This window comes from Gracilinanus agilis, chromosome 2 (assembly GCF_016433145.1).
Source record: "Gracilinanus agilis isolate LMUSP501 chromosome 2, AgileGrace, whole genome shotgun sequence".
Lineage (NCBI taxonomy): Eukaryota > Metazoa > Chordata > Mammalia > Didelphimorphia > Didelphidae > Gracilinanus > Gracilinanus agilis.
Window position 1 is genome coordinate 677,727,359 of NC_058131.1, and position 71,626 is coordinate 677,798,984.

General features: G+C 43.7%; 2 protein-coding genes across 2 annotated transcripts; one reads left to right on the forward strand and one right to left on the reverse strand.

Moving 5' to 3' along the window:
- Window positions 1–3,809: 3,809 nt before the first annotated feature.
- On the forward strand, window positions 3,810–51,993 carry STRA6 (signaling receptor and transporter of retinol STRA6). Its single transcript, XM_044662838.1, has 17 exons — window positions 3,810–3,922; window positions 16,223–16,289; window positions 18,715–18,800; window positions 19,508–19,647; window positions 22,893–23,059; window positions 24,165–24,290; window positions 33,138–33,205; window positions 33,890–33,966; window positions 35,275–35,336; window positions 37,069–37,231; window positions 42,134–42,209; window positions 45,201–45,334; window positions 48,254–48,371; window positions 48,547–48,648; window positions 49,976–50,139; window positions 50,854–51,003; window positions 51,588–51,993. Exons 1-17 carry the CDS (start codon window positions 3,810–3,812, stop codon window positions 51,764–51,766), a joined length of 1,992 nt encoding a protein of 663 aa, XP_044518773.1. The 3' UTR covers window positions 51,767–51,993.
- Window positions 51,994–60,161: 8,168 nt separating this feature from the next.
- Window positions 60,162–67,447, reverse strand: ISLR (immunoglobulin superfamily containing leucine rich repeat). Its single transcript, XM_044662840.1, has 2 exons — window positions 67,294–67,447; window positions 60,162–62,594 (listed from the first exon to the last, which is right to left on the reverse strand). The coding sequence occupies exon 2, from the start codon at window positions 62,584–62,586 to the stop codon at window positions 61,330–61,332; it is 1,257 nt and encodes a 418-aa protein (XP_044518775.1). The 5' UTR covers window positions 62,587–62,594; window positions 67,294–67,447; the 3' UTR covers window positions 60,162–61,329.
- Between the last annotated feature and the right edge of the window lie 4,179 nt (window positions 67,448–71,626).

Here is a 71,626-nt window from a genome sequence, read left to right on the forward strand (position 1 = left end):
GCAAAAAACTGGAAAATGAGGGTATGTCCTTCAATGGGGGAATGGCTGAACAAACTGTGGTATATGCTGGTGATGGAATACTATTGTGCTCAAAGGAATAATAAACTGGAGGAGTTCCATGTGAACTGGAAAGACCTCCAGGAATTGATGCAGAGTGAAAGGAGCAGAACCAGAAGAACATTGTACACAGAGACCAATACACTGTGTAAAATAGAATGTAATGGACTTCTGTACTAGCAGCAATGCAATGACCCAGGACAATTCTGAGGGACTTATGGAAAAGAACATTATCCACATTCAGAGGAAGAACTGTAGGAGAGGAAACACAGAAGAAAAACAACTGCTTGAACACATGGGTTGAGGCGGACATGATTGGGGATGTAGACTTGAAACTACCACACCAATGCAACTATCAACAATTTGGAAATGTCTTGATCAATGACACATGTTAAAACCAGTGGAAATACACATCAGCCATGGGGGGGGGAGGTAGTTTGGGGGGTGAAGGAGAAAGTAAGAGCATGAATTATGTAACCATGTTAACTTTTCTAAAAAATAAATATTAATAAATGTTTTTAAAAATAAATACCTAAAACTAAAAAAAAAATGATTCTTTAATCAAGAAGGAGATAGTGTTCAATATTTTGGCCACCACACAGTCAAGCACCTAAAAACCACACAGAGCCACTTGCTCTGGCACTCTGGGAACAGTATCTCTGAGAGGATCATAGCAGTAGATGTTTCTCTCAAGAACAATGGAATCTGGGGAAGCTGTATACCATTTGGGACCAAGGACAGGGAAGTATGATTGATGGACATTACTATGGCTACAAGGAAATGAGAGGTCCAACCTACCTTGACTGGATACAAACCAGCATGGGGAAGAAACTGTAGCTAGAGGCTGGGGTATCAGGGCGTGGTCTACTTACAATAGATACTAAAAGAATGGTTCTGGCACAAGTGTTGGTCTTCTTGGGAACTATCTGATACAATGGGGGGAACTTCCAGGTCTAAAAGGGTACCTAGCATTTTCTTGGGTCTGCTAGCCTCACCTAAACTGGGATTATCAAGTACTGTAAAGTCTATGGTTCAATCTAAAACTGGGGAGTCTGAGACTTCCCTGGGGGTGAATTCTCAGGGGACAGGGGCAGAATTGGGGAGTCCAGATTTCAAGTTGACATCTGCCAAGAAAACCTCAGATGAGGTCAGGAAGAGCCTTCACATCAAAGCCCCTTCTAGTTCTATTAGCCTTCCTCAATTTTTCCCAGGCTTTGGGATAAGGTTTTAGTTTGATTCCTTTTTTTTGCTTCCTCCCAAGCCGCCATCTTCCTTCCCTGACTCCCCTCTGCTCTCCTTTTTCAATCACTTTTCTCCCCTTCTGTCTGTCTCCTTTTCATTCTGAGCTCCTCCATCTCACTTTCTTCCTACTTCTACCCTCCTCCCTTCTCTACAAAGATTCTCCTCCCCTGGCTCTTTTTCTTCTCCCCTCCTCCCCCACTGTTACCACTTGTGCCTTTGTATGGTGAAGTCCAAGGGGGTGAGAGGGGGCCAGTGACCAACAGACAAATAGCCTGTGGAAGGGGAGGGGAGGAAGGACAAAGCGTTCCATTGCTCTTCCTTTCAGGGCGGGTCTGGTCAAGTGCAGGCCTATGGGTCTGCTTCTCATTTCCATCTGTTTTCTGCCTTGGGGGGAAGGAGGGAGTCAGTTTATCTTTGGCGGGTGGAAGAAACAAAAAGGTATTTGAGACTCCGGGCTCTGCTTGCTTTGAGGGGGATCCCTGAAGGCCACAGCTGACTCACTGATTTCCTGGTGTCCAAAGGTCCCCAGGGAGCCTCCCCCCCTCTTCTCTGGTTTGTTCTCTTGTCTGTACTTTCTCATTAAATGACTGTTGTAAAAAGAGATCACTGCAGAATAACCAGCCAGGGGACCAAAAGATTCCTGTTATTCTGACACAGAAAAACTGGTCTAAAGGGACATTGAATCTGGAATGTTAGGCAGTGTGGTCTAGTAGGAAGAGTCTTAGATTTGGAGTTGGAGAATCTGTGTAAAAATCCCAGCTCTGCTCCGTCCCATCTGTGTGACCTTGGACAAGTAACTTAAAGTCTGCATTCTCAGTTCTCATCTGTTACATGAGAGGGCTGAGCCAGATGACTCAGAAGGGCATTTCCAGTGCAGAAATTCTATGAATTCCTTCCTGCAGTCCAGACTAGTCTTCTTCTGGCTTGGGAAGGGCAGGTGGCATATGCCTGGGTGTCAGTGTGCATATGACATGTGTGTATGTGTGCATTTGATCAGTCTATCAAAAAAAAAACATTCCTAAAGTGTCTAGCACAGTGCCTGGCACATAGTAGGTGCTTAATAAATATCCATCAATTGATGAAGTACCTACTATGTGTAAGGCACTGAGGACATGGAGATAAAAATGAAAAAATCCCTGTCTCCAAAGAGCATGGCTTCTATGTGCACAATATGTACAAGGTAACCTAAAAAGTGTATACAAAGGGGCTTGCAGGCTAGTCCTAAAACTTCGGGTTCATCAGATCTTACTAGGCTACAAGTTTGGGGGTTTATAGATTCCATGTTGACACCCCTAAAACATGAACATTAAAAGGATAAATCCCCAAGGGGGCAGCTGGGTGGCTCAGTGGATTGGGAGCCACACCTAGAGACTAGAGGTCTTGGGTTCAAAACTAATCTCAAATACTTCTTAGCTGTGTGACCCTGGGCAAGTCACTTGACCCCCATTGCCTAGCCCTTACCACTCTTCTGCCTTGGAACCAATACACGGTATCATTTCTAAGATGGGGTTTTAAAAAATATGTATGGTAACCCCCCCAAAAACATCTGGATCATAGAATCCTAGATTTCCACCTAAGGCACTAAAGGTGCCTTCCATGTCTCAATCTAGGATTTGATGATCATCTTTCTTGACTCCATTTTCTAAGCAAGAAAGAGAACCTCAGAGATCTTGAAGGAATTTGTCCAGGATCCCACAATCAGAACCTCAGAACCAGGCCAGTAATCCCATGTACTCCAAGTTCAAATACATTTCCATTTTCCACTGATTGAGTACCTCCTCATTTCCTCCGGATTGTTGAGAAGGGGGAAGAGCAGGACCATCTCTTTCATGGCTTTGGCCCCCTAAAGCTCCCAGAGGGCACCCTAGGAATGGTTGAGCTCCAGCCTCGATTCCTTCCCCTCTTTACCCCAGAGCCTATCTGCCTCAGTTTCCCTTTTCCTGCCCCTAGTCTTGGGCCCTTGGAAATGAGCTGGAGTTGTTTTAGGAAGGCAGCCCCAAGGCAGGTCTGGGTTGCTTACCCTAAGCTGGGGGGCTGGGAGGGCAGGTTGGAGGGCTGAGGCTGGACCTAATTCTAAACCTGCCTTGAGTTATTATGATCACTTCAGTTCCAGTCCTGCCTGGTTTTCTCCCTGGGGTTGGGGGTGTGGGTGAGTCTGTGGGTGTGTGTGCATTCTTGCCGGCCCAGGGGTTCTTAACAATGCTGTTTGCCTGAGCTGTGGAAACCTTGCAAACTCCCTTTGATGATGGGCAGATGAGCCAGTGGGGCTCCTGCACTGGGGCCAATCCCTGCTGGAGCAGAGGGAAACAAGGCTTCCTACCTCTCCCTGGAGGGCACCCCTGCTCTCCGGACGCTATCTTCGGACAAACAAGACAGTCCTGGTTGGCTTTCATTTGCCGGCACACTTATTTTTGGAAAGACAAGAAGATCTTGGCTTTCTATCCCAAACCCTTCTTAACTTTTTGCTTTTTACTTTGTATCTGTGGCCAAAAGGAGAAGTGCCTGGGAAGATGTCATCCCTGGCATCAGCAAACCAGAGCTCTGGGGAGTCGGAGGATTATTCCTATGGGAACTGGTACATTGATGAGCCCACCCCAAGAGGAGAAGCATCTCAACCAGATGAGTAAGTTTGCAAACTCCCGTCTCCCAGTTTCCATGGGGATTCGTCTTCCAATCCCTCCTGTGCTTGGAGTTAAGAAGCAGTGGAAAAGAGTCTTTGCCTGGGAGTTAAGAATTCTACTCCCAATTAGGCAACTGAATTGACTGGGTGACCTTGGGCAAGTCACTTATCTTCCTGGGTTTCAGTTTTCCCATTTATAAAACGGGTCTTTTTTTCTCTTAATTTCTTGTCTGCTTATCTCATAAGGGTTGGTATGGAGAACTACTGAGTTATAAATGATGAAAAAGTGCTTTGCAAAGGGTAAAGCTTTATAGAATAGCAGAAATGAAGATCTACCCTTGCAATGTTTTCTATTATTCTCAGTCCCCAATACCCATGGCATCAAACACCCAGCCCTGGGCTTGAAGGCAGGAGAGCTCTGTTGAGTCCTTAGCATTTACCCTCCTCATGATGTTGGGCCCATTGCTTCTTCTCTTGAGCCCTCAGTTTTGTCCTTTTTTTAAATGGGAGATAGGAGGCCATGGGAAACACTAGAATGAGTGCTGAAATCAGTCATAAGTCTCAAGTAAAAACCTTGTCTCTGATCTTTATTCCCTGAGTGACCTGGAGAGAATCACTAAACCTCTCTGGTCATCAGTTTCCTCAACTATAAAATGAGGGAGCTGGATTAGAGGTTCTTTCACATACCTTCTAGCTCTAGATTTATGATTCTTTGATGTCCAAGGACCTCAACGTCCCTTCCAAATAAATCTGACAGTTCATGTAGAAAAAGCATTTTCTTTTTCTTTGTAGAGAAAGCTCTATTGGGTAGTGTTTGCTTAGCTAGAGAATAGGGAAGAAGGAGAAGGGAGATCTAAGAAACAGCCTTGGAAGTAGAAATAAGTTATTCTGGAAACACTACAGACATTTTTATTTGGGGGATTGCTATCCCTGGGTGTCAGCGTTATTCGGGATCCTCAGTCTTCTAATAAGTAAATAAAATATCTATATTCCTTGTCAGAGAGCTAGATGGGAGCAGAGAAAGGTAGCAGCAGCCACAGGTAGAAGAATCTTCAGCCTTGCCCACATTTGACTTTGTTCAGAAACTCCAATATCACTGTTTATTTAGACTATGTGTGTCAGAAGTGAGGGATGCATTAGATAAATCATTCATCTCTTCTGGGGCAGGTCTGGGAGAACAATTCTTGCTCCCTTCCCATTCCCCTTCCCGCAGCCAGCCTCCTGCCAAGGTATGGCCCCATCCCCACCTCACAAATCTGTTTTATGAGGTAGGAAACAGCAAAGGTAAGGTGAGGGAATTGGAGAACCAGCTGTGCTCACATCTGCTTCACATCAGCCTGAACCATAGAAACTAGAGATGGAAAAAAGACCAACTAGAGAGTGTTACACCCTTGGGCCCCAAGACTGGGTTATTTAGGCAGGGGAGATTATCCTCTGCTGGTTATAGGGGAGGTTCTGTAGCTCCAGAAGGCTCCAATCATAATCCTTACTGGTGAGAGCAGAGGAAAAACTGAAAAATGTAATGGTGGCCAGCAATTCATCAATGGGGCTTTGTGCCATTCGGTTCTCCCTCCCTGCTTCCATACCAGCTAGAATGTGGTGAGAATCTTGGTGTTTGGGGGGATATAGAAAAGAAATGAATCATTTGGGTCTGAGCACCTTTTGGGAGGAAGCTAAATGAGGAAGAAGAACATGGGAATGAAGAGAATGAATGTAGGGGAGGGTTGAATCTAGGGATAGAAGAGAGAGAGAGAAAAAAATTAGAGATAAGAACTCTTATCAGAACAGGCAATGACTTCCCAAAACTTACTCTAGCGCTGCCTTGGGTCCTAGACTAGGACCCTGAAAAAAGAGGAGAAGGAGCCTGCTTCCAATCTCCTGCTATCTGGCCACATAACTTCTGTGAAGATATTCCATTACCCATCATTAGGAAATGAGAAGGCTTAGGCTATCTGGTTTAGTGGAAGAGTCTTAGGAGCCTGGGAAAAATGGACTTTTTTATTCCTTAGCTGCTACTACTAACTCTGAGAGACTTGGGGTAAAGCACATGCCCTTTTTATGCCTTCATGTCCCTACCTGGTAGGTTGGCAACAAGAACATTATACTGGGAGCCATTCTTGGTGCCAGGATTAAGTATCTATGAGTTTACACATCGTGGAAAGAGACATATTCAATGGCAAAAAACATTTAATCTGTATTTAGATGTCAGAAATCATTAAATCTATCATTTAATCTGGGTATTGAGGAGATACTGTTGACTAGGCTTCCCCTGGCACCTATACTGGTGATTGGTCAACATGTCCAATGGGTTTGTGATATCCACCTTATGGGTACTCACCCCATTATTGCCCATTGCAATCTGCACATGTCTTCTCATTCTTCTTTGGTGTTTTTCCATATCTACAAATCTTCTACAAAAGAGCCCTGCCACCTCCCACCCCAAGCATGCTGGAATTCTTCCTCTGTACAATAGGAATATCTTCCTCTCTAGTCCCGAATAGGAGAGGACCTTTCAGGTCCTCTAGTCCAAACCTCTTATTTCAAAAATGAGAAAGTGGGGCTAGAGATGTTAAATGACTTATCTAAGGTAATAGAGATAAGTAACAAAGCCAGAATTTGAATTCAGATCTACTGGTTCCAAATCTGGTATTTTTCCCCCTTGTATCACATCTGGCTATCAGTGCAGTTAGTGAAGCTAAATCAAGAAAATGAGGTCCAGACTATGACTGGAGCTGAAGAATGGGTGTTGTTGGATTTTGTGTCAGAAGGGATCATGAATGGGACAGAGTGGGTGTCATTAGGATTCTTAAGCATTCCCCCAAAGGGATGTATCATCATTAAATAACGTGCTGATGATGAGGTCATGACCAGAATTTAATCACTTTGCCAACTTTCCGAAATTCAGAAACCCCCTGCTGCTCTGGGGAAGAGGTTAGGATTCTGGGGGTTGGCCCCTGCTTGACTTCTCTTTTTGAAAAGAAATTCCAGATGAGTCAGACAGGTAGACACACGTCTAAAGCTTTCAAGATGATAAAGAGAGTGGTAATGACAGCCAGCACTTCCATTTGCTATTCATAACCATTATCCCATTCGCTCTTTACCATGACCTTGGATGCTTATGCAAGCTCATTTTGCAAATGAAACTGAGCCCCTAAGAAGGAAAATGAAGGTATTCCTTTGTATCCCCAACACTTTAGCATGGAACCTGGCACATAGTAGGAGCTTAATAAATGTATGTTGACTAACTGGGTTCAGCTCCTGGCTCTGCACTGCCCATAACAAAGTGCTGTCAGGCACCATTATCAGAAGGCAACATGAATCTTTATGCCTCATTTCTCCAACTACATACCTTATTTAAAAAAATTTTGAAGTCCTTACCTTCTAAATTAGAATCAATACTAAGTATCTCAAAAGCAGAAGAACAGTAAGGTCTAGGTGTTTGGGGATGAGTAACTTGCCCCGGGTCACATGGCAAGGAAATAGCCAAAGCCAGATTTGAACCTGAGAATTCCCTACTCCAGGTCTGGTGCTCTATCCACTGTGCTACCTCACTACCCTCAAACTCAGGTCTTCTAACTCAAAATCCTAAGTTTGTCCTTATTTACCTTGTTTCAACTATTCTCCATGCATTTGCATAGATATCCTTTATTTTACAAATAGCAACAGCATTAAAAAAATTCCCTTTATTTTTTTCTCAATTGTTATCCAGGTTTCTCTTTCCCCACTCCCTCTCATTTAAAAGACAAAATCCTTTTTAACAAATATCAATAGTCAAACAAAACAAATTCCCACACTGTTCATGTTCAAAAACATGTCTATCACCTTTCTGTTTGGAAATGTCCCCATTTACCAGTCTTCTGGAATTATACTTAACTATTGTATTGGTCAGAATTCTTAAGTCTATCAAAGTTGTTTGTGTTTACGATGTTGTTTTCATTTTATAAATTGGAATCTGTTCACTTTACTCTGAATCAGTTCATACAGGTCTTCCTAGGATTCTCTGAAACTGTCCCTTTCATCATGTCATATCACATAGATGTTTCTTATTGGAAGAAAAATGATTTTAAAACTTTAACCTACTCTGGAAGCATTGAGTATTATTTTATTATTTCTAGCTCTAAATCATATAATTTTATGACTTTCACAATAGGAGTCCCGAGTCATAGGAATATAGGTCTAGAGCTGGAAGGAACTTCAGAGACCATTGACAGCCAACTCTTTTTTATAGATGAGGAAACTGAGACCCAGGGAGAGGCCATGTGACTTGCTTAAGATAACACAGGTAGAAAGTTCTAGAGGTGAGACTAGAACAAAGCCCTCTGACTCTATGGCCAGAACTTTTTCCATTGTACCAGGAGAACTGGGTTTGAATCTGGGTAAAGACTTAACTATATAACCTGAGGCAAGCCATGCCCCTCTCTGAGCCTCAGTTTCCTCCACTGTAAAATAGAGATAACCATTACTTGCACTGTTTACCTCAAAGGATTTTTCTGAGGAAAGCTCTATCTCCCTCCCTCTGTCTCTGTCTCTGTCTCTCTCTGTCCCACTATGTCTCTGTCTCTCTCTCCCTTAATCCTATCTGGTTTTCCCTTTCTCCTTTTATCTTCTTATCCCCTAAAATATATATTAAAATCCTATATAATTGTGATTCTAGCTCTGACATTTAATTCTGTGATTCAAAGTCAGCTCTGTTCCTTATTCCATCATTTGTCTCATTTTGTTTCTCTCCCATGCTTTTCCTCACACTAGATCCGACTACACATAACCTTATAGCTGGCTTTATATATATGTATGTAGTTTTGACCTTCATCAATCTCATGACCTCTATCTAGCCTGAGATAGGCTTATTTAAGATGACAAGGACAGAAATTCCTCATTATCTATCATTGTTTCAAGAAGCATCTTTCCATCATGGAAAAAACATGGGTCTTGGAGAAAATCCCACTCCTACATGATATCTTTTTTCTCTCTGTCTCTGTCCTTCCCTTCCTCCCTTCCTCCCTCCCTCCCTCTGTCTGTCTTTCCCTCCCTCCCTCTCTCTGTCTCAGTCTCTCTCTCTCTCTCCCTCCCTCTGTCTCTTTCTTTCTTTGTGTCTTTCTCTGTCCTTTTATGTCTCTGTCTCTCTCTCCCCTAATCCTATCTGGTTTTCCCTTTTATCTTCTTATCCCCTTTCCTTTCACTATCTTCCTCCCTTAGGTGGGACTGAACTCCTTTTATGAAAGTCATAGAATTATATGATTTAGAGCTAGAAAGAACCTTAGAGATTGTCTAATCCAGGAGTTCTTAACTTGTAGCCTTCAGACCTCCAAAAGGTCCTTAGATAGATTTCAGAGTATACATGAACTTGGATGGGAAAAAACTGTACTTTTATTTTCAATAGCTTTTGAGTTCTTTTGTAATCATAGATGTTTTATTTTCTGGATTTAAAATAAATGCACATTTATTTTAATAGCTATATTCTTCTGAGAAGAAGGAGTCCATGTGCTTCACCAGGATCCCAAAGAAGGCCAAAGAGCTGACCTAATCCAAAGCTCATTGCACAGAGGAGGAAATAGGGACCCAGGGAAATGAAATGACTTAGCCAGATTCCCAAAGGTAGGAAGTTAGCAGTGTTTAAATATCGACCAAAGTCCTGACTCCAAATCTTGTGGTCTTTCTGACACTAGTCACTACCTTGAAGACACATTCTAATTGGAGGAGACAACATGTAAAGGGGAGTGGCAGCCAGGAAGGGGAGTATTTTGGTTTGGAAAGTTATTTAGTACCATAGGAAAGTATGAGGATGCCTTCTGAGGTCTCTTCTAGTCCTAGGATCCTGGGAAGTAATGATTCCCCTGTCTCCATCTCCCATTACTCCTAACTGATACACAATGACCAGTTTCCTCCATATCCTCAAAGAATGAATCTCTCTTCCTCTTTTTTCTGGACTGGAAAAGAGCCAGTGCGGGCATCCAGTGATTTCAAAGCCATAGAAGGCTCCTCGGGAGCACAGACTGCATACTCCTCGCTCTCTGTCCTAGATTACAGCCCTCATCAAGGCCATGGGAAAACCCAACCCATGTGTGCCCCAGGCAGGATCTATGGAGGCTTGGTGATGGCCATAGAACAAATTATTTTCCTTCTTCATGATGAACCTAATGCCATTGAGGCCTGGACAATATTCTCTAAGTTAATAGAATGAAAATACTCCTTTGCTCCAGCACTTGGATTTAAATTGCCCTAAGAAGGAAAGACCTGCTAGAGGGGGAAGGGAGAGGGAAAAAGTAAAGGGGGGTTCTGTGGAGGCCCACAGTCCATCTGCATAATACATGCTGGGTCTTATAAAGCACAGAGTAATTTCTGTAAATCCAATCCTTCTTCCCTCTGGGGAAGCTAACTTGTGGTGAACAGTGAGTCTGTTTTTTTTCCAGAATGCCTTCCTTCTTCCTGCCCAGAGAAATCTGCCTTCTTTTCCTTAACTCCTTTCAGTCTGGGCTGGGATGAGGGGGAGGCGAGGAAACTCAGCCAGAGGACTTTTTAATAGGTTTCATAGAAATAAGAGCATAAGCACAGGATCTATCACTCAGGTGGACTTTAGAAAACATCTCATCTCACATCTCCACTTAACAAATGAATGAATGAATGAATGGATGGATGGATGGATGGATGACTATAAGATGAATTAATTTAAAAATGTCATTTATTAAGCATTTCACTATGTGCCAAGAACTGTGCTAAGTGCTTGAAACTATAATTTTTTTAAAAAAGCAGACTGTCACGGCCCTGAAGGAGCTTACATTCTAATAGGAGACAACATATAAAAAGGAGGGGTGTTTTGGTTTGGCAAAGTTATTGGAATGCTGATTAAAATCACAGGAAAGTAGATGAACACATCTTTTTTAGGATTAATGGAAGGATTGATTTGATTATAATTCTAGAACTTGAGTTCAGCAAGTTAGCTGGCAAGAAATGGTGGCATGGCTGAGTGGGGCTTGGCTAGGGCTATTCTGAAATAGTAGATCCTAGGAAGAATTCACTAGATACCCTTGAGAGAGGTCCAAATGATTCCTCAATCTCAAGTCTTTTGGATCAAAATCAAGGAGATGATATGTGTAAATCCCTTGCAGATAAACCTTGAAGTGCTATGTATATGTTAATGATTATTGCTCTCCAATCCTACAGTTCTTTCTTTTGGATCATGATGCTTTCTTTGCATACAGACTGGAAAGTGAACTCAGAATGTCAGGTGCCCAGGGTTCAGTACCTTGTGTCATCCTACTGCTCCCTTGACTTTCCAAACTTCTCTTATCCATCCTCATCCTGGGTGTATTATGCCCTGTATTCTAGACTTCATCTGTCACCCATCCTCGGTCCTCATACTTCCAAGGTCCTCCTCTCTACTCAGTCTTCATGGTGGCTAATGGATTAGTCAGATAAAATCTTTTTTTTCTAAATTCTTCCATCTTAGAATCAATACTAAATATCAGTTCCAAGGCAGAAGAGTGGTATGGGCTGGGCAACTGGATTTAAGTGATTTTTCCAGTGTCATACAACTAGGAAATATGTGAATCCAGATTTGAATCCAGGAACTTTTGTTCCTAGGCCTGGTTCTCAACCCACTGAGCTACCTAGCTGTCCTCCAAACAATCTGTATCTTAAGGGACAGTATCCACTGAATTAAGAGCTCCTAAGTGCCTGGCACATAATAAGTCACTAATGAATGTTTGTTGATTGACTGAGAGGCAGAGAGATAAAGTGACTTGTCCAGAGCCTCACAGGTATAAAGTCCCAGAGCTAAGGCTCAAATGTAGGCTCTTTGATGGCAAATTTTATCTTTTTCTCATTGTGCCCTACTGAACTACCCTTTGCTTGAAGAACTCCAGTCATAGGAGTCTCATTGTCTCCTGAGGCAGCTTTGGACAGCTGGGCTGAGCAACTTTAGCCCACTGAATCCAGTTCTCTTTTCCCGAGCTCTCCAAGGAAATCTGAGTCCACTTCCCTATGGCATCCTTTAGATATTTAATGTCCTTTTCTCCATCTTATCTCCAAACTTAGCATTCTCAGTTCCTTCAGCCATTCTTCATATGACATCATGTCCAATCATGAGCAAAATCTGTCAGATACAGTCTGACCAGGGCACGGAGCAGGAGGATCGCCACTCTGGATTATCAAGATTTTATTAGTGCAACCCAAGATTGAATTACCTTTTGGTTACCACGTCATACTCTTACTTCATATTTAGTTTACATTCCGGTAAATCCCCGCCCCCCCCCACTTTTTTATACTTGAATTGTTATTGTCTACCCACATCTCCCCCCTCCCATATGTGCACAATTGAAGTTTTTTTTTTAATTCCTGTATACACCTTTAATTTATCCCTATTGAATTTCCTCTTTCTAGATTCAGAACATCCTTTTAACCTTTGAGATACTGGAGTATCATAATTCTATCATCGGGTGGTCACTGTCCCTCCTGGCTTTGTGTCAGCCACAAATCTTATAAGTAGGCTGTCTATGCCTTCATTTAAGCCCCTTGGGGAAAAATATTGCAGTGAACAGAGCCAAGGACATTCCTGTGATCTTCCTCTGGTCAATATTTTTCGCCACTCTTTGGGTCTGTCCAGTCAGTAAGTTTGGAATGCACCGACCCTATATGATCTCTCTCCTCTCTCATGCCTCTTCTTCTTTCCATATCTCTTCTAAATTGCCCACAAGGATATCATGAGGGCCTCTGCCAAATGTCTTTCTCACATCTAAATCTATCACGTCTACAGAAGTGCTTTGTTAAATCACATTAGGACCTCAAGCCATGGCAGCTGCAAAGTTCACGTGGCAGGCCTTGCATTTGGTCAGCCTGTGTTAACTCATAAGTGATCACTACTTCCCTTTCTGGTGGTCGAGTCCTCTGTCAAGTATCTGTATTTCTCCCTGGGGAATAGAAATTTAAAAATGCTAGCATGATGGAAAGGAATTATAAAATTAATGACCATACGGGTCTCCTGGGCTGACTTATTCAGCAGAAAGTGATGAGATGGTGGAGAAATGTCCACTTCTGGATGGAGCTATTCTGAATCAAAAAGAAAAGCTGACATTTGCACATGACTTTATGCTGTCGAAAGCACCTTCCCATCTGTTATCTCCTTTGGTCGTCATGGCAAGTCAGGGATTATTAGCCCCATTCCACACATGAGAAAACTGAAGCCCAGAGACAGAAACCCTCTTGCCGAAAGCTGTGCACACAGAGTGAGTTAGGATAACATCCACAGGAGTGGGACCTAGACTCGTCCCGTTATTCCAGGCATCTTCTCAATGCCCCCATGAAATAGGAATTTCCACTCTCCTCCTCTCCCCTCCGGTCTTTCCAAAGGTCCCCTATGGGTTATGGAGATTGGAATGAATATCAAAAGGAAGTATGTGTTGAGGTTACATCTGGAATGCCAGGAACATCATGAAGTTCAGGAAGTGGACTTCTGCCCAGAGGGTAGGGACAAAGGACAATCATTGGACTGGTGTGTGTATGTATGAACTCAGTCCATATAGAGGTAGACAAGGGGGAAGGGAGGAAGCAAGCACTTACTAAGCACCAACTGTGTGCCAGGCACTGTATCAAGTACTTTACAAATTTCTCATTTGAAAATCCAAGGTATGAAATGTAAGAGGATATAGGAGTAAGTGGAATCCTCAACCTTGGGGAGATGTCATCTAGCAGTTCTGATATAATAGGAAAAACACTGGATTTGGAGTCAAAAAACCTGGGTTTCTGTCCCAGCTTCAGTAGTTGGGCAGATCATTTCTTTTCAGAGCCTCAGTTAGATGGTTTGGTGGATAGAGCACTGAGCTTGAAATCAAGAATTCATCTTTATGAGTTCAAATCCAGCTTCACACACTTACTAGTTGTGTGACCCTGAACAAGTCACTTTACTCTCTTTGCCTCAGTTTCCTCATCTGTAAAATGAGCCAGAAAAGTGAGTGGCTAACCAGTCCAGTATCTTTGCCAAAGGGAAAAAAGAAACAACTCAAGTGAGGTCATGAGGAGTTGGACATGACTGAAATGACTGACCAATGACAACAAAAATAAGAGTTGGTCTCAGTATCTTAGGCCTTTTTTTTTTTTTTGACTCTAAATACTATGACCAGAAGATGACGCTTGAAAAAGTATCCAGTATAAAGTTCCTGTCTTTGAGAGGCAGGAGGAGGGGAAATTCCAAGTATTCATGCTCCCAACACCCCCTACTTTCTTCCTCCTCCCTCCTTTCTGTATGGTTCTCTTCCTATCAAAACTACTCTTAGGAGTTAGTTGCAGTTCATTCATTCACTGAGCCCTCACTGTGACTCTCCCAGGGCCATGAGTATTCTCAGCCAGCATATTCCCTTGGAATCCTAGACTCTTTGAATGTTAGAGCTGGGAGGAATCACAGAGCACCTCTAATCCATTTGCCAGTGGGGAGACTGGTGAAATAATTTCTCTCTGGAACATGGTTTTCAAGTGTAAAGGCAGGAGAAGAGGTGAATTTTGAGAGGAGACTTACAGGGGACCACAGGAATCCCAGCACCTACAAGGAATGGGAAAAGGTTGCAAAGAAAATTTTGTTCCTATGTCCTTCCCCACCCACCCCCACCCCAGACTTCTTGCCAAAAGGAGGGGACCAGATGGCTTGGTAGGTTCTGTGCTGACTCTTACTCCCTAAGTATTTCCCTGTGGGAGAGAGAAGAGATAGTTTTGGTCTCAGGCAAGGAGGCACCAATGTTCTTTGTTATGGGGTCACAGTGTTCTCCTTCTCCTGGGACTGAGTTGTTGGATGACTCCCTGGCCGTCTGGGTGTAATTTCCCAAGGACAAAGAGAAGAGGGCAGGCCATGGGAGTACGCTTGCATGTCTTACTGAATGTGCTGCCAGAATCAGGACAGATGAAGGCAGGGTAATGGAGAACTGAGGTTGTATTGGCAAGAGTGAGAAGTGGTGAGGAGATGGGGATCTCTTTCAGGCCTGGAACCTTTTTCCATCACTCGTCTCTCCTCCATATATCCATCTAGGCCCTTCCTAGCCCAGGGCCTTCTCTATTCTTTCCCTATTATTCGAACTGTGTTCCTTTTGAGTCTCTCCCCATCCTTTCAATTCTTGACTCCCATGGAAAGTATTGCAACTGGACTTAGGAACCCATCCAAAGCCCCCAGGTCTCATTTTCCTAAGTCATTTCTGTCAGCTAGGTCTGTTGAGCTATCAAATAATTGTCAAGTCTGCTGAGTAGTTTCTGTGTTTTCTGAACACTGTAGGTATTGTAGGAGAGACAGGAGAAAAAAGAAAATGATAAGGAGAAGACAATTTCTCACAGGCTCGCTGATGAGGGAGGCATAGACGTGGAGAACATTGGATATCTCTAAAAGGATATCTCATCCAATCACCTCATTTTACAGATAAGGAAACTGAGGCCAAGAGGGGGAAGTGACTTACCTAAAGTCACTCACTTAGTTAGTGGTAGAACTAGGATTTGATGCCAGAAGAATGTCAGCACTTTGAGGGCAGGGCTCGTTTTTTTCATTCTTGTCTTTCTAGATTTCATATCTGGTACATAGCAGAAACTTAGTAAATGACCAGAAAACTGAGTTGATCTCATACCTGCTGACTCCCTGTGAAGTAATGTATTTATCAAGTCATCCCTTGGCTCACACATGAAACAAAGGGCAAGACACAAGGGTGTAGGATTACAAGAAGACTAGATGGTCAGACTTCAAGAACTGCAGGAGGTCCAAGAAGAATATCAACTCTGGTGGCCAAGGAAGACTTCTTGGAGGATCCTTGAAGAATGGACTGAATTGAGAAGGGGAGGTCATTCTAGAGTTGAGAGAAACAGTATGAGAAATTATAGAACCAAGAATAAAGAAGCTCATTTGATCATGGAAAATAGACTTGACAGTTAAAAGGATTGTAGAGGTCATTGAGTCCAGCTCCTTCACTTAACATATGAGACAACTGAGGCTTTAGGGAACTGAGGTGACTTGCTATGGAGTCAGGTGTAGTATTTTAACCTAGACCCTTTCATTTTAAAGTGAACATTCTTTCCCCTCTGGGAAGGGGGAAGGACCCAATGAGGCTGAAGCAGAGGTGCATGTTGGGCAGCCATGAAAGAGAATATTGGGTGGCTAGGAGAGATCCAGGAATTGGAGGGCCATGAGTCAAAGAGAAGCATCCCCAATAAAGGAGCAGGCACCCGAAATGTAATGATGGCATACCATGGCTCACTGGTACTTTGCCCATCTCTCATCCTTGGGGCTTGATGAACTCCATACATGTCTTTGTGCCTCTCTCTTTCTCATTGTGTCTCCAGAACTATTCCAGCCTGCCAGCACAGCTTCCCACCCAGCCTTTACCATACCTGCTTGGCCCCATTGTCGGTAAGTATACCTAAGCCGGGGGATCTCTTGTTTTCCTATCAAGGAGATTTGCTCAGATCTAGGGCAGATGAAGCTGAAGTCCAGGCAGAGTGGGGATGACAAGGACTTTCTATAAATTCACTCACCTAATCAACAAACATTTTTTCATCAGTAATGTTTTATTTTTTCCCCAATTACATGTAAAAACAATTAATTCGTTTTCTGACATTCTGACTTCCAAATTCTCTCCCTCCATCCCTCTGTTCTCACTTCTCTGAGATGGTAAGCAATCTGATATCAGTTATACATGTGCTATCATATAAAACACATTTCCATATTCGTCATGTTGTGGAAGAAGGCATTTAAAAAATAGGAAAATAGAGTGAGAAATTGTATGCTTTGATATGCATTTAGGCTCTATTGGTTCCTTCTCTGGAGGCAGATGGCATTTTTCATCAAGAGTCCTTTGGGATTGTGTTGGATCATGGTATTGCTGAGACTAAGTCATTGTCAGTTGTTCATCACATAATATTGCTGTTCAAAAGGCATTCATTAAGCCGCCTACTATGTACCTACTATGGTACCAAACATATACATGTGAAACCAGAACAGTCCTTGCCCTTAAGCTTATATATACATATGTATATGTATGCATACATATAGAATATTGTATATGTGGAAGGCAGCATCCCTTGTACATATGACCATCCCTATGCATAGAGGTACATATATGTATGGTGTATACATAAGGCACAGGGGGACAGGAAAGGGCTCATATGGAAGTGAAGGAAAATAGGGATTTAAGGGATGAAGGTGAGGAGGAAGGGCATTCAGCTCAGAGACAGAAATGGAATGCCAGATGTAAGGAGCAGGAAGAAGGCTAGACTGAAGAATATATTTCATGAGATGGATCTGCATCCTAATCAGCCTGGAAAGGTGGGCAGGAACCAGGTTTTAAAACAAGGGAGGAGAAAAATGAGCACTTATTCAATGCCTCCAATGTGCCAGACATTGTGCTAAGCGCTTTACAAATATTATCTCTTTTGATCCTTTCACCAACCATACTAGGTAGGTGCTATTATGATATCCCCATTTTATAGATGAGGAAACTGAAGTTCTCTCCAAGCCAACAATGGTATGTCCCCTTTCAAACTTTTCTAAAGTGTTTTCACCAGACACCCCTTTTGGATTGAGCACAGTTAGTGTTCTGTTATAATTATTTGTGTGAATTGCAGATTTCCTATTAGATCATGTGTTCCTTTTCAACAAAGTCTGTCATTTTTTCTTTTAAACATTTTATTTTACCAATTACACAAAATATCAGTTCCTGATATGTTTTCCAAAATTATAAGATCCAAATTTTCTCCCTTCTCTCCCTATCAGAGATGGTAAGCAATTTGGTCTGGGTTTTACCTTGCAAAACATAAAACATATTGATCATTGTAAGAAAATACTCATAAAACCAAAAACCCCCAAGTAAAAACACAAATAAACTAAATGGAAAAAATAGTAGGTTTCCATCTGCATTCTGACTCCAATATTTCTTTCTCTGGAGGTAGACAGCATTCTTTGAAAGACTCATTTTAGAAATTTGATCTTCCTAGTACCTAGGCTTATGTCTCACATGTAGCTTAGTAAATACTTGTTTGATTGTGTAGGAGGATGATATAAAAATGGAGCCAGATTTTGGAGAGCTTTAAATTCCAGGGTAAGGAGTTTGTGGTTCTTAACATCATCTGACCCCTTTTCATCAAATGACATTTAAATAATAAAATCTTTAAAGTTTAGGTGATGGGGAGCCACCAAAGATTCTTGAGCCCCAAGAGAATACTTAGACCTATGCATTAAACTGGCACCAATTCTGGCATAGATGAAAGGTTGTCATTTGAAGGAAGGTTACCAATAGGAATTATTGGGAGATGAACCAGAAGAAGGGAGAGAGTCCTGGGGAAACTGACTAAACAGCCCTTTTTGGGTTAAGAAGGAAAAAGAAACAGGAGGGACTTGAACTAAGAATACTTCAGGTCCCAGTTTCCTGTGACAATTGTGGTCCATTCTGGATTTGTGAAGGGATCTCCTTCCTTTTGTTCCTTTATGTGCTCTGTCAAAAAATTAAAATCTGATTTTTTTAGGGTAGAGACCATCTTGCCTTTCTAATTGTACTCTCAGGGGTTGGCACAGTGCTCGGCACTTAGTAAGCACTAAATAAATTTTTTCATTCATTCCTTCATTCATTCGCTCACTCTATCACCAGTAATTAGATGGGTTGTCCCCAAATCTGGAAGCCCCCATCCCAGGCTGTTGACTACTTGTCAGAACAACACACAGATTATTTTTGTTCAAGTATGAGTAGGACTAAATAAGCTCTCTTCCAGCTCTGAGATGCTGGAATTCTGGGCTAGATGTTCACAATCACTTGGACTGAATCTGCCTCTTTCCCTTGTAGCTGGTTGCCATTTTGTTGCTGTCCCTGCTAGTGAAACGCCGGAGACACTGCCTGGGATGCTGTCATGGGACCTTTGGACTTCCCAGGTATGGAAAAGGGTCGGGGAGAGGAGAGGCAGGAAGCCTGAACCAGCAGGAACTAAGACCAAGAGCAATGTAGTATATAGCAGAAAGAACCTAGATTTAAAATCCCAGGACTTGGGGTTAAATCCCACCTCAGCTATGTGGTTTTTTTTTCAGGACCTTGGATCAACCTCAGTTTTGTAATCTGTAAATAGGAATAATAATCATAGTATATCTGTCCTCAGAGATGTTGGCACCAGAGATCGTTTGATGAATCTGATGATTCAGAGCATTGATCCAAGTTCATTGCCACTAGGCACCTATCAAAAGATAGTGAAATTCAAAATGACATGAGGACATCACAGATACATTGTGATTAAGACTTGCCTGAGAATCCCTGGTCCTGTAGAGACAGATACTTTTATTTAACTCCTGGAATTTCTTACAAGGTTCAGAATTCCTTGTAGGGGAGGAATGATCTCTTCTAGAGCAACCAGGAATTAACTGTGGTTATAGAGCAGGTTGCTCCAATTCTCTGAGACTCAGTTCCTTTGCCTGTAAAATGGAAACAACTCCATCTCATAGGGGTGCTATGGAAATCCAATGAGAAAATGAGCAGCATGCATGAGAGGGACTGTTATTTTATGCCTGACTTAATAGCTTTCCTCATCTCTGTTCCCCAACACCGCCCTCCTCTCCAATCCCCATCTACCTCATCCACTTGGCTGTAGTCCTTTGGATTTCCTGGCAGAAGAAAGTGGCCGGCTGGTGCCTGTGGCTGTATTTGGGATCCTCTTCACTAATCTCTGTGTGCTGGGTTTGGAGGAAGACCCTTTGCCTTTTCTTCCCATCTCTTCCCCGGCTGGTCAAGGTAGTACTGTGTATAACTGTGGGTCACTTCTAGGTTAGTAGTTCTGCTCCCATACATAAGATCAGGGAAGTGGTGAAACACAGAGGGACCTACCTGCAATGGGAAGGAAGGGTCTGCTCATATGGGATGATGTAAGATGCTCAGGAAAGGTCTTCTTGCCGAGGAATATTTCCTTGCTTACTTACTATAGTGCCTGAAAGCTCACCATTAGCATCTTCTCTTCTCTGGGTTTAACATTAGGATAACGCTTATAATGGGTATTTATAAAATTGAAAATAATATTTATAATGCAAATAATAGCTAACACTTATAAAGCTAATCAGAACTAGCAATTATATAGTGTTTTTGAGGTTTATAAAAAATTGTAAATATTAACTTATATGTTCTTTACAATAACCCTGTGAGAGAGGGCTGTCATTGCCCCATTTTACAGATAAGGAAAATAAGGTTGAGACACTTGAGGGAAGTCACAAACTAGTAAGGATCTGAGGGAGGATTCTGACTCAGGTCTTTATGCTTTCAGGTCCACTAGGCTAATTAGTTGCCTCTAAGTCACCCAGCAATGCCCTCTCTAAGGTACTCTTATTACAAAATCTACAGAAGAATGAAGGAGTGGTACACTCGGTCCATCCTACCTCGATGTTTTGGAGTCTTTCTCTAGTTTGCTTTCAACTCCTCCATGCAGCCTGCCTAATGCTAAGAATAGACAGCACCACCTCTCCAGCTCCAGCTGTCTCTCCAGGCTTCTTGGAGCAGGATGGATGTTTAAGGGCTCAAGTTTTGAATCATTTCTTCCCATGAAAAATAAACAAAGAAATTAGGTATTAATGGAGGCTCAGTTAAATGGACCAAATGGGTGCCAGAAGATAACAGGAAAGTCAATGGTTAGGTAGAAGAGCAGTCAGGAAACTGGAAAGCAAAGTTTGTCTTGTTCAGTCTACAGGTGGATAATAAATTTGGCTTTGATGCCAATTGTAGCTAACTGAAATTTGGATAAGGCAAGCCCAACTTTCCAGCTGAGGCTCAACTATCTACCAGTTGCTTTGTGGAGCCCTATTTTTTAACCCTGACCTTCCATCTTAGAATCAGTACTGTGTATTGGTTCCAAGGCAGAAGAGTGGAAAGGGCTAGGCAGTGAGTTGTCTAGGATCACACAGAAAGTGGTGTCTAAGGCCAGATTTGAAACCAAGATCTCCCATCTCTAGGCCTGACTCTCAATCCACTGAGCCACCTCGCTGCCCCTTGTGACTATTTTGTGAGGTTCTCCTTGGATCTACCTAACAGAATCTCTGCCAATACCTTAGTTTTTCTTGGTTTATTTAATTTCAAATATCAAGATTTCCCCAGGATCCCCAAACCTGAGAGTAGGTCATCCTGACCATGTGCTAGGATGTTGGATAGGGTGTCAGAGGACTTGAGTTCAAATCCTAACTTATATGACCTTAAGCAAGTCATTTAACCTCTATGGGTTTCAGTTATTTCATCTAAGAAGGATTAGTTAATCTGACTTTTAGGGTCCTTCCAGATCTATGATCCAGTGATGCTGAATGGGTACAAGTATTTGGAATAATCTTTCTTCCCTATGTCTGATTGAATGGCCTTTGGTATGGACTGCTTTAGGGAGCAGTGAACTCTCCTTGGGACCTCTTCAATCAAACCCCTGGTTAGGGATGCTCTCAGGGAGGATTCTATACAATATGGGCAGGTTGGGCTATTTTATTTCAGTTCCCTTCTACTTCAGAGATTCTGTGATTGAGCTGGTCCTTGGAAGACATGCAGGAGGTATTCTAAGCAGGAGGAATAGACCATCATTTGCATCCAGAAAAATTCAAGAATAACACTTAAGGTTGGGGAAGAGGAGAACTTGGGCATCGAGCCCATTGATGATCATAGTTTTCTGTTAAATAATGTTTGTTTTCTGGATCTCACTGCATTGTCCCTTCTCAATTTCTCCTGTGTTCAAAGAGGTTGTGGAATTGTATCTGTGCCAACTGCTTTGGCAGGTAACTTCTGCTTACTCCCTGGAAGGGTTGGGGGCATGACATTGAAGATGGCAGGGAGAAATGTGAGCTGCTGAGTGGGCATCTCAGAGTGTTTCAAAAGCACGTATCCTAATCCCCTGGGGCGAGGGCTATTCTTCAGAGCCAGGAACCCTTCCTGGAGGAAGATAAAATATCAGAGGTGGGTGAGAGCTTAGTTTGTGGCCTCAGTTGCAGGACGGTCCCACAAGAAATAACACCAACCCTCAGAGAAAGGTAAATAGGAAAAGATTTATCATCTGGGATAACAGCCAGCAGATCTCCATTCAAGTTCTTGATTTACTTACCAATAACTCATGGCATGAACTTAAGTGAGTAATTTTATTTCTCTGGGCCCCATTTTCCCCATTTCTAAAATGGGGCTAATAATATCTGTCTTAGGTTTCCCAGTCAATTGAGTTTCTATTCAGTAAGTGTTAAAAGTAGCAGGATCACAATCAGCTCTCAGTTATTCATGTATAAGCTGACCCAGCCCAGTGTCTGACCCTCAGCCCTCCTGTATGGTCTTTAGCAGCTTCGCCTCATTGTTAGTCAATTAGCTTTCTAGGAAATTTAGTTTATTTAAGTTCCTTCTCGCCCAATAGTTCAGTGTGGCTCAGGGCCAAATAGAATTGATTTTTTCATTATCTACTCTTCTTTATTGCCTGGTTTACTTAACCTTGCCTAACTCTGGAGTCAGCCAGAGATGGCCAGTAATAGGCAGGGATAATATGGAGAAGACCAGGGGAGGATTCTCGGTCTTTGTCCTTGAGATCTCCCAAGATGGTTGGAGAACAGAATCATGCATGGAGGACAATTCTGAAGACAGATTGGAAGCAATATGTCACCAAGTTCAGAATGAGACAGCTCAGTATGCTGAAAGAATTTAGCAAGATGGAATGATTCCAATGAGAAGGGCTCTTCCAGGGGAGCTGGTGATTTGGTAGTGATGGGGTGATGGACGCTAGGGGAAGCAGGTTGGGAAAAGTAGAAGAAGAGACCCCAAGGTAGGACTTGGTGGGTTGTAGACAGAAGGCAGCAAGGAGACATCCTTCCAACAGATTCTTCTCCCCATGGGTCAAGGATAAGGCTTGTTGGGCAGGCTGGCTTCAGTTAGCTCTGACATGACTTTTATGAAAAGCGTGATTGAATAATTATGATCTGAGCACTCACCTCTGTTTTCTGTCATCCTTCCCCCAATTCCTCTATCCATCTGTCTTCCTCTAGGTTACTGGAAGACCTTGGCTTTGCTCTACTATCCTGCCCTGTATTACCCTCTAATTGCATGTGCCACAGTCAGACACCAAGCTGGATACGTCCTGGGCTGCTTACTTTCCTGGGCCCACTGTGCAGTCCAAATATGGCATAAAGTGGAGTGCCCTCAGACTCCCAAGGTAAAGTTCTGCTCCATTGGGTTCTGTCCTAGCAGAGATTTTGCTAATTCATGGGGAGATAGAAGTATAGCCTGATCCATGAAACGCCATATTTGGGACTCCTCTAGATGCATCTTGAGCCTGCCACTAACTAATCAGGTGACCCTAGGCAAGTCACTTCTCCAGCTCTGAGCCTCAATTCCTTACTCTCTAAAATGGGTTAATAATATCTGTATAATGTACTTTGCAGGATTTTTATGTGGAAAATGCTAGGTAAATCTTTCAATTTACCCTATAGAAATGATAGGTACAATGCAATGGAGCTTTGGGGTTTTTTTTGGAGAAGGAAGAGAAGGAAGAAGTTCTTGGTCTCAAGGAACTCCCCATATGGTTGTGGAGTTTAGAATCACACACATGGAAAAATGAGAGGCACACATGAGTGTGCAATCAACTGTTGGGACACAGTTTCAGACTCTAAGGGTAGTGATCATTCAGAGAAGTGGGACATCATGGTGGACAGCAGAAGCCAGGAAAGATTCCCTGGAGGAGGATGGGGCTTGACCTGGACCATAAAGCGTAGGGACCATCTGCAAGAGGGAAGGGAAGGGTATTTCACATGGATGTGGGGTGAGGTGGGGTGAACAATATGCATAAAGCAACCAGCCGGAACGGACCTGGCATATGCCACAGATAGTGAAGAGATCAGCTCAGCTAGAGCAGATGGAGGGTCCATGTGGGAGAGAAGCATGATAATAGGTTGGGGTAGGGGGAGGGCTACAGACTGAGAAGGACTTGGAATAACACTGGGCTAAGTCTGGACTTCATCCTGTGAATCATAAGGAACCATTGGAGCTTTTTTTTTTTTTTTTTCAACCCTTACTCTCTATCTTAAAATTGAGACTACCAGTTTCAAGGCAGAAGAGCAGTAAAGGCTAGGCAATTGGGGTTAAGTGACTTGCCCAGGGTGCCCGTAGAGGCCACTTAGAGACCCTAGGGAGGTGGGCAGGTATAGGAAGAAGTATCTTGTTCTTGTTCTTCCTTGGAGAGGGAAGTAGAGAGCTAAGGGTTCCCAAGGTGGGGTGGGGGGAGGCTGGGAGGCAGTTCAGTGAGTTATTGGTCTTTCTAGATCCACAAGTACTACTCTCTGCTGGCCTCCTTGCCCCTCATCTCTGGCCTTGTACTCCTGAGTCTTTGGTACCCTACCCAGCTCCTAAAAAGCTTGAGTCGGAAGATGGCAGTGGCTGGCCCAGAGGTAAGCTAGGGGTGGTTAATTCTGCCTCTGTGACATTCCTGGCAGCTTTGGAAAATGTGGGGTGGAGGTGGGGAATGAGCTTAGCCTGTGGGTAAAAATAATAATAACTCATCATATTTTTTTAAAATCCTTACCTTCCATCTTGGAATCAATACTGTGTATTGGTCCCAGGGCAGAAGAGCAGTATGGGCTAGGCAATGGGGGTGAAGTGATTTGCCCAGGGTCATACAGCTGGGAAGGGTCTGAGGCTAGATTTAAACCTAGGACCTCCTGAGTTCAGAACTGGCTTTTTTTTTTAAACCCTTACCTTCCATCTTTGAATGAATACTGTGTATTGGGCTAGGCAATGGGGGTCAAGTGATCTTCCCAGGGTCACACAGCTGGGAAGTGTCTGAGGCCAGATTTGAACCTAGGACCTCCCATCTCTAGGCCTGGCTCCTAGGCCTAGCTCTCAATCCACTGAGCTATCCAGTTGACCCCCAGACCTCTCCAATCATCCAGTTGACCCCCAGACCTCTCTCTTTATCCATTGAACCACCTACCTTCCCCCTCACTTCAGCTACGCACTTATATTGTCCTACTTTGCTCTATCTCAGAATGGCACCATTTCTAAGGCCTTCCAGTTATAGCCTCCTGTCCTTCCACTTGGAACATTCTTTTTTTTTTTAAAGATATGTTATTTTCCCAATTACATGTAATAATTTTCAAGCTATGTTTTCAGAAGCTATAAGATCCAACTTGTCTCCCTCCCTGTGCTCCCTCCCCACTCTTGGAGCTGGTAAGCAATTAGATCTGGATTATACATGTATTATTATGCAAAACATACTTCAATATTGGTCATTGTTGTAAGAGAATGCTCATACAACACCAAAATCCTAAAATAAATAAATAATCTAAAGTGAAAAATAGTATGCTTTGACCTGCATCTGACTTCAAGAGTTCTTCCTCTGGAGGTGGACAGCATTCTTTCTTGCAAATCCTTCAGAATTGTCCTGGATCATTGAATTGTAGAGAGGACCCAAGTTTTCACAGTTGATCATTGTACAATATTGTTGTTATTGTGTACAATGTTCTTCCTGGTTCTGCTTATTTCACTCTACATCAGTTCATGTAGGTCTTTCCAACTTTTTCTGAAATCATCCTGCTCATTGTTTCTTATAACACAATAGTACTTCATCACCATCACATACTACAATTTGTTCAGCCATTCCCCAATTGATGGACATACCTTCGATTTCCAATTCTTTGCCACCATAAAAAGGGGTACTATAAAATTTTTCATGTAAATAGATCCTTTCACCTATTCTATGATCTCTTTGGACTGTACTTTGAGACAAAGACCATAGTGGTATTGTAATATAGAAAAGTATGCAGTTTTTTGGGCCTTTAGGCATCATTCCAAATTGCCCTCCAGAATGGATGGATCAGTTCACAGCTCCACCAATAATGCATAAGTGTCTCAGTATTGCCACATTTCCTCCAGAATTTGTCACTGTTCTTTACTGTCATATTGGCCAGTCTGACAGGTATGAGGTGGTACCTCAGAGTTATTTTAATTTGCATTTCTTTAATTAAGAGTGATTTAGGGGGCAGCTGGGTAGCTCAGTGGATTGAGAGTCAGGCCTAGAGACGAGAGGTCCTAGGTTCAAATCTGGCCTCAGACTCTTCCCAGCTGTGTTACCCTGAGCAAGTCACTTGACCCCCATTGCCCACCCTTACCACTCTTCCACCTAGGAGCCAATACACAGAAGTTAACGGTTTAAAAAAAAAGAATGATTTAGAACATTTTTTCATATGATTATTGGTAGCTTGGATTTTTTTCATCTGACAAATGCTTGTTCTTATCTTTTGACCGGCTGTCAATTAGAGAATGACCTGTTTTTTTTATAAATTTGACTTAGTTCTTTATATATTTGTGAAATTAGACCTTTATCAGAGAAATTTGCTATGACCCTTTCCCCCCAATTTGTCATTTCCCTTCTAATCTTGATTATACTAGTTTTGTTTATAGAAAACCTTTTAAATTTAATATAATCAAAATTACTCATTTTGCATCTTGTAATGTTCTCTATTTCTCATTTGGTCATTAAATCTTCCCTTCTCCTTAGATCTGCCAGGTAAACTATTCTATATTTCCCTAAGATGCTTATTATTACCCTTTATGTCTAAATCTAAACCATTTCAACTGTATCTTGGTGTAAGCATGAGGTATTATTTCTGCCATACTGTTTCTCTTGGAACACACAAAGCTTGTATTTTGTCTTATTCATGCATGATTTTGACTTCCTTGACCCATCTCAGTTTTCCCAGTCCGTTACCCTCCACTGAAGCTTCCCTTGCCCCCAAACCCAATTTCGATCCCAAAGCCTGCCATTTCTGTCTTTTCTTAGTTGCTTTTCTAGGATCCCTGGACTCTTTGAGCATCTTTCCCTGACCTGTAACTTCTCATCCCCTGAGTAACCCCCACAATCCAATTCTCAGCTCTTGCTATAGAACTGTTGGAAAAAGTGAAATAATCAGTTGATTTCATTCACTACACATTCATGGTACATGACCTCAGGTGGGCCTTCCCGCTGTTCCATAATCCTTCTATTCTGCCCTTATTGATTCCCTATCTCACTCCCTACTGGGACACAATTCCAAACTCCTTTCTTCTCTCCTCCCCACCCCCACACTTGCTGGGATGGTCACACTTCCCCCTTTGCTCCTCACACCCAGGATCAAGGTTACCCAGCATGAGGTCTCTCAGTTCTCCTCCTCTGTCTCTTCTCCTCCTCCTTCCCTTCAGTTGCAGATAAAAGATCCTTATTCTTTGCCCTTGATTCCATTCTCTCCTTTCCCTCCAAGAACTTGCTACAGTCAGCATCCTTACTCTCTCATTGGTCTTCCATCTCTCCCTCACCAATGGCTCTTGTCCATCTGTCCGCAATAATTCACAGGCCTCCCCAGTCCTTAAAAAAGAAGTCGTCCCTTGATCTTTCTTCCTCATCCAACAATACTCTCTTCTCCCTTTTCCCTTTCACTGTTAAATTTCTTGGAAAAGCCATTTATAGCAGGTGTTTCCACTGTCTCACTCTCCACTTACCCTTCACACCCAGGTAATTATGCTTCAGCCCTAGTTGCTGCCTTCAAGCTCCCTAATGACCCCATCACTAAATCCAATGGAATTTTTCTTATTCTTTATCATTAGCCTTTGACACTTTGGGCTACCTCCTCCTGCTAGATTTTGACTCCTTCCTTGGCTTCAGAGATATCACATTCTGTGGATTCTCCACCTTAACATAAGCTAACTCTAAGGTCTCTTCTTGGCCCTCTTGTCTTCTCTGACAATCTCATCTCTTTGTTTGGCATCAGTGACCATCTTTATTTTTATTTTTAAAACCCTAATCTTCTATCCTAGAATCAATACTAAGTATCAGTTCCAAGGCAGAAGAGTGGTTTGGGCTAGGCAGTTGGAGTTAAGTGACTTATCCAGGGTCACACAGCAAGGAGTGTCTGAGGTCAGATTTGAACCTAGAACCTCCTGCCTCCAGGCCTGGATCTCAATTCACTGAGCCACCCAGCTGCACCCCCTCCAAAAGGACTGCCTTAATGAAAGTGATTTCCATGCCTCTATCCTCTGCCTCACCTTCAAGACCCTTTAGATTCTACTACTACTATTTATCTCCCAGCTTTATCTCATAGCATTTCCTTCTATGCACTTTATGCCTTCACTAAACTGGACTCATTTATGCCCTCCGGACATCTTCTATGCTTTTCCTGGTCTGTGTTTTACTATCAGTGTAAACCTGGACAGGTAATTTGTTTTCTTTGAATTTCAGTTTCTTGTTTTAAAAAAAGGAGGGGACTTACAGGGAGATCCTGCAGTCACACAGTCTGTATCAGCACCAAAACTAGTCCCAAATAGGCCTGCCCTGACAATGGTTTCCCCGCCCCATGAAGAGGTCACCCCCAATAGCGGCATTGGGAAGGAATTGGGAAGGTCCTCCTTCCCAGGAAAGGGGGCAGTCAGCAGTGTTTACTCATTTTCCATCTTTTAGAGAGAGGAAAAGCAACTCCTCTAAGTAGGTAAAGCCCTCTTGAGGCATTGCCAAGATGGCAGCCCTGCTAAGCTCTCTTGAAACTAAGTGGCACAGTAAAGAGAGTATTAGCCTTGGAATCAAGAAGGTCTGAATTCAAATCTGACCTCAGACAATTAGTAGCTATGTGACCCTTTTCAACCTCAGTTTCTGCATCTGTAAAATGGGGATGATAATAGCACCTGTCACATAGTTGTTGTGAGGAACAGATTAAGATTAAGACTGGACTTTTAATGTCCAAATTAGGATTACAATTGTCCCATATTTATAAAGTGTATGCAAAACTTAAAGCACTCTATAAATGCTAGCTATTTTTATTGTTGTTGTTGTTGTTGTTGTTATTCTACTGCTGTTTTTTGTTATTATCACTATCCCTTCTCATCCTCAATTTCTCTTCCATAAAGTGAAAAGGTTGGGAAGAAGCTGGCTAGTTCAGCGGATAGAGATCCAGGCCTAAGGACAGGAAGTTTTGGGTTCAAATCTGGCCCCAGACACTTCCTAACTGTGTGACTCTGGATAAGTCACTTAACTCCCATTGCCTAGGCTTTACTGCTTTTCTGCCTTGGAATCAATACACAGTATTGAGTCTAAGACAGAAGATAAGGGTTTTTTTTAAAAAAGCTAATTGTTAAATTTTCATTGTGATTTCTTAGCTGTGTGACCCTGGGCAAGTCACATTATCCTCACTGCCTAATCCTTACAGCTCTTCTGCCTCGGAATCAACACACGGTATTGAGTCTAAGATAGAAGATAAGGGCTTAAAAATGAGGGGTTGAACTAGGTGAATTCTGGGGTCCTCAGTAGCTTTAACATTCTGGGACTCTGGGGTTCTAGATCAGTTTTTTACTGTACAGAGCCACCATCATTCAGAGGAGAGGGGAGAGACTATCCAAAGCTATTTTGTAATTCGACTCAAAACAGGTCAACTAGCATTTATTTAGGGTCCATTTCTGTGCTTGGCACCATGCTCAGACCACGAAGACAAAAACAAAACATCCCTGTTCTCAGGAAGATTCCATTCTACTTAGAGACAACAGACATGATGACAATAAATAAGTGAAATAAGGAAAGCACAACAAGGCAGGAAGTCAGGGAAGGCTTCTTGAAGGAGAGAGTGTTTGAGTTGACCTTGAAGGGAACTAGGGACTCCAAGAGGGTGATATGAGGCAAGACAACATTCCAGATTGGTAGAAGGCAGCCTGTGTGCAAAGGCTTGGAGAAGAAATATGGATTGCTGCATGCAGAGAAAAGCGAGTTGGCTAGGTTGGCCAAATATTGAGTATGGGACTCAGTTAATCGACAAACATTTATTAAGCAGTTACTGTTCCACCTGCTATGATACAGTATTTGACGCTGGAGACAGAAGGGCAAAAATGAAACAGTTTCTGCTCTCACAGAGTTTATATAAACAGGAAAAATATATAATTAATCTAGAAAGATAGTCAGAATCAGGTGGTGAGGGACTTTAACTGACAAATGGATGATTCTATATTTTATCTTGGAGGCAGTTGGGAGCTGTTGAAGTCTCTTGAGCAGGGGAGTAACAAAGTCAGACTTATATTTTAATCTTATTTCAGGATGGTTGTAGAATATGGGTTGGACATGGGAGAGCCCAGATTTGAGCAGACTTATTTGGAGTTTATTGTATTATATGATGATCAAGATCTGTACTAACATGGTAGCTGTGAGGAGAGAGAAAGGGGTGGACGTTGGAGATAAAATAGTCAAGGCTGCTGATGAGACATGGAGGAGAGGAATAAGTGGGTGTAAGTAAGAGAACAGAGGATAATTCTAAGGCTGGGGTCCAAGGTGGCTGGAAGTGGGGTGGTGCTGTGTCCTGGCTCCTGAACCATATGGAGATGGCAGGAAGCTCTATTTATCTTTCTGGCAATTTCTTCTGGGAGTTGTTTTTTTCCCCTGCTTTGGAAAGGCTATAAGGACTCCTTGCCTCTTCCCCCCTCCCTGCCAGATGCAGAAGGGAAAGGGAACCCCCACTTAGATAAACCCCTTAGTCCAAGAGGATTAGCCTTCAAGGTTCCCCATTCATGCCCCTATTACAGGACCTGACCCTCCACTCTGGGAATGATAGAGTCAGGGAAGGTACGGTTATACATGGTTGCTATAGCAATGGCAATATCATCTCTTATGTTTGTTTCCTGACTGCAGGACAAAGGGGCCAGCACGAGTAGGGGACCCACCCCGTGGGCCCCAGGCACTTCTCCAACAGCAACAAGTTTTGAATGGGATTTTGCCAAATCCTCTTAGCCTGGTGTTCTCGCCTGGCCCCAGCCGAGATGGTCCAGGCCAAGAGCAGAAGGCCCGGAATGACCCCATTGCCTAAGTCCCTTTCTCCAGCTACTGAGTCCTGCTGGCTAGATGTCACCTCCCATAGGAGGCTGACTCACCTTCATCCTAGCAGCCTCTGCCCTCACACTCAAAGCAGGAAGGGTGTGGGTGAACAGAAGCAGGAGGGACTTGCACTAGATATCAAGGAGGAATCTGGTGGCTGGGGCTGTTGAGCTTGTAGCTGTTTGCCCAGAGTGGCTTGTCTTGGGCTTGAATCCCTTATAAAAGGGACTCATCCAGTTTGTCTTGAGCAGAACTTCAGCATCAAGGCAGGGGGAGGGAGTAGATAACTTCTAAGTGTCAACATTTGTTAGCCATGAAAATACCTCATTTGCCATGAATCTATTTATTAAAAAAACACCCCCAAAACTCTTGCCTTTTATCTTATATATTGTGACTTCTCCAGTCACATAGCTAAAAAAAGAGTCTGAAACCAAATTTGAACCCGGGACCTCCTGTCTCTAGACTCAATCCTCTGTAATAATTAAAATGATGAGGCTGATAGGAGGCAGCTGGGTAGCTCAGTGGATTGAGATCCAGGCCTAGAGATGGGAGGTCCTGGGTTCAAATGTGGTCTCAGACACTTCCCAGCTGTGTGACCCTGGGCAAGTCACTTAACCCCCATTGCCTAACCCTTGCCACTCTTCTGCTGTAGATCCAATATACAGTATTGATTCTAAAGTGGAAGGTAAGGGTTTAAAAAAAATAAAATTATGAGGTGGATAGTAGCTTAGTAACTTTATTAAATCAAAGGAGGAAGAGGAGTAAAGATAGGGGAGATATAGAGATACTTAGTTTTCTAATCTATTGGCCACCATGATGGGCTTTGTGGCTAAACTCTGACAAGGGATCCTTCAGCTTTCCAGCCAGAAGACCTAGATGGGCTCCTGGTCTGACCTTATAAGATCTTTTCTCCACCCACTAGCTCTTACAGGTCACATTTCAGGAACCAACCATAGTTTCTTAATTTGTGTGGGTCGCCCCAGGGGGGTGGGGCAGTGCCTGTGGAATCAGTTTCCCTTCTCTTTGGTTCCTTGGTTCTTTAACATACTTTCTCTAAGGGTTTATCTATACCTGAATTTACTCAATGGTCTTTAATCTCCAGGTCACTGAAAGATGACCTTAAAAAAAGGAGACACAATGGAGAGAGAAATTTGCTTCTGACACCACTGAGCCACCTAGCTGTTCCCCAAGTTATTTTTTATATTTGAAAGGAATAAAAGATTAAGGCTGCTTGACTTTCAAAATTATTTCCTTATTTAAATTACCTTTCTCCCATAGCTTGTTGAACGAATGAAATTTGACCAAATCAATCAATCAATACAGTATATATTAAGCGCCAGGCACTTTCTAGCTCTGTGACCTTGGACAAGTCACTTCAAATCCCCAGTGATCAGCTGGACTCCCAGGGGAGTCAAGGGTAGGATCTAGAAGGAGAGAGAGAGATGAGAGAGGATCTAGGGCAGAGGAAGCAGAGGTGGCTTGAGTGGGACAGAGCTTCTGACAAGTTAAAGACCCCCAAGAGGTTGTCTATTCCATCAGACTTGGGAGTCCCAAAGAAGGAACTATGCTTTTTTTAAACTCTTATCTTCTGTCTTAGAATCAATACTGTGCATTGGTTCAATTGCAGAAAAGCCATAAGGGCTAGGCAATGGGGTTAAGTGACTTGCTTAAGAGTCACTTAGCTAGGAAGTGTCTGAGACCACATTTGAACCCAGGACCTCCAGTCTCTAAGACCTAGTTCTCAATGAAATCACTGAGTCACCTAGCTACTCCTGGAACAGCTTTTCTATCACACCAACAGATCCCTGAAAGAAGAGACTGAAGCCTCAGTTTCCACACATATAACAGGACATAAGAATAGACAAATGTTAAAGTTCTCTCTGGAGGACATTAATAACATTTTATACCACTCTATGGTTTATCAATCCTTTTCATTACGATGATTTTTTTTAAACCCTCACCTTCCTTCTTGGAGTCAATACTGTGTATTGCCTCCAAGGCAGAAGAGTGGTAAGGGCTAAGCAAGGGGGGGTCAAGTGACTCGCCTAGGGTCACACAGCTAGGAAGTGTCTGAGGCCAGATTTGAACCTAGGACCTCCCATCTCTCAATCCACTGAGCCACTCAGCTGCCCACCCCAAATGATCTTTTGAGATAGGTGATTCATCATATTCCCATCTCTCGAATGAGACAACTGAGGTCAAATCAGTTGACCATAACTGGACAGCTAGTAAATGACCAGAAGCTGGACTGGAACCAAAATCCTCTAACTTTAAATCAAGCACTCTTTCCATTAAGCTCCACCGAAGAATGTAAAATAAATATGATAGGATTTTTGAAGATTTCAAAGCTCATACTAAGGCTATCCACAGTAATTCATTACAGATTGTGCCCCTTGATGGTTTCATGTTCTCTCCACAGGTGATGAGGGAAAGCTACTATGAAGACTATCTTAGGCATGTCCTCAGTGGGAAGAGGTCTAAAAGCAGGTAGAGATTCTACACCCTCCATTCTCCCTCTGTGATCTCTCAGCTGGGATCAAGAAAGACCTAGGGTAGGGGATGGAGAGGGAGTGGATGGGAAAAGGGATAGACTGAGGGTTGAGCTAGCCTAAAAGGGGACAGAGCCAGGATCTCCACCCGGGATCCAGTGGAGACCATTGGAGTTCATCAGATTTGGCATAGACATGTGTCTCTAGATCAGAGGGATCCTAAAGAGAGAGTCATGTCTCCCCCATCATATCAGGAGTTCCCTGAGGAAAGAGACTGAGTCTTTTCCCTCTGTCTCCCCTGAGAGTGCCCACTGAAGAACTTGGCACCCCATGGTGACTCCACTAGTACTACAGACCACCAGGAATATGGCCCACCTGTCCACTTAAGGTTGCTTTTTTTTTAATTCATTTTTGCCAAGCCAACCTAGTATATTTGTTTTTATTTTATTTTATTTATTTATTTTTTAAATTTTAAACCCTTAACTTCTGTGTATTGACTTATAGGTGGAAGAGTGGTAAGGGTAGGCAATGGGGGTCAAGTGACTTGCCCAGGGTCACACAGCTGGGAAGTGTCTGAGGCCGGATTTGAACCTAGGACCTCCCGTCTCTAGGCCTGGCTCTCAATCCACTGAGCTACCCAGCTGCCCCCTCAACCTAGTATATTTGTGTTCTTCATTTCTAGCTCCTCAGTGGCCAGCCCAAGCTTTCCTTCCCGGATCTTGTTCTATTTCCTCTCCCACATCTACTCTCCACAGCGAGGTACTATATGGGAGTGGGGGTGGGGGGTTGGCTGATGGTACCTGGAGGACTCTTGTTGACTGATTTCCTCCCCATCCTCCACTCTGCTTCCAGCCTCAAGGAGCCATCTGTTTTGGCTTTCTCAGAGAAGCCATCTGGGAATAAACTGCTGCTATGCTAGACATAGGCATTGCCCAGTCTTCCTTAGTGGCTCCCCCTACTCTTCCCAGCCACCCCCTCCAAATCCTGGGGAACCTCCTCCCACCCCCAGATCTGATCTGAGGGTTGCTTTTGCAGAAAGAAAGTCAACATAAGTCACTGAGGTGGAGGAGGGGGCACAGGGGCTAAATGGTAATCTAGATTCTTGGTTTTCTTCCTTCTTTTACTTAATCAACATTTATGAAGTGTTTGCTGTATGCAAAGCACTGTGGGAGGTGATAGAGAAGTTTTAGATAGAAGGTTTAGACCCTGGAGAAGAGGAGATGACATAATCTCAGAGGGTCCACTTACTCTTTTGTGTGTGTGTGTGTGTGTGTGTGTGTGTGTGTGTTGGGGGATTGTGGGGAGATGATCAAGAAAGAGTTCTTACAAGAGATGCATTTGAACTGGGCTTTAAATCCCAAGTAGGACTTCAGCAGCTTCAGGAGAGAAGCCTTGTAGATGTAGAAGAGAGAGAGATTACCCAATGATTCTTGGCTTTGAGCCCCAGTTGTCCAGTTGGAGCAGGATAATAGCATTGCCTTCACTAGATGGTGATTTGCAGAAATAGAATAGTTTCAAAGGAGCAGGTGGGTTTGTGATGTGAGGACTTATGGAAGGAAGGTCTTGGGTACTAGGAGATCCTCCGATGCTAACGTTTTTCTCCTTTACAAACAGATCAACCTTGAAATAAGCTTATCTCCCTTTCAGAATCTTTCATAGAGTCCTTTTTAGCTTGGGATTGTGGGTCAGATGTCATGTTCCATTGATGTAGCCTTTGAGAACACAAGGTCAATTCCACATCACTGAGGTTTCAGAACAGGATTGAAGCAGGACTTCAGTTGAAAAGCTGCTGGTTAGGGGTTAACATAAAGAGTCAAAGGACCTAGATTCAAATCCTGCATCTGTCACTTACTACCTATATGACCTTGGCAAGTTACTTCCCCTCCTTAGATTATAGAACATGGGCAGGTTTGTACAAGGGGTAGAACCTGGAACTAGTGAGGCAAGAAGTATGTTTGGACACAACTTTTGGTCTTTATGTTGAACCTGTGTGATCAGTGAATGGGTAGACTTCTAGGAATACCAAATAGGGTCTGATCGCTGTGACTTTCCCTTTGGGGACTGCAGGTTTCCGGCTTCCCCTGAAGCTCATCCTTTCAGCTACCTTGGCAGCAATCACAATTTATCAGGTATGCCCCCTCCTCTCACTCCCGCTCTTCCCCTCTCTTCTGTTTCTTGTCCTCACTATCCCCATCCTACCCCCATTGTAGGGATAAGGAGCCACCCTAACCCTTCAGGTGTGGAAACAGTATGCATGAAAATGTCAGTACAAAATATTTACCAAATCAGCAACAAGGTTGGATTCTATGACCTGAGTTCATTCACCTCTTTTACTATTGTCAACTCAAACTCAAGCATTCAAGAATTTCAGAGTTAGTTAGGCTCCAACTCATCCCAGACCAAAAATTCTGTCTAAACTGCCCCTAAGAAGTAGACAGTCAGACTCTGGGTCTGAGGACAAAACCACTGTCACCTGTTCAACTTTGAATCAGCAGGCCTTCTGGCAGGAGCCATTCAACCACATGCGGGATATGGGTAAGTGGGGATTCTTTTAGAGTTTAGGTTAGACTAGAGGGCCACTGAGGTCCCTTTCAACACTCAGATTCCATATTGAATTGTCATTCTTGTCACATTGAGCTTTGTGTTAATATTCACCCATTAATCATAGTTCTGCCTTCTAGGGGCCACATAGAGCAAATTTCTGCCACATTAGACAATATTTGTAAAGTGCTTAACACGGTGGCACATAGTGGGTGCTTAATTCCCTTCCCTCATGACAGCCCTTCAGATTCTTGAAGGCAGCTATCTATACAGTACATAAAATGTTGGAATTGGAGTGAGGAAGATCTGAATCCAAATTCTTTCTCAGACACTCTGGGCAGTCAGAGCCTCAGCCTTAGTTTCCTTATATCTAAAATGGGGACAGTTATAATCCTATCTCTCTCTCTGAGTTATTGTGAGGAGCAAATGAGATTATCTAGATGAGCCTTAAAAGTGTTATATAAATATGTTATATAAATACTAAGTGGCTATCATAATCCCCTTGAATCTTTTCTTCTCCTGCTTACATATAGATCCCTCATGGCATGGTCTCAAGGCCTTTCATTATGCTATTTGCCCTCCAGCACCTCAGTGTTCATTCTAAAATATGATGCCCAGAACTGAACATACTTTAGGTATGGTCAACAAGGGAGAGTGGAAGGAGACCCTCACCATCCTTACCAGAAAAACCTCCAAGTTGCTGGAGACTTCTGGTACCCCACCCACATTCCTCCTTAATCACTAGCATGGGAGTTATTTTCTGGGTCCCTTGACCTAAGGGAGGAGAGGAAAAAGAACTCATAAAAGAACTCATATCATAATTTGTGCACATCTACTATAAAGAAAGAACAATTCATCTCAAAACTTCACTCTCATGTTTTGCAACAGAAAGGCACTTTTCCCCATATAGAGTCCTCAAAAAGCCCCTCTACAGTCGGAGCCTTCTATTCTGGATTTTTTTGAGGGCCAGATGGCCAGTGTGAATAATAAGTGAACAGTCGGCGGGTGTTAACACTTTAAAATTCTTGCTGTGACTTCCTCCTGGGATAAAAAAAATGCTTTCTGGTAGAGAAATATACTGTACTTGGGAAACTGACTTTCATGAAGAGAGAAAGCCTTCTAATTAGTCAGTGGTTGATGCTCAGCAGATTCTCCTTTTTTTCCTTTTCTGCTTAATAGCATAGAGGTCAACTTTGGGTTAATCTTGTATGAGATGAGTCAGTGGGGTCTGAATTAATGAAATTTGACCATCCTATGAGAGTGTTGCTATAACAAAACTCTAGGAGTCAGACTAAGATAACTGTTGGCATTGCTTCCCAGGAAGTCCTGCTGCTCCTGGTGGCCTTTGTCCCCAACCTCCAAAAGGCAAGGGCAGGAATCACAGAAGAAGTCACCTACATGCTGGCTGGCTTTGGACTGGTCCTCTCAGAAGACAAGTTGGAAGTGATAGCGCTGGTGAAGTACTACCTATGGGCTTTGGAAGGTGAGGATACTGGCAAATTGCAGGTGTGATGCTTAGAGTTGAGAGGGAAATCAGGGATCATTTCATTCATCCTTTTGTCTCATGGCAGGATTGTACTTGCATTTAGCTGCGTCATGGAGGGCAATGGCCCCCTTTAGTTTTCAAAGATCACCTAAGGAGGTCCCTTATTCTCTTCCCCTCACCCCTTCTGGGGTTTTTGACCCACATACCCAATGGAGCATGTATATAGGGGATCAGGATCTGTTGATTTCCCTGGAACCAACCAAGAAAAAGCCAGTTCCTCAATTTGGGACTCTGTATCCCCATCCCTCTCCCCCATTCTCTCTTTCCCTCAAATGATTTCCTAATCTAGCCTTTTGCCACTCGTCCAGCCTCCTGACTCATCCGGAATCACTTGGGTTTCAGTAAAGTGGTGGGAAAGAAACATGGCAGGCATCATTTAGAGGAAGCCCAGATGGCATCTTTTAGAGGACAAGGGAGATTCCCCGTGGGATTCTCTTATAGTATCAGAGCTACAGCAAAGAGAAGAATCAAGGGAGACTGATGACTAGCACTTCTGCTAGGGTATTTAGAGGAACCAGAGAGTGGGAAAGGAGCTAATATGTCTTGGATCAAGTATGTTTTTATCTTGGGTGGTGAGCTGTTGGGTATGATGAGAGTGAGTGACACTGGATATGGATAAAAATGTCTCGGCCAATTATATATGGAAGGAGGAACACAGCTATGACTGCCAGTGCTGGGGGGAGGGGTCTGGGTCTTTTTCCTCTTATATGTCTTTATTGTGGAGTATTTATTCACAGATGTCTCTTTTAGTCTTAGGTTAAGGATTGTGGGTCTACAAATGGTGTATACCAAAACTTGGGGAACGAGCAATGATGAAGCTAGGTTTCAGATCTGGCCTAGAGCTGCCTAGCTAAACTCTCCAGAGAAGGAGTGCCTTGGGGATGGGCATCATCTCTCTGGCAGTATGGGAGAAAAAGAAGAAAAGCCTTATGGTCCAAGTACCAGGGATGAACATTTACTGATAATCCAAAAGAGGGAGGAGGTGCCTAGGCTGATGGTGCCATGCTCCAGATGGCATGTTCACTGGGATGCCAGCTTGTGCTGCAACAGAGCAGATGGTATTTCATCTTAGTCATGTGATTTGTAGGGGCTTGAGCCAGGAGAAGAGACCCCACTTGGAGGGGCTGTTTTTAAGTAGCCTAACTGGAGACTCCCACAGTCATTGGCTATTGTCCCTGTCCTTTGCAGTTAGCCCTTTCCCTTATACCCAGTCTTGGTGTTTTTGATAATGCAGATAGGAGTAGAGTGAATTTCTTATGTTGCAAAGTATCTTCCTCTACACTATTAATCCCACCCCACTCAAAATCTCCTTCACCTCCCAGAGCCAGCTTTAAATTCCCTTCTTCTCTTTTTCCCTTCTCTCACCTTCCTCTCTGGTTTCCTGCTCTTTCTCTAGAGCTGGCATAGAACAGGTATTAATTAATGCTTACTTCCAGTTTTCTAAGAGGTATGTCAGGGTTTGGGATTACTCTCAGGATTATATTTTATAAACACACAATAACCACAGACCCAGCGTCCAGGATAGGGTAGAACAATCAAATAGGTGAACCGCTTCTGGGTCCATTGTCAAGGTTAGTTAGTTGTGGTGGTTGTGATTGGTTTATCCCAGTCCATAGTGATATATCTCCTCCCTCTAAATCCCTGGAAAAGAGAGAAAGGGAGGAATTGTCTCAGATAAAGGATCTAGAGAGGACCTCAGTTTCCCAAAGGATGTGATTCCTTCCTAGAACTATCCCAATATAACACTGTCCATTTGCCAGGAGAATCCTCTCTTCTATAAGTAAACCTCTCGCTAGCCTTTCAATGGTCATGGCATGGAGCTTTTGACCTTCCTGTTATTTGATTCTGCTTGGCTTCTTGAGGTCAAAGACCTGCAGTATTTAGATTGCTGGTGATCTGTACCATTTTCCCCACCATTTCTGAGTGGCCTGGCTCCAGCATCCATTCCTAACATCTATTATCTCTTTCTGCCCATTTGCAAACATGCTAGACAACTAGTGGGCTTTTTTGGAAGTTCATTCACAAAGGGAAAAGAGTAAAAATTCAAACATAATCTAGGAAGCTAAAGAAATTAGAAATATATGGAACAGATCCTTCCACCAAATTAACCTATCCTGAACAGGTAGCTAAAAGTTCCTTGAGCCTTCAGCCCTCTTTCAACCACTATGATTCTCTAGACTTAACTTGTATCTTCTTCCCATGCGGTGCAAAATGAAAATGACTCTTCTCTAGAACACTCTTCTATCCTTTTGGAATTGGACCATCTGGTTGCTCAAGATAGTTTATTTTTTGCATTTTATATTCCCGGGACAACTTTCAGCCAGTTAGGAATCCTTCTGGTGACTGGAGAAGTTCTTGACAATCCCACTCACACATTCCTCCCTTAGGTAGCCTTTCTCAGAAAGACATTTCAAATAGCCTACAACGTTAGAGTTTAGGACAGTCCATAAGCCTAGGGTCAGCCAAACAGCCTTCAAGAGACCCTAAAGACACCTGTTTTTCTTTACAAACATTTATTGTCTGGCTCAATCGTTTGGCACTTAGCATACTCAGCCTGGAATTGCTAATGATGATTTCTCATGAGTGAGTCTTATATCCCTAGTTAGATGAAACTTCTGAAGGGCAGAGGCTGTGGTTTACTCTCCTTTGAGTCCCGTGTAGCACCTACAACAGGGTTTTGTAGAGGATAAAAACTAGACCTGTGTTTTCAGTGGCAAAGGAAATGTCAAGGTGAGGAAATTTCCCGAAGCAATGGAGGTTGACATCTTCTCTGACACCTGTGTAGCTTAGGGTTCTGAGAGTCGGGCCACTAGTATGTGTTCAAGATGGAATTTAAACTCAAGTCTTCCCGGTTTAGAAGCTTTTCTCTGGACACTAGAATATGTTGACTTGTCTTGTGTTGTAGTGGTAGATATTTATTGTGTTTAATAAATGGACACATACACAGTCTGTGTATGTATGTGGATATAGGCAATTACACATATATAGTTATAGATACATATAAGAAATATCTAGATATGGGTACATATAGACACATAAATATAGATACATAGAACTATAAATACATTTAGATTGATAGAGATACCTCTGAATGTAGTTATTGTACATATAGATACAAATACATAGAAATAAAAATTTAGATACATATAAGCATAGATGTAGATATGTATAGACAGATATAGATACATATAAATATAGATATCAATACATATAGATATAAATACATATTGATTTAAGTACATGTAGCTAGAAATAGAAGTAGATTAGATACATATTTGAGAGATATGTAGATATAAATATAGATTTGAGACTTCAGCTTCCTATCTCTCCAAGGCTGGAAGTGAAGAGGCCATTCACTGGCCCAGCCCCACTGCTGATCATCTTAGGGCTTTGATTTTCTCCATTTTTTCAAATAGGACTAATCTACTCTTCTTATGTAGTCTTATGTAGTCTGGTTCCTCCTGTAATATTTTAAGTTAAGTTATGAGGTTGTTAGTAGCTTTAACAATTTAATTTAATCAAAGTAGTGATAGGAAAGAGGTAGAGAGTTGCCTAGCCTACCACCCTGGGTGCCATTCTGATGGAATGAAGCTCAAGGCCAACAAGGGCTCCTTCAGATCTAATCTCCAGTCAGAAGACTCCCTACCCCATTCCTATCCTAGAATTCTCCTTGTTGTTGCCAGACTTAGTAAAGACCTCAATCGCCTTTGGTCTTATGAAGCTTAGAACTCCAGAACTCAAGCAATCCACCAGTTTCAATCTTCCTTAGTAGCAAAGATCACAGGTGTGTTGTTTGCTATTTGGTTTAGAATAAGATGTTTGACCTTGAAAATATATTGGAATTTTCACTAGTTGTTTCAACTGTTTTTATTTGAAAAAAGGTACATTTTTAGCCAATATTTCCTGTCTATGCTTAAAGCATAGGAACCTAAGTGAATAACTGACCATAAACTTGGAAAATGTACTTCTTCCCTTATTGAAATTAGCCAGTGTTTTATCTTTAGCCATCTCTCCTCCTCTAGGTTCCTACTTTTCTTTCCTCCATGTTCTTTCTCTTTCCTTTCCTCCTCCATTCTTCTCATTTCCCCTCTCTCTGTGTCCCTTCTTCTCTTTCTCAGAAACATAGGCTGAAATATTTCAAGACACTCTAACTTCCCTGACAGGGGCATTCCTTCCACTGCTACAGATGGTGGCCCCTTTGACTTAATTGATGTTCTTGGAGACACTGAGCATATGCTCTCACCCTGCACCTTTACTGATGAGGAAAAGTCTCCAACACTGGCAAGAACCATAAAATTAATAGAGGACAAAATATATATGGCATGTAAATAATATAGATGCTAGAACATCATTATATTCTAAAGAATGTAGTCTATGCAAGAGACTTGTCCATCCTTAAACATATAGACACAGTTCTATATGTTTGAGTGGGAAAACAAATGTCCTGTAAGTTTGTTTTTTTTTAATTGGGGGTGGAGGGAAGGGTTGTTTGTTTGTTTTTTGCAGCATCTTTCTAAGTTGTTTGGCTCAGCTTGACACTAGAATGGCTTGGTATTATTTAAACATAAGCCAATGGACAGCCGGGAGGAGTGTACTGGGATGTGGGACCCAGGTTGGGATTGGGCATTTCATTATGTATAATCCACAAATTGGGTCCATGTTTGATGGCATTTCTTGAAAATGATCATCCTTGAACAAGGGACATTGAGCATATGGTAGCCGTTCCTACTGGTGACTCCTACTGGAGAGAAACCATAGCTCAGTGGGTCGGGGAGGTCTCACTCACTTACTGTCCTTTTTGGTTCTGGCCTCTGACCCTCAGGCCCATTCTCTTTTCAGTGTGCTATGTCTCCGCTCTGGTCCTGTCCTGCTTGCTCACTTTCCTCATGCTGACAAGGTCACTGGTGACTCACAGGTGAGTTTGGGATGGAGTAGGGAGAGGGAAGCGTAGGTTCTGATTGGTCCATGGAACTGGCCCAAGGAAATAAATTGTATAAGTTTCTTGACCTCTTGAGAGCCCAGTGGGGAAAAGTACTGAACTTGGAGTCATAGGACCAGACTTTGAATCACTATCACTTACAGCCTATGTAACCTCAGACAAGCCACTTAGATCTTTCTGTGCCTCAGTTTCTTCAGCTGTAAAATAAAGATATTGGACTAGATGATCTCTAAGTTCCCTTCCAATTCTACATCTACACTCCTACAATGCTGATAAGATCAGGGGCTTAAAAAGATAAAGACAAGATAAATTGGAAATAATCATAGGACAGGCTTTAGGATGAAAGGAAGGCTAGTGAATTTGGGTAAGGATTTAGATGCAGAGAGTGTCAAAAGATAAGAATTTGAAGGGTGAGAATAGAATGAGCAAAATGTATAGAGATATAAAAAAAAACACTTAGCATGGAAGGATCATTGAGTCAGACCTGTACCTAGGATGGAGCAACAGGGACTTTTTCCTAGGGCATGGAAATGTATAGGGCACAAAACTTTACTACATGCTCTCCTTCAATAGCATGTGTTCTGTTATAACTGATGTCCCCTCCCTCTCAATTGAGTTTGAGTCACATCTCATATTAATTCCATATCATAATTTTTAAAGATTATTTAATGGTGAGTTTCTTTTTGCTTGCTCCAGGTACAACTGCTGCTAATTATTATTCTCCAATGAGGATATCAGTCTGCCTGGAATGGAGAGTGCATATGTGGTGGGAGGGGAGGTTGGAGAGGTAAGTCAGGGCCAGAGAGCAGAGAGCCTTGAATGTCAGACTAAGGAATAGAGACTTGATTTGGACTTCAGAAAAGAGAGTGTCAAGATGACAGCTCTGCATATCTTAGGAAGATTACTCTGTTGGCAGGTATGGAATGGATTACAGGAGAAAAGAAGGAGGCAGGAGACTTAATTGGAGTTATATAGAAAAACAAGTTAATTTTAGTTCCTCTTGGAGATATTGGCCAACAGGATCTGATTTGTGTCTCCTGCCATTCCTTAGCCTCATCCCTCTAACCTCTGTCCCAGGGCTAAAATTGTAGCTGGAAAGAGGCAATTGGCACTTCATATCTAAGCTGTTGAAATTTAGAGAAACAACTTTAGATAGTAGTACTTTAGTATTCAGTAGTACTTTAGATAGAAATAAAGAGAAATAAAATAAATAAATAAAAATAGAAAGCTACCAAATGAAGAGTTTCCTTCCCTGAAAAGGATAATCTAAGTGAATTCTTCCCTGGCCTGCCCCATCCCTTTCTCTTCTCCAGTGGTAGCCTCCTGGTGACCTGGATTCTCCAGCCAGGGGGCTCCATGCCCTGAGGTCTCCCCACCCCAACCCGATTTTCCTTCCTTCTCACTTAAATGAATTTGTCTTTTAAGAATTCATTTCTGGGAGGGCAGTAAGTGGCTCTGGAGATAGAGAGCCAGATCTGAAGTTGGGAGGTTCATCTGGGTTCAAATCTGGTCTCAGCCACTTCCTAGCTGTGTGACCCTGGGCAAGTCACTTCACCCCCATTGTCTAACTCTTACTGTTCTTATAACATAATATTAATTCTAAGATGGAAGGTAAGGGTTTAAAAAAAAGTTTATTTCAAGGTACCTAAATTGTTAGTTATGACTCTGCTCAAATCTTTCCTGCTCACAAAGGGGAAGTATGGGACAGTGGGAAGAGCACCAAGCTTGGAGCCCTGCACTCAAGGTCCAATTTAACTGCTAACTAGTTATGTGACCTCAATATTGTTCACCTTTCTGTTCTTTATTGTCCATATTTGTAAAATGAGAGTAACAACTTCTAAGAGTAGCTGGGGGGCTCTACAGTATATAGAGCACTGGGCTGGACTTAGGAAGTTCTGAGTTTGAATCTTACCTAAGATACTTACTAGTAGTGTGAGCCTGAGCAAGTCATTTAACCATTGTTTGCCTCAGTTTCTTTATCTATGAAATGGGGATGATAACAGCCCCTGATTCTCAGGGTTGTTCTGAGGCCCAAATAAGATTACAAAAGGCCCATATCACCTCATGCCTGGACTATTGGTCTAGGTGGTGGTGTGTCCCTGCCTCACATCTCCCTGCTGCAGTCTGTCCACTCAGCTCTCATAAAGATCTTCCCAGAAAGCACACAGGTCTGACCATGTCACCACCCCTCATTTAATAAAACCCGATGGCTCCCTATCACTTCCAGGATCCTCTCTTTGGCACCCAACACTCTTTATGACCTGGCCCTTCCTCCTCTTTGAGACTTATACCTCCTAGGACTCTGTAGCCCAGTGACACTGTTCCTCCATCTCCTGACCCTTCATTTTCTCTGGCCATGCCCCCTGCCTGGAATGCTCCATCCTCCTCTCTGCCTCCTGTCTTCCCTCTTTTCCTTCACATATCAGCTAACATCTTCCCTTCCACAAGAAGCCTCTCCTGATCCACCGTAATGCTAGCACCTTTCCTTGCTTGTTGTCTCCTTCCATGGACTGTGAGTTCCCAGAGGGCAGGGGCTGGTTTTCCCTTTCTTTATATTCCTGGCAGATATTGGGCGCTTGGCAAATGTGTGCTGACTTGACTCAACATCTGTAAAGCACTTTGTAAACCTTAAAGCACTGTATAAATGCTTGACATTCCTCCTGCTACTGCCTCCCTCACAACCCTATTGGGAGAAAAAATGATTTGTAAAGATTAAAGCGCTCTATGAGAGTAACTGATTGGTATTCACAGAGGCTTCTTTGGGGAGCCTGGACCAGTGGTTTCCTGGGGGGCAGGGTAAGAGGGTGTTTGGGAGCTCAGCAGAACTCAGAATTCAGAGCCAATAATCTTCTCTTCTTATTGTCAGTCAAATAGTGTGTGTGGCGGGGGTGGTGGTGGTGTTGAGGTCCTCTCTTGATCCCCTTTCTCTGCCCCCCAAAGATCACCAATCAATCTCTCTCCCAACAGAGCTAACCTGAGAGCTTGGCACTGTGGTGCCACTCTGGATGGAGGCCCCCAGCCCCAGAGGTCAGGTGTGGATGCTACAGCCATCTTCTGCTGGATGAGCTTTTCAGGCTACCAGACAGCCTTCGTCTGCCTCGGTGAGCCTTCTGATTCCTCTCCAAGACTTCAAACATCACTGAGTTCTCTCCCTAGAAGAGAGAGAATGGGAGAGAGGCTCATTTGAGGGTCTATCAACAAACTTTTTATTAACTTTTCCTCTTCCCCCACCATGTGACTAGTGTTTAACTACAGTGTGGGGGGTGACAAGAAGAAAAGACATTCCTTGTTTCTTGAATCTGGACTGACATGGAAGATTAGAAAAACTTACCCAATGAGGCAGTATACCAAATGAGAACTAAAGAGAATAAGGGCTACTGAGTATCAAAGGGTAGGCAAGATTGATCAGGGCAGCCTGCCTGAAGGAGGAGGGATCAGGGGTGGGTGGAAGGAGGGAGAAGGAATTTCAGATGAAGGGGATGCTGTTTGGCAAGAACGAGAGGTAGGAATGTTGGGAGGGTGCTCCACAGGTGTGCCTTAGCTTGGAAGGGGGTCCATCTGGCCCGGGGATTTAGTGGATATGGAAGGTCCAGGAGAGAGGGAGATCTACAATGTAGGTCGTACTCCATCCACTGCCTGCTATGCCATACAGTTTGGCTTGTATGAAGCCCAAGAGCTGCCTGCAATGGTGCCACCTAGCTGCCCCATAAAGCATTTTTAAAGCATCTAGCACGAAACCTGGCACATAGTAGGAACTATATAAAGGTTTATTCCATTTCCCTCTTGCCATTAAACTACTTAAAATCAATTCATTTTTACCAAAGATATAAGAACAGACATAGAAGCAGCTCCTCCAACACCTCTAGCTCATCTATTACTACATATCTGGAGGATTAAGTTCAAGACTTGGTTCAGATCCTCTATAGCATCAGTCTCCCCAAGTCCATGTCCAGATGTGGCATGACTTCCCCATCAGTCCTCAGCTCAGCTTCTGCTGGCCTTGTGTTCCTCAAGGCATCATTGTTGGGTTGAAGGCAACACTCATCCTGGAACTCAGGCTCTGGGATACTAATGACCTTCCCAACTCACTAAACTGCTGCACCACTCCCTTCCAGGACAAAGGAGAACAAAGGAAAAGACCAAGAACCAAAGCCTCTTATTAGGGTTCCTGTGGTAGTGCTGGCGGCAAAAGAGGCTCCCAGATTCCCCAGGAGCAATTGAGGCAGAAGAGGCAGTCACTGGGGCTGATAGAACTGGTACAAGTTCCAGCTCCGCAGTCAATTAGAAACAAGCTCCTCTCGAGCACACAGTACAGCCAGCCCAAACCAGTTACAGGGTGTCTCCACATGCTCCAATACCACCCGAACACACACAACATCACACTTCTCCCAGAAGCAAGTTCCTGAGCAATTTCTGCATGTGTAAATGTACATAGAGCCAGAGACACACACACTCCTCTTAAAGGGGTCTCATTTTAAATCTATTTCATATAGAAATAGATAATATATTTGCCTTTTTAAAATTGCATACTCTTTGAAGATGTAATATAATCTAGTTCCTTTTAAAAAGGGATCCCCTTTAAAATCTGTTTAGATTTTATTTATATTCTATATAGAGAGATCTCTTTAAAAAGATGAGTATATTATCTAAAGATGAGTATATTAAATGAAATCTAAATATATATATGTATATATAATAAGTATATAATATTATATTTAGATTTTATATAATATACTCATCTTTTTAAAGGATCTCATTTTAAATATATGTGCTTACTTTTAAAGGAGATTGTATTTTAAATATTTGTAATATAACATGATCATTTTTTAAAAAGGGGTATTTAATATGTAACATGTTTTAATTAATTATTATTCATCCATTAATTTACTGTTAGTAATAATTTGTTAAATTAACTTAAATTTTATTATTTAGTATTATACATTATATATTATCACATATAATATATTATTAATTCATTAAAATTAATTAATGTAATTAATACAATATACTCATGTTAAAAAGGGATATTATTTAAAATATATATAGCTTTTTAAAGAAATCTCATTTTAAATATATTTGTACATAGGATATATTCACCTTTTAAAAGAAAGCCCATTTTAAGTATATATGTATGTATATACATATAATGTACTTTAAAAAACCCTTACCTTCTGCCTTAGAATCAATACTTTGCACTGGTTCTAAGGCAGAAGAGTGGTAAGGGCTAGGTAATGAGCATTAAGTGACTTGCCCAGGGTCACACAGTTAGGAAATGTTTGAGGCCAGATTTGAACCCAGGATTTTCCATCTCTAGGTCTGGCTCTCCATCTACTGAGCCACCCAGCTGTACCCTGTAATATACGAAGAGATTGCATCTTAAGTTGTATATACTCACCTTTTAAAAGAGACCTTATTTTAAGTATATTTATATGTGAGCATATAATATCTCCCCTTTTAAAAGGTATGCCATTTAAATTGTTTTGCTATATATATATATATATATATTTACTTTTTTAAATGGATCTTATTTTTACTATGTTTATACGCATACATATGAATATTTGTATATCTAATATAATATCTTCACCTCTTAAAAGGAATCTCCTTTCAATGACCTTTCAATGGGAGTCTGAATGTCTAAAATACTCTCGTACTCTGCCTCTATGAGGATAACCAATTATTATCCCCAGAGATGGCTGCTGCTTCTTTGGGAAGCCCAATCTGGGTTGACCGATACCATTGGGACTGGGGTGAAGCAGGGGATATTCTCCTCCTTGAACTGATGAGAAGACTCAGGCCCAGGGAGAGGACATACTTTGTCCAGAGTCACTGAGGAAAGCAGTGGCAGCCCTCAAGCCAGGGCTGGCCTCACTTGGGTCTCCCTCCTTTCCACTGCACCTGCCAGGAGCCCAAGCAAAGCTCAGCATGATGGACCTCCCGTGTCCCAGCCTGGCCATGCTCTCCCCATTCCTCTCGGTGGTCCGAGCTTGTCTGACAGTGACCCTTCTGCCACCCTGCAGGGCTCTTTCTCCAGCAGATCATCTTCTTCCTTGGGTTCGTGGTTTTCACCTTTTTGGTCATCATACCCATTCTCTATGGCAGGAACCTTCTACTCTTCTATATGTTGGAGAACACATGGTGAGTAAGCAGGCTAGGCTGGCCTGGGCTAGGCTGGCCCTCTGTGGGGATCCTGGGGAAACAAGGGGTTTTTGGCTTGGCCTCCCCTACCTTGGTCCCAAGATGGCTCTGGGTGGCACCTTGAACCTGGTCTTCCCCAGCCCTGGCTTGATCACTGTGACTACTTTCCACATAGGCCCTTCTGCCTCACACTTATACTGGCTGTGATCCTTCAGAACCTAACTGCTCACTGGGCCTTCCTACAGAACCACCATGGCCAGCAAGAGCTGACTAACAGGTAAGGAGGCCACATTTGTCTCCCTTGCTATCACTGCCTTCCCCATCCTTTCTGTCTTTCCCTCTCTATTCCTCCCTTGATTTATCTATCCTATCTCCTCTCTGACCCTATCTCTTTATCTGTCCCTCCTTCTTTCTTTCCTCCATCTCTCCCTTTATCTCTGCCTCTATCCATTTCAACAATACATATATAGAAGAAACCTCTAAAAAGGAGACACGTATAGAAAGAAAATGAGAAGCTGGAACAAAATTGATTAGGCGTCAGGTGAGTAAAAAAAGCAAGCCAAAAATGCTATCAGACAAAACCAAACCAGCTGTCCTCTCTCAATGTCCTTCCCCTTCCCTCAATTTCTCCTTCTTTCTATCCCATTCTCTCAGTCCCCCCTCTATTTTCTTTTTCTTTGGTCCCTGTGTCCCTCTTACATATTCCTTTCCTCCACCTCTTTCTCCCTGTTTTCTTTGTTGTTTCTTGTCTTTTCCATTCTTTGGATGATAAAAATCATAATTATTTACTCTTTTTGAATAGCACTAAAGTTTTACCATGAATTTTCATATCTGTTATTGAAGGAATGGGGAAAAGTATACTGAATAAGCCCTGGATTCTTGTGCTAATCCTGCTACTTACTGAGACCTTATATCAGTCATTTCTCTTTTCTGGGCCACATCTCAGATGCCACAAATGAGAGGGACAATTAGATGATCCCAAAAGACTCTTGTAGTGCTTAGATTATGGTGGTTAGCCCAGAATGGTAGGAGGGTAAGCATAATTATTCTGATTTTACAGATAGGGAAACTGAGGCCAAAGAAGTTAAGTGGCTGAGGCATTTAGATGTGATGGACCCTGTGAGCTAATGGGGAAACATCTCTAGAATCTGGATCTCCTGACCCATTCCAAGCTTTGTTCTCTCTCCTTTTCTCTTTTCTCTGCTTTCTTAGAGAGCCAAGGCTCAGGCAGGACAGTCTCTATTTTTGGCTAGAATAGGTGCCTGCCCCTATGATACCAAGCGATGGCAGTCCCTCTTATCCAGAAATATCTCTTCTACTTGCCATTTGTGGGCCTGAAATCCCCACATGAAAGCTTCTTCTCTTTCAGCATTGTTTCCTCCAGATTCCTTTATTCCAGTGAGAGCAGGTAGCTCACCCCCTTCTACGAAGTTGAGAGGAAGTTGTTAAATATTCCCTTTCTGCCAGGGACAGCTGGAGCACTCTAGGGATCTGGGAGGGGGAAGCTGGTTTAGAATGTGTACCATATAGAATGTATGCCTGTATAGACACATTCCTCTGCTGCCGCCATTCTGTTGAGAGTTCCTCTGCTTCCTCCCCTTTAGGAAAGCTCTATATGCGGTCACTTTCCTGCTCTTGCCCATTAATGTGTTGGTGGGTATCATGGTGGGTTTCTGCCGGATGCTGATCTCCAGCCTTTTTAACATCATCCACTTCTGCCAGCTGGACCTCAGCTTGCTTCCCCGTGGTGTGGAAACTTTGGACCCAGGTAAGGGCAGCCATGGGGATGAATCAGAAGCCACTGGTCCCTCCATTGGGGTCAGGGTTGATCCTGCCAGAGGAGGTTGGATGGGGCTGGGGCATACTAGACAGCAGGGGAAGGCAGACTGCATATAGAGTAAGAGAGCCGAGCCTCCCCCTTAACCAGATGTGAGCTGGGCATCCAAGCTGCCTGGGTGAAAGAGAGCCATGTAGGGCCCAGCTGTAAAAGGCTTGTAAATCCAGGATTTGCATGCTAATTTGGAAGCAATAGGGAGACAAGAGCAGCTGGGTGGCACAGTGGATAGAGGGTGGGGTCTAGAATCAGGAAGACCTGAGTTCAAATCTAGCCTCAGATACTTCCTTGCTGTGTGATCCTGGACATGCTACTTAACCCTGCTTGCCCAAGATGAGGAGAAGGACATGGCTAACCACTCCCTGCCAAGAAAACCCTAAATGGGGTCATGAAGAGACAGAGATGATTGAACAACAACACTAGGGAGCCAATAAGGTTTTTAGAGCAGGAGTGTAGCGTAGTCAGAGAACGGGCTGGAAGAAGGAAGACCACCTGGAAGGCTACTCCAATGGACTGAAGGGGGCCTGGGTTATGGCTGCTGGGTGTGTGGAGCCAGCCTGTAAAGAACACAGAGTGTTTGCATGTGAGCCAGCCCACATATGTGCTCCTTGAGAGTTTTCATCTCCTTTGCTTTCTTTCCTCCCTCAGGCTATCGCACGTACTACTATTACTTAAAGATGGAGGTCAGCCAGTCACATCCGGCAATGAGAGCCTTTTGTTTCCTGCTCCTGCAATTACCTGGCTCCCAGGGACTGGCTGGAGCCCAAGCTGGTCTCAGACCCAGTGATGTAGAAGAAGGTGAGACAGACACAGCTTGCTGGCCTCTCTTTCCTGAGGAGGATGAAGGTTTCCTTGCTGCTTCCTGCCTCTCTCTATCTCAGGGCTTCCTCTTTGGCCTTCTTCCTCCTGGGTTGTCCCCGAAGGCTGCCAACTGAGTGCATCTTTGGAAGGGCACTGTGAAAAGCCTATTTCTGGCTGCAGATTTTCTCCTTCCTTCCTCTGGCCCTGGCTGCCTGGCTAGGTCCACAGATGGTGAGCTCTAACAGAGCAGGGGGGAGACCCCCCCTTTCTCTTTCATATTTCAGCTCACCTAATGAATAAAGTGTTCTGTGTCAGTCCTTTGCTGGCACAGATCCCAAAGGTACACACTGGAAAATGTGAGCTACTCGATATCCCTCCATATTATTGGGACTATAAGGGACAAAAAGTTCTTTAAGGTGCCCATGAGTCAATCTCTCCTGTTCTCAGGAAGGATGTTCCTGCCCTGGAACTATCTTAGCCTCCAGGGAGTTCTGGGAGAAAGGAGAGGTGGGTAGTTAGGGGAAGCACGGGAGAAGGGAGTAAATATTGCTCAGTGTTTTGTGTGGGTCTGTCTCTCTTAGGGATCCGTTTGCTGCAGACCAAGAACTCAGCCAGGAATGCCACCAGATCCAGACAAAGTCGGATCCGCTGGGGATTGGCTTATACCCTTATCCGAAATCCATCTCTCCTGACCTTCCGGAAAAAAAGCCTCTCTGGACCTCTGGCCAATGGGAGCCAGCCCAGCTCTCCCAACCCATGATGGATCTGCAGAGCCCAGAAGGGAAAAAAGAGAGAACTGCCTCCATGTGTCTTTGACCAGGGAGGTCCCTGGTAGGAGCCTCACTGACATTTCCCTTCCTTCCTCTCCCTCCCTCCTCCTGGATTCTTCCCAAACTCATTGCTTTGAAGATCCTCTCTGTAGGAATTCTGGATGCCTCCTACCCAGAGAGACTGTACAGACAGCAGCTCCTGGATGCTGATGATGCATTCCCCACCAACTTTTGTTTGTTGTTGTCTTTTTGGTGGGGGAGAGGGGAGGCAAATAATTTGCTGTGATCCCTGGCAAACACAGATACCCTTGTCATTCTAGAAGATCACATGGCATCAAAGAACACAAGAATCCCATCCCCAAGACCAAGGTGTCCAGGGAAACTAATCCTACCCCTGGGATCTGTCCTATTTTCTCTTCCATGGAACCATTACTGCAGACAAAAATCCATAATCTTCAGGACTCATCTCCCTATATTCTTTCATCTCATTCATTCATCTGTTCATTCATTCAACATACATTTACTGATCACTTACTAAAAGACAGTTAGTGTTGGATTCTAGGGTTCTACACACACACACACACACACACACACACACACACACACAAACCAGTACCTGCCCTCAAAGAGATTACATTCTTGTGTGTGTGTGTGTGTGTGTGTGTGTGTGTGTGTGTGTGTGTGTGTAGGGAATTATCCTCTTCATACAGATAAATACAAGATGATCAGGATAAGGAGAGAGGTTACAAAAGATCTCTCTTGCAAGGTGACACCTGAATTGAGTCTTGGAGGAGGTTTCTGGGATACTCCCCTCTCTGAGTAGTCACCTTCCCTCTTCCTTCTGAGGCCCAGCCACAAATGAATTCTAGTGGGGTCTTCCTTATCATCCAGAACAAAAGAGAAAAGGTGCTGACTTTACATCCAGAAAGTTAGAGAGTGATGTCCATGGCCCATTTAAAAGCACCCAGAACTGAGCTTGTACCTAAAGATTCTCTCTAGGTTCCTATTCTAGAAAGTCCCACTACTGCTCAGTGGTTCTGAATGGTCCCAAACTTCCTCCTGCAAACTCTGCTTAATTCTTAGAGCTTTAGCCAAAGACTTCTTGAGATACCTCCACCACACACAAGGTACCTTCTAATCCCTGGGATCCAAGCCCAGCTGTCTGAGACTCAGGTCCTAGTGATGTTTAGTTTGGCATCCATCTTCCTTGCTGGGGATTAGGGCTCCTACCTCCCTCTCCAGCTTGGTCTCCAGCTCCAATGCCCATTTTTGTCTCAAGAAGTCTTGATTATTCTTGGCTTGGTCCCCTTTCTAGGAAAAAGCCAAAAGCTATCATTTCACCTTTAATAAGTTCCTCCCCCAACATTCAGCTAGTGGGTAACTGGGTAGGTCTGGGGGAAAAAAGAAAGACCATTCCCATATTCCACAACATTCCTGAGCAGACAACTGCTGCATTCCCCCCCCTAAAGAATAAGAAAGAAATATTTCCTTATATGACCCTTGTAAAACTCCATGTAAACAAATGCTATAATGGTGGTATATAGAACATAATTTTAATGCAGCCAATCAGATTACTTTCCTCTCTATTCTTAAAGGAACTGTGGGTTTAAATCCTTTAATCTCAGGAGAAGTAAATTGATTGGAGTTAGTCTGACATATTTGCCAGGGACCAATGAAGTTAAGGTAGATTTGGGTCTAGTCAGGTGTAGTATGGACCAAAATGGGCCCAAAGGATGCCAACTGGAGGGTCTGAGATATTAAAATAGTACCAAGTCTCTACTCTTCCTCTTCATTGTCTCCTAGGGATCCCCCCTCTAAAAAATTGGGTTCTAAGGGATTCTTAGTTTTTTCCAGAGCCTTCCTAAGACCTCCAAGGTATATTTTAGTCCCTAGAATAGAGAGAAACTCTGTTCCCATAGTCTTTGGCAAGCTCAGCGCTACATCTCATTCTATACAAGACTAGTGTTCATGATTGCTTGATGTGAAGGAAAATTCCCCCACAATTTGAGCTATCTGCCTTGGGAGGTGGTGAGTTCCTCCTCACTGTTATGTTGCAAGTGAAGACTGTCTGATCATTTATGGATATGGTAGAGGGGATTCTTGTGCATTTGTAGACTGGCCTAGATGCCCTTGGGGGTCTCTTCCAACTCCAAGATTCCTCGCTGAAAACCATTTTCCACTCTTTCCCTTCTCCTTCCACTTCCTCCTTTTTTGAAACTGGCCATCACTTTCCAACATGGGAGAGCATGGAGCCAGTCAGAATTTTTGGTGACTATTTGGTTTCCATGACTACCAGGGAGGGCAAGTGAATTCTCCTGGGAGCAATTTCCCATCTCAAAGCATATTTTACTCTCTATTTTGCTGTTACAGAACCTGGTCCTGGCCTGGAAATACACTTGAACTCCAGATATATTTAGTGTTTCTACCTTTGCATGTTATGAAAGAGATTGGTGTTTCCTCTAATAAATGACTCCAAATGAACAGCCTCTCATCATTTCTAGCTTGGTAGGGCCACCTTATCAATCAGCCAGTGCTCATCACTCATCTAGTGTAACAGCTGACCTTTATTTAGCACTTCAGGGTTTGTCAATACTTAGCATAAATTATCTCTTCTTATTTGTACAACAGTCTTGGGAAGTAGAATCTAGTAGGGCCAGAGAGACAGCTAAGTGGTACAATGGATAATGAGGAGGCAGAAGTTGTTATTTGATCATTTTTCTGTTGGGTCTGACTCTTCATGACTGGGGTTCTTTGGATGGAGATACTGGATACCATTTCCTTCTCATTTTATAGGTGAGGAAACTGAGGCAAACATAGTTAAGTGATTGCCCAGGGTTGCATAGAACTGGTTGATGTTTAAGGCTGGGTCAAGTCCAAGTCAGCCTGCCCCCTGGGACCAGTGTTCTATTCATTATATATATATATATGTACATATATATATATAATTATATATTAATATCTCTAGTAATGTACAAGGCACTTGCTTTGGGGATGGGGAGAAAAATACTTTCAAGAAGTATCTAATGTAGTTTGGGAGATTAGACCAGAATCCAAGAAATGAAAACCAGCAGCATACAGCAATAGATACCAAAGGAGAAATGCACACTAGTTACACCTCTGCTGTTTCGGTTACTTGAACCTCACAACAATAGCCCAGGCAGGTAGGTAGTGCAAGTATTATTATTCCCATTTTACAGAAGAAAAGACTGAGCCTAAAATGAGTGAGGGAAGGAATCCAGGAAGGGCAGGAGTGAGAAGAGGAGAAAGAGCATTTGGAAACTGGTAATGTTTATACTGAAGAAAAGACTTAGTGGGAGCCTGACAACTGTCTTCATTATTTTTTAAAGCCCTTACCTCCTGTCTTGGAATCAGCATTGTCTGTTTATTGGTTCCAAAGATCTGGGTTCAGATCTGGCCTAGGACACTTCCTAGTTATGTGACTATGGGCAATTTACTTAACCCCTATTGCCTGGCCATTTCTACTCTAGAGATGGAAGGGTCTCAGAGATCACCTCAGCTAATGCTGCCATTTTACAGACATGTAATTGGAACCGTAGTGGAAAATACAGTCAAAATTCAGTCGAAATGTTCCCCCTCTGCTACCTACACCAAACACACACACACACACACACACACACACACACACACACACACACACACACACCCTTATATAGCTAATGTGGGAGAGAGAAACAAGGACAACACCCATTTTACAGGCTAGGTTTTAGTGAGAGCATAACAGAATTGTTGAATTACAGAAAACTCTTGTAACAGGGCCTTGTTGTATAGCCATCCAGTCTGCATCCCAGACTCACCTCTAAGGATCAAATGTCTACCCCTTTTAAGCCTGGCTCCAGAGATACTGTGAAACCTGGTGGGATTAACTGTTCTCTACCAGATGTGAGGATCTACTCTTGTACAGGCACGGAGTGGGAAGCATGATGCCTTTCTACCTTTAATTTCCTTCTCCCTGATCCTACTCTCATCCTCAAATCTGTGGATTCTTAGAATCCAGACCAGTGCTCTCAACCAAGGCCTCAGTCCCTGGGCTGGTTTTTCCTGCTGGAAGGAGGGAGAGGTGGGATGTTAAAAAAAGAGGAAGAGTCAGAAAAGGATACAGAGAGAAAGGGAGAGAAGTAAAGAGGGAAAAGAGAGGGAACATGGAAAAAGAAAGGGGAAGAGTGACAGAGAGGGAAGCAGGAGGAAAAGGAGGCATTGAGTAATGGAGAGGTAGAGAGGAGGATAGAGGGAGAAAGAGAGGGAGAAAAGGAAGGATAAAAGGAAATAGGAAAGGGAAGAATAAAGAGATAGAGGCAGAGGAAGAATAAAAGGAAATGAGTGAAAGAGATGAGAATAAGAAAGAAGAAGGGGAACAGGAAAAAAGGGCATGAAGAAATAAGTAAGGAGGAGAGAAGTAGAGAGGAAGAGGGAAGGAGGAATAAAAAGAGGAAAGAGAAATGGGGGAAACAGAGAGGGGGAGAGAAAGGGAGAAGAAAGAAGTGGGGAGAAATGTAGAGAAAGGAAGAAAGAGAGCAAGAGGAGAGGAGAGAGAGAAGAAAGAGGGAAAGAAAAATGGAAAGGAGAGAGAGAGAGAGAGAGAGAGAGAGAGAGAGAGAGAGAGAGAGCCATTCCTGCCTTCGTGACAGCTGTGTCCTTCCCTGCCTCCCCACAACTGCATTAGCCTCAGCCAGGGCTGGCAATCTCTGTCTTCCATCTCCAGCTTCTTGAGTTTTGGAACACAGGCAATTCAAATCTGGTGAAACTTTTTGAGTTAAAAGCAGGGGCAAGGACTCATTGAAAGGCCCTTTGCTGTTCTCTAGCTTCCCTGCCCTTTTGAAGTTGGTAATGAGGCCCCAAGAAAACCGCAATTAAGGGCACCGAAGGGAGGGTGGGTGAATGAGGAGGGAGGATGACAAAAGACAGAGGATGGACTGAGGAGAAGGAGGAGGGAAGGAGACTACATACAGGGCTATGCTTCACTTGGAAGCTGCAAAACCAAGAAGTTCTGTTGAGAGGCCAAGAAGGCAAAAAAATCTCCTGACACCCTCTCACTCCCCAGCCTGGTGGTTCCCTGCCCTTGGGGACTAGAGGTGGGCAGTGCATTATAGGCTGCTGTTCACTAGGAGAAGTGAAAGACAGGGATAGGCTAGAGGCTTAGGTTCTTTCCTAAAGCCTTAAATTTAGGGCAGGCTGGTCTTGCATGCTTTCTGGTTTACACAGTAGCTGCATTCCTAAAAGCTGGGTATAAATCCAAGTTTGGGAGAATTCTTTTTGCCATTGACTTCCTTGGAATCTTGAACGAGCCCCCTCAAAGTTAAATGGTCTGGCCAAGGTCACAAAGCCTGGTAGTGGGGGAGCGGAGACCAAACCCAACTCTCTTGTCTTTTTTTGTGGGGACAATAGTCCCTAACATTGTCCTCTACTTGGCTCTTGGCCCTGGGGTGCTTCACAGTTTTATCAGTGACTTGGATGAAGGCAAAGATGGAGTATTCCAGAGTTGGCAGGGACAGACACCAGGCTGAGAAGGATAGCTGACACAGTGGATGGCAGAGTTAGCACTCAAAAATGATTTTGACAGGCTAAAGCCTGGAACTGAATCTAGTTAGATGAAAATTAAATGAGTGTAAAGTGTCAGATTTTGTTTTTTTTTTAAGCTTCACAAATAAAAAATGAGGAACACAATCCTTGGAAGTCTTACATCTGAAGAAGATTAGGGGGTGGTTAGTGGGGTGCATATACAATATGAGTCAGCAGTGTGGATGTGGCTGCCTTAAAAAGCAAACAACTAAAGACGCCCGAGGATGCTTTAGATCAGGGGTCGGCAAGGTATGGCTCTCGAGCCATATCTGGCTCCACCTCCCAACAGGCCAGTCGGGGCAGAGCCCCAGGATGTGCCCCAGGGGGCCCTTCAGCCCCTGCCCTATATTCCAGTGCCTTCTGCCTCCATCCTCTTCCTTCCTCAGGCATTTATGGTTCTCACGGCCAAAAAGGTTGCCGACCATTGCATTTAGATAATAGAATCATAGGTAGAAGGAAATTTGCATTTCATCCAGTCCAATGTCCTCATTTCAAACCTTAGGAAACTGAGACATAGATAGAGTGGTTGTAACTTACCCATTGTCACAAGCTAGTAAATGTCTGAGGCAGGATTTGAACTCAGGTCTTTCTAATTCTAACTCCAGCACTCCAGTTTCTAGGAATAATGGTGAGCTCTTGAAGAAGGGACTTGAGGTCAAGAAGACCTGGGTTTGAAACCTGGCCATGCCTCATACTAACTGTGTAAAAGTGGCTGGGACCATTGACTTCACTTCGAGTTTTATTCCTTTGGGTAAAGACATCCCTATGTGCTCTGCCCTGGTCAGATGAAATCTGAAGCATTGTGTTCAGGTCCGGGAGGTATACTGTAAGGCCCCTGATGAGCTAGACCCACTTGCCCCTAGCATCCTGCCCCTAACATTCCCTCTTTCTTTCCCTTCCTTCATAACCTTCCTCCTTCTACACTTCCCCCAAACTCCTCCCTCTGCCACTGAAAGTCTATAATCTCTGACCTCAACATTCTCCCTCCTTCCACCCTTTCCCCTACCCTCTCATCCCCACTCTCTGGTCATAAACAAACACTGAAATACACTTGGGGAACCACTCCTTAAAGGGGGCCCTGCCTGTCAGTCCTTCTAAGAAGCAAGGCAGCCATGTTGTAGACCAGTAGTTCTCAAAATGGGGTCCCCAGGAACTCCTAGGGTTCCCTGAGATCACTTTAGAGGAGCTGCAAACTCAAAACCATTTTCATAACAATACTAAGATATTTTAATTTCCCATATGGCAAATATCAACAGATGCAACCCGCATAAACAAAAGTTCTTTGGGAGGACCCTCAATCTTTTTTAAAAGTGTAAAGGCATCCTTAGCCCAAATATTTGAAAAACCATCAGTGGAGCAAATAGAATTCTTCATTTAGTCAGGAAGTCCTGGATTCAGTTCCCACCTTTACCAATCATGAGTTGTGTGGCCATGGGCAAATCCAACCCTCTCATTTTACAGATAAGGAAACTGAGGTTCTAAAGAAGCAGGTGTATTCTTAGACCACATTAAGCTCTTAATCTTCTTGTGTTACTAAGGAGCAAGGATGGACCTTGCCATTCATTAGTACTAGACACAGAGTCTAATGTTCTTTCCTAATCCCAATGTTCTCAGAGGAAGTACTAAATGCAAGTCAAAAAGAGTGATTTATGAGACACCTTTAAGATTGAAGGTGTTCAGTGAAGCCCAAACCTGGGATTCTGGGCCCACATATTACAATTATTTTGATAATAATGCTACATTAAAAAAAAACCTTACCTTCCATCTTGGAATCAATACTGTGTATTGCTTCCAAGGCAGAAGAGTGGTAAGGGCCAGGCAAGGGGAATGAAGTGACTTGCTTAGGGTCACACAGCTAGGAAGTGTCTGAGGCCACATTTGAATCCAGGACTTCCCATCTCTAGGCTTGGCACTTAATCATTTCCCAGTAGAATGTAAGCTCCTCGAGGGCAGGGGTTGTTTTTTTATTTTCTCCTAGATCTCCAGGATCTAGTACAGGCCCTGGCACATGGCAGATATTTAATGAATATATACAGAATGGAATTGAACTTGGCATTTCCTATGTACGTGTGCCCCATTTTACATATTTCCCATGCCCCTAACATGTTGATTATATAACTGAATTCTCTTTCTATCTCCCATGGGCACCTGAACCCCTGGCTTCCTAGACCATCCTTGAGCTGCTCTTTCTCCTTCTGCAGGGCCAATCATTTTTGTTCTTTAGTACTAAGCCCAGTCTCTCAGTACTGACTCAAGGTAGGGCTAATTTGTTGATCTTGGCCCTTCTTCAAGCAGTACCTAGTCAACTGATCAGTAGCTATGGGTCTCCTTCCCCTTCCCTGGATGTGCTGAGTTCAAGGGGACTTTTGGGGATCTTTCTTGAGAAAGTTACAGGATAACATGTATATGCTAATGCCTTCCTGTTGCTCTCTATGGCTTCCCTCTTTGGTCGGTGAGCTCTTGAAGAAGGGACTTGAGGTCAAGAAGACCTGGGCTTGAAAACCTGGCCATGCCTCATACTGTATAAATGTGGCTAGGACCCTTGACTTCACTTTGAGTTTTATTCCTTTGGGTAAAAACATCCCAAAGTCCTTTGGGACTAGTTGAGATGCAAATCAATCTTCTCAAATTCCTGGTCTCTGGTATGAGGATACAATATTCATAGGGTTACTGTGAGGACAAAACTTTACCCATTCACCTTTACTAAAGATGCAAGAGATATTGGATCGATGAAGCCTATCATGTTGGGGATCCCTTTCCTCATCCCCCATCCCCCCAAATGCCACTCAATGCAAAACAGCAGAGGTCTCATGGGAAATACTATTTATTGCAATGGGCAACATCTTTGCCACTCTTCTGTCCCAGCACTGTTGAAGGGTACAAGGTAGGACAGAGACTCCAGGAGAATACATCTAGATGAAGGAGGAGGCAGAAGGGTTATCTAGGGCTGAGGGAGGCCATAGGCAGGTGAAGGAGTAGGAAGAAGGAATTGAAGGTACATCCACCCTCATTCTCATGGTAAAGAGAGACAGGCTTAGATCAACACCAGCTTGTTTCCTCTGATCTGAGAGAGGAGGTGTTGCTCAAACCGCCAGTCCTATGAATGGGAGTGTCTAAGAGCTCAGGTTGGGGTAGGAGGAGAGGAGGTAGAGATCAGAGGAGAGGAGGTCGAGGCCAGGCATCACCCAGGCATATCACCATGGCCTAGAGCTTTCCTTTCTGTCTCCCTCACCTATGTCCAGAGTGGTCCCTGCAGCCATCACTCAGTGACCCCAGGAGGACCATCCTGCCCCCAGAAACGAGGTGGGAAGAGTTAGAAAAGACCCTCCTCCCCTAAATATCTCCCTCATTGCTTCTAACAATGTCTAGAACTCTACTATTAAAGCTTTATTGCTTCCACTTCAAATATTGCCCAGGTTGGACCGTGAATCCACCTCAGAAGGGAAAGCACACTGAAGCTGTTATCAATTAATAGCACCATGGAATGAATTGGTTTCTCAGAGCCTTTCTACCCCCAGATAGCTGAGAGGAGGTTTGAGGGATTAATTTAAATGGGGTGAGGAGGAGGTGACTAAAAGGGGGAGCCAAAGAGATGCAAAGGCACACAATTCAGGTTTTGGGGGTTGAATCTAAGGCACATATCTTCGATTGTTTTCGTTCTGCCCCTGGTTGGCCCAGGGGCCCCTCAAGATGGCTAAGCTGTGAGTGTCTCAACAGGCCCATTGTTGAGCCTTTGGGGCAATAAGAAGACACCAAAACACTGAGGACAAGCTTTTGTCACCTCCTAGAAGCAATGCCAGCTACTCTCCTCACCACCCCTGGTAACACCAGAAAAGTCTGAGGGCATCTTTGGGAGGCCAATGGATAGGGACAAAGTTGGATGAGAGAGAACTCCATGGATCCTCTAACCAGATGGCAATATTGAGGGGAACAGGATATTATGGGACACAGAGAAGAAGAGAGGAAAGAGGAGAAGTTAGAAAATCAGGTGAGAAAAACACAGTAAAAGAATCCAGGGGCCCAGTAGCTCAAGGGAATTTGCTTTGTTTTTCTTTGGGTTTGTGCTAGACAAGTAGATGATGACAACATTATCTTCAGGCCCAGATGGCTGCACCTCATTGTCGACTGTGTAGCAGCCCTTGCCCTCCACCGCCTTGCCATGGAACTTCCGGCCCAGGGCATCTTCGCTGGCTTCCCCTGGAGAAGCCAGAGCCACATTCACAGAGCCCTCTGCACTTCCCAGCTCATTGGTGGCCCGGCAGCTGTAGGTCCCTTCTTCCTGTTTCCCAAAGCCTGGGATGAGCAGACTGCCATTGGCAAATGCCTGGAAGCGGGGCTGGGGGGACCCAGCTACTCCTGGGACCCGTCCATCAGGCCCAACATTGGGGCTGGTGATCTCAACCTTGCCACCAGGTGTCTGGATCCTCCACTGGACCTCTGGTGGGGGTTGCCCATCAGTGTCACAGTGCAGGGCCAGGACAAAACCATCCCGGAGCTCAGCTCCATCCTGGTTAGGTTGGTAAGTGAGCTGTACCGTAGGTGGGGCACAGTGTAGAGGTGGGAGTCGGCCCAGAGGGATGCCCTTGAGGAAGGGAGGTGAAGAACAGGCAATGTTGTCCTGCTCTGGGATGGAGACGGCTGTGGCCACAGCCCACACTTTGAGCCACAACAAGCCACAGGTACAATTAAAAGGGTTGTCATTGATCTGCAAGTGGGACAAGGAGGTGAGCCCCTCAAAAGTGCCATCAACCAGAGTCAGGAAACGATTATGGTTGAGCTGTAGGGACCTCAGATCCCCAAGGTTTTTGAAGGCATCCTTAGGTATCACAGCCAGCTCATTGCTATCCATCTTGAGCAGCTGCAGGGCACTGAGATTGTGAAGGTCATTCCAAGAGAAGTTAGAGATAAGATTGTGACTCAGGTCAAGGCTCTTGAGGTAGACCAGCGGGGCTAGGCTGCCAGGGGCCACAACCCGGATCTCATTGTGGGCCAGCCATAGAGACTGCAGCAAGGGCACCTCATCAAAGGCACCTGCTTCCAAGTCTCCCAGACGGTTAGCAGAGAGGCTGAGAGTGGTGACATTGGCTGGAAAGCCAGGGGGCACTGACTGGAGGTCACGGTAGGCACAATCTGCAATCTGGAAGCCGTACTTCTCACCACAGTCGCAGACCTCAGGGCAGCCTGACACAGAGCCCAGGAAGCTGGCTAGCCACAGTAGGTGGAGCTGCTTCATCTCTTCTCCTGGAGGAAGGAAAAAAGAGGCATTTACAGAGAAGCACAGTTACCACCTAAGCAGCCGCTGGAGGGCTTCCTGGGCTCTGTGTCTAGTAGCATGTTCTGTCATTAGCAGAGGGTCCTTAGCCCCTCTCCAAACCAGTTTTTCCATATAACAAGATATAGCTAACTTCACTAACCTATTTACAGACATAGAAAAAAGGTTACATTTATAAGTCAGGAAGTCTAGTGAATTGGAAGGAATACTAGTCTGGAGGTCTGGAGATCTAGCTAAGATAAAATCTCAGTTTTGCTACTAAGTTGTGTTATTACAAGAAAGTCACTATATCTCTCTAACCAATAGCTTTCTCATCTATAAAATGGGGATTATAGTAACTGTCTGGTAAGTATCTGTCAGGACTATTCTAATAGAGTTCTTTGTGTAAGAGTTGTCACCCCCGTTGATTATCCTGACCATGCTATAAAATTATTCCTATTTGGTAATAAAACTTCTTGATTGAATCGATCAATCAGAACAGAATGTGAACAGGGCCTGTACACCTTCTTAAACCAATCAAAGCCATTACTGTGAGTCTTGGACATGCCCTAAGGAATGTGTATAAAAGGAAAGAGCTATCTCAGAAACAGAGATACTGAGGGTTAGCAGTGTGGAAGAAGAAATAGGACCCCCTCCTCTGAAGGAGGAGGTGAACCAAGAACTGACAACCATTGAACAATCATTAAGGTAGGACTGAGATGGAGCAGAAAAGAGAGATATCGAGGCAGGTATCTTGGAGCAGAAGAGGCTGGTGCCATTAGTATCTACCCACCTACTCTGGAACTGAGGGAAACTAAGAAAATGTCAGTTCTTTCCCCAACTTTCTCTCCCACTTCCTTGCTATCATCGGGCACTATAATATAAGCTTCTGTTTCACTACCCAAACATTTCAAATAACTGGACTTTTGCCTCAACAACAAAGAGGCCAGAGGTTATATAATACCTCTGTGTGTGTGTGTGTGTATGTGTGTGTGTGTGTGTGTGTAGCTATGTAAAATCTACAATTTGATGATTTAGTTTAAAAATACATTTTACAGATGAGGAAATCAAGGAGTAGAATGATGAAATGATTTGTCAAATGTCACCCAAGGAACCAATGACAGGCACAGTAACAGGTCTGTTTTAGGATGCTTTTGCATCATATCAAGGAAAATTGACTAAAGATCAGCAGTTCAACCTGGGCTCACCTGAATCTTCCTGAAGCTCAGGTATGCTCAGGTAAACATTAAAAGACAATGGAAAGGGAATGAGTGTCAGAGAAGGCGGGGAATAACCCCTGCTGGTGTCACCTTTGTATCTTTCTTTATGGGAAATACTGCCCATGTGGCCCCAGAAAGGATGGGAGCAAGAGAAAGGAGAGTTATAATTAGCCATGGGTCAGAGCAAGCGTAGCTCCTGCCAGGATATTCCTGCTGGGCTGAGGGCCTTGGATGTGGGAGGAACAGCATAAAGCAGAATTAGGCTGGAATCTAAGACACTTGAACTCTATTCCCAGATGACAGGACTTCCATCTTGAGCCAGTCAGGTTCAGTCCCAGGCTGGTTCCCAATTATAAGTTCACAGCATCTTAAGGTCTGGGCACTTTCCCCATATATCCACCAGAAAAGGACTCCCAGGGCCCACACCCCAACCCATTTATCCACAACTGCCAAAATATACTAAGAGAGCATAGGTCTGATGATGTCATTCTGCTGCTCCCAAGCCTTCATTAGCTTCCTCTTATATGTAGGATAACTCCTCAGTCTCACTTAGAGCCTTCCCCAGCTGTTTCCACCTTCCTTCCCAGACTTATTGAATACTGCTGCCTTCCATTAATTCTACATTCCAGCCAAACTGGATTCAGAGAAAGTTCCCTGAACTGAGCATTCCATCTTCTACCTCTATGCATTTCAGTAAATCATCCCTAAAAACTTCCATTCAATGCCCCATCATCTGTCTTTTTTCAGAAATCTCTGATTTCTTTCTTTTACTTCAGGTAGAATCAAAGAATAATACTTTCAGAGTTTGGAAGAAATTGTAAAGGTCATTTAGTCCAATCTCCTCATTTTACAAGTGAAAAATGGAAGTGAGTTGCACAAGTTGCTAGCACTCTTTAAATTACTATGCATTATCCTTATCTACCTCAATATAGGTTTTATTCCCAAAAGCAGCCCCCAGATCCCATGCACCCAGAAGAATGAAAACTCTGAGGGTAGTGGATTTCTTTGAATAACTGGAGATGGCAATAGCAGGTGAAGATGTGTCCCTGAAGCAAGAAGGGCTGAGGTTAGACTTTGGAAGGGTTTCATTGGCTTCTTCATTGGGTGGACGGTTTTGAGAATTTTAGGATCAGAACTAACCACTCAGCTTGGGTGAATTGATTTGTAGTTATATCTGATGGCAGGGGGAATGAACTGAAGAACATATGGGTAATCTTTCACCTCTGGTCCTAAGATTCTGGTCCTAAATGACGATTATCTTAAAAGTATGTAGATTTCTCTGAGACAGTTGAATCCTTTTAGTAAGAAGCTTTCAGTGACCCTATATTAGACCCTGGCAGCTTCACATATATGCCCATGGAAGGCCAGGGCAGAATCTCTCTGAGTCCTGACTGTATCCTGGGAAGACATGGGGGCAGTTCCTGGTACCAAATTCCCATTTTGGGATGCTATTCATTCTACTTACTCGATAGGGTATTAGAATACTGAATGCAACTCCCAGAATGCCTTCCTCCTAACTAGGAAATAGCTGAAATCTACAGAGATGTTATTTTCTTATTCAACAGGGAGTCATCAAGGTATGTTACTCCATACTTCATCCTAAAAGAAGGTGCTCATACAAGTTGAATGCCTTCTCTCAGTCAGTCAATAAATATTTATTAAGGACCTTCTATGTGATAGATATTGAGCTAAATTCTGGGAATACAAGGAAAGACAAAACACAGTCCCTACACCATCATTTTAAAAACACTGACCCCCCTCCCCACTCCCTAAATGATCCATTCCCTTTATTTTTTTTAAGGTTTAAATATTTTATTTTTTAGAAAAATTTTCCATGGTTACATGATTCTTGTTTTTACTTTCCCCTTCACCCCCTTCACCCCCCACCCCCTGCCATTCATTCCTTTTAAAGACCTGGGTTTGATTTATTAGCTGTGTGAGTTGAGAATTTGCTCCTCTTTTGGGAAGCTGACATAGTTTTTGCCTGGGGCAGAAGACCTGAGTTCTAGTCTAGGCTCTGTCACCAACTCATTGTGTGGTCCTAGGCAAGTCCCTTCCTCTCCTTTAGTCTCAGTTTACTCATCTATAGCACAGAAGGGTTCCATCAGATGCTCTTTCTCAAGTCTCTTCCTGCTCTAAGGTTCTATGATCCTTTGATCTCAGATGCCAAGGTGCTTCAGGTGTTGTAAAATATGGTGCCCCCATTCTGCTGCTTATTTCTGACTTTGAAATTGCTGCCTTTGTACTCATGCCCAGTAGCTGCTCACCCAGAGACCTCTATGCTGGAAATCTTCAGTGGGGTAAAGACCCCAAAAACTCTTCCAACCCAACCCATTTCTCTTGCTTTGGGGAATTCTCCTTTAACTTTGGGGTAAGACTACTCTGCCTGCTGGCACCCCCTCAGTCTCTGATATTAACTAATAGGAAAACCAAGTTATTCCCTCCCCCAAAAGGGTGTGATTTCATCTTCTCTTTGGACAAACAGGCTGCATTGGTCAGTGGAAAAGGCACTGACCCAGGAAGTCATGGCTCCTGAGACCCAGTCCTGGAGATCCAGCTCTGTGAACTCGAACATATTAGCTCCCCTCCCCTGGCCTCAGTTTCCTCCTTTGCAAAATGGTGGTGGTGGTGGGGAGGGTTGGGCTAAATGGTCTCAGAGGTCTCCATTCTCTGAGCCTGCAGTTCTCGGAATGTTCCCCCCCCCTTTTCCAGCAATTCTCCCCTCTCACCCCCACTACAATCGTGTTCCCCTGCTTCCTCTCCTGCTGACATCCCAGACTCAGCTGTCTCCCTCAGAGGGCCCCACTGCTAGGTATGTATTTATATTCGCTTATTGAAGGCCCCTGTTATGCTATGGCTTCCCCCACCCCCACTCCTGAAATACTCCCAGTTGCCTGTTCTCTTCAAACTCCTCCAGTTAGCCCTGGGCGCCCAGGGACCTAGTCTAAATAAATCCCTCCAAGACGCCCTCCTCTCTTCCTCTTCCTCCCTTCCTTGACTCCCCTCTACCCCCCTCTTCCTCCTCTTTGAAGGCTTGAATCACTTCTGTCTCCCCGAACAAGCTGCCAGGTCTCTGTAGTTTGGGGGGAGGCAGCCAGCTGCACGGGCTCATTCCCATCTCTGTCTCCCCAGCACCCTGCCTGGGTGTGGAAGGTGGAAGCTGGGGATTTCCCTGAGCTCCCCAATGTGGGTGTCAGCAGGGCATCCATGGAGCCAGGGTCTACTTCCAGTCTGGACTCACACCGATGCCCCGTGGCGAGCCACAGCTTCCTGGGAAGTTCACAGGGAGTTGGAGAAAGTTACTTGACCTCCCCCAGCGGGCATGGGTCCTAGCCTGGGGGAGGGGAGGAGAGCCGAGGGGAGTCGGCCCAGGCGGGCCCCCATCTGGACTCTGGCAAGTTCCCAAAGTTCTCTCTGCCTTCATTCTCCAGCCGGGCCCCAAACTTCTTGGAAAAATCAAAGCCCTTACCTCTTTTTTCCCCTCCTCCTTTGTCTTTGCGAACAAGGCGCTTAGGACCAGTTGGCTAAACGGGGCTGGAGTCCGGTCCTGACAGTCCGCTCCTCTCCGACTCTCTGAAGCGAGTCAAAAACAACAGAGAGACAGACTCACACAGTGAGACATGGAAACTGCGCTGGAGCCTGGAGCGCTCAGGCTCCCCGGGGCCAGCTGTGGCCGGCAGAGGGAGGCCCCGACCTAGGGGGAGGTTTCGCCTCCAGGAGGAAGGAGCAAGGGGCTGGGCGGGCTCACAAACCACCTCCCCCTTCCTCATTCCCCCTCCCCTCCCGCCCCCCAGCTATGAAGTGCCTACCGCTGTCACCGCCTCGGAACCCAGGCTGGGAGGTAGTGGGTGCGGGCTCAGGACGCCCTGGCGCTGCTGTCCCCTTGCAACCCAGACATCGCCTGTGCAGAGGCGGCCGAAGGGACCTGTGTTTCATAAGTGACACCAGAAACTGGAGGATGAAGAGATGCCAAATTGGGGGGGCAGGGGGGAGTTTGAGGGTTGTGCTTTCTCTCAGTCACTTTTTGGGGGTGGGGGTGGGGGGCGGATTTCCAGACAGCTAGAAGTTTCTTAAAGCCACAGTGCTGGCCGGAAGGACCCCAAGAAGCACTGCTTGAAGGGGGAGACTTTGAGTCCAAGGATTACTGGTCCCAAAGCTGGGCTTGGGGGTGTGTCAAACCCACTCTGGAGGTTAAAAAAAGGAGGGGGGGTATTTTTTTTCCGTGGTCTGCAGAGGAAGGAATGCAAGGGTTGGTTATTTTTTTTCCTTGTTATTTTTAATTTTTTTTTTCTTCAGTGAATGGCTGATGAGGCAGAACCTTTATGAAACACCCACCAGGCCCCACTAGGGCTGAGGAGCCAAACTGCTTGGCCTATTTAAAAAAAAAAAAATCCTCCTTCCTCGGTTAAAGCCCCTGCCAGGCTGCCTGTGAGGCCGCCTCTTATGAATACATGTCTTTCTCTAGGATGGGAGACTGGGATCCGGCCACAGGGGCCTCCTGCTACCAGGAAGGACTCTCGCCCCTCAGCCAGGCTCTGGATAGAGCCTAGGACAGCAACATTCCCAGCATCCAATAGCCCTGATCACCCTGGATTCCTTGTCCAGCTCAGCTAGACTCCATCTGATCCTGAAAAGCAACAATAGGAAAGCTAGCATTGTCCTCCCTTATCCAAAGCTGGTGGACATCCCCCTAGCATGGTATAAGAGACACTGGGAAGACCTTCTACTCAGAAACCCTTCTCCCTACCCCTAAGCTCTCCCTCTAAATCTCTCCCCACTCAAATGTCTCCCCTTCTTTGGGGCTTATCCTTGACCTCTTCAAGTTCTCCTGAGATGAAAACTCAAGGGGGAACACACTCAGCACCCTCTCCCTCCCACTCTAGAGATCTGAAGTACTAAACCACTTTCCTCTTTGAAAGGAATCATGGAGGAATGAAAAGGGGGAGGGAAATGGGAAGATGGGGAGATGAGAGACAGGAAACCTGAGTTATTCTCTCCTTTCTACTACCCATTCATTGTGTAACTGCGAGCAACTTTCTCTGTACCTCAGTGTTCATCTACTCATTCTCTGAATTTATGATAAAGGGCTTAGTAGGTCAGAGGGCAGTAGACCCTTCTAATGGGAGACCTGGTAAGGGCTTAAAAGAAGGATTAGAAACAAATCTCCTACTTTTGCTTATTGTCCCACTTTTCTCCTGGTCCTCCTCTGCCCTCAGTATTTCCTTATTTCTCTTTATACTTCTTCAGCCTGACCACCTTTCTCTCTACAAAACTTTTTGGATTCTGACTTGCTGCCCACCTACCTCAAGATGATCATCTCTGGTGCCATTTGAGTGATGTCTTCAACTAAAAAATACCCTTCTAGAGGCCTTCCAGAGCTTAGATCATCTATTCTTCTAGGCATCCATCAGTTTCCTACACAATAGATAAATCCTGAGAAATATGTGCCTGAATCTCAAAGACATTAATGAATTGCCCAGCATCCCACAGCCAGAAAGGTGTGCATAAAGTGTTCAGGGAGTACCAGCACCTCTGATATTCCACCTTTGACATCCACCTTTCACCCAATTCTCACCTTTGGCTCCAAGAAGCTGTCACATGCCCATTGATCATACCCTGGTGAAACCACTTCTGTAGACAATCCAAACCAGGTTGAGGGTAAGTGACAGATCTCAAACTCATTGATGAGTTAGGGGGATGTCTACCTCAGGCATATGAAGACTTCCCCAGAGTAAAAGGTAGATGAGAACAACTTGTTCCAGTGGCCATGAAGCTAAAGCAGGTACTATGGTGTGCTTAGAGCTCTGCTAGACATGGAAGACCCCAAGGTCATCATCCCTGCATCCTGGGCATCCCCAGCCATCCTGTCTCTTGTTTTGCCACTAGACTTGGATGATTCTGGAAGAGAGAGTTAGGCTAATGACTTCACAAAATTCTGTCTCACTTTAATCCCATTCACTTAAAAAAAAACACCAAACCTTTACTGTCTCTCTTAGAATCAATACTGTGTATCAATCAGTTCTGAGGCAAAAGAACAGTAAGGCAATGGGGGTTAATTGTCTTGCCCTGGGTAATACAGCTAAGAAATATCTGAGGCTAGATTTGAACCTAAGTCCTCCTGACTCCAGACCTGGCTTTCTATCCAACTGAGCCACTAGCTGCCTCTTTCAATTTGCTCTTCAGTCAGGATATCACCCTGTGATGTCATTAGTCCTCTTTGAAAATGAAACAACAGCACAAGAGGTAGGTTTTGAACCCAGATGTACACCAACAATTGCAGCAATTCTATCCATTATACCACACTACCTCCAGATGAGATTGAAAAGGTACCTAAAATAATATTGGCTATAGCAGTGATGGGCAAACTTTTTAAAGAGGGGGCCAAAGGAAAGGAAATGCTCATCTGTCAGTCTGTTTCTAAGGCAACTCTTTCGAAGTTTCATTGTATTGTATCCTACTCATTGTATTCCTCAGATTAGGAATAATGTCAGGTGGCCGGATAGAACATTTCAGGGGGCCATATCTGGCCTAAAGGTTGTAGTTTGCCCATCACTGGGCTATAGTATCCCTGGGGATTTTCATGTCCTGATCTGTCAGTCCATTAACAACCATTTTTGAAGTAGCTACTATTTGTCAGGGATTGAACTAGGTTCTAGGAAGATGAAGACAAAAGCAAAAGTCCCTGCTCCCCAAGAGCTTCTGTTGATGGGGGTAGGGGGAAGGATAACATGTAAACAAATAAGAAAACACAAAACATATATAAAAGAGACACAAAGAAATGAATAACCGAAACATAAAAGCCCCCGGAAGGTGGTACTTGAGCTTAGCCATGAAGCGGAGCAGAAGAGATGAAGGGGAATATTCCAGGTGCAGGGCATGGCCTCTGCAAAGGTCCAGAGAAGAGAGATGAAATAGCATCTATAGGACACAGCAAATAGATGAGTTTGGATGGATACAAAGCACATGAGGGAAGTGACATGGAATCACCTGGGAGGAGAAAGGCTGGAGCTAGATTGTAAAAGGCTTTAAATGTCAAATGGGAAATTTCTCTTCTTGAGTATTTTTAAAAAATATTTTACTGCTCCTCCTTATAGAGATATTACTTTGGCTTGATCCCTTCTCCTCCCTCACCTCCCTCTCACCTTAATATCCCCCTTCTCAACTAAAAGCTAAAAGGGGAAAAAAATCTTGTAACAAATATACATAATGAATTAAAAACTGTTTAACAAATAAACATAGTCAAACAAGATGCATCCTTCCAATGTCAATGTAGAGAAATGAATTCCTCTTTCTGTTCTTTGAACCCAATGCCTCTCTTTAAGGAAGTCAGTTACTCTTGGGGACAAGGTTGGACATTTCATTGATGAGAGTTCTTAAGTCTTTCAAGGCTGTTTTCTTTGCATTTTGTTTTCCTTGTGTAAATTGTTTTCTCCATTTTCTGTTCACTTCACTCTTCAGCAGTTCCTACTACCTGGGGTATTCTGGAATGATTTCTTATTGCTTATACTGTAATAATATTTCATTACATTAACATATCATAAGTTATTCATCCATTTCCCAATTGATGAGCACTCCTTTAGATCTTTTCCTTTTTTCTCTCCTTCCTTCCTTCCTCTCTCCTCTTCTCTCCTTTTCTTTTTTATTTCCCCTCTGCAAGATCAGGAAGTTGGCTTTGCTAGTGATTCTCACTCCCAATTCTCTCACCTCCCCTTTCAATTGACTATATTTCTACACTAAAATCTCTCTGTGTTTTTAATCCTCTGGTTTAAACAAGAAGGAAAGTTATTCCCCCATTCCTAACT

Excerpts from the sequence above, each read along its gene's own strand:
- STRA6 (XM_044662838.1), top strand. The coding sequence starts at position 3,810 with ATGTCATCCCTGGCATCAGCAAACCAGAGCTCTGGGGAGTCGGAGGAT. Across the intron at positions 37,232-42,133 it reads CTACCTATGGGCTTTGGAAG|TGTGCTATGTCTCCGCTCTG; the intron begins GTGAGGATACTG and ends TTCTCTTTTCAG. Across the intron at positions 48,649-49,975 it reads CAGCAAGAGCTGACTAACAG|GAAAGCTCTATATGCGGTCA; the intron begins GTAAGGAGGCCA and ends CCTCCCCTTTAG.
- ISLR (XM_044662840.1), bottom strand. The coding sequence starts at position 62,586 with ATGAAGCAGCTCCACCTACTGTGGCTAGCCAGCTTCCTGGGCTCTGTG.